The sequence below is a fragment of the Zingiber officinale genome, chromosome 4A (genome assembly GCF_018446385.1).
Source record: "Zingiber officinale cultivar Zhangliang chromosome 4A, Zo_v1.1, whole genome shotgun sequence".
Taxonomy (NCBI): domain Eukaryota; kingdom Viridiplantae; phylum Streptophyta; class Magnoliopsida; order Zingiberales; family Zingiberaceae; genus Zingiber; species Zingiber officinale.
The window spans coordinates 56,681,872-56,753,960 of NC_055992.1; the positions used below are offsets into that span (position 1 = coordinate 56,681,872).

A 72,089-nucleotide genomic window follows, 5' to 3' on the forward strand; every position below is an offset into this window, starting at 1 on the left:
ATCATTAAAATATAAATTATCCTCTACGTCTCTAAACATAGTCATATCCTATCCCCATAGGATGCCGAGGAGTAACCAGGATGGGAGCTGAATTTAAAATAAATCATTATTTTTTTATATAAAAAAATTATGTTTAAACAAAAATTAATGTATCGTATTAAATAGTAAGTATTTCATATCATAATGATAATATTTCAACAAAATATAAATAAAGAATTTAAAAAATAAAAATAGATTAAAAGAGTATAAAGAAAATAATCATACAAGGTACCAGAAATATAATAAATCAAGTTCATTGATACTATATTTTACTCTATGAGATTCCTCATCGGGCTCATCTATTATGGATATGACATCTGGGTTAGTTATAAAATATTTGGGCTTTTGTAATTTGGGTTAAATTTGAAGTATTGGGTATAGAGAAGAGGGCATACTAGGCTAGTTAGAAAATTTATAATGGACTTTGAATAGTTGAACTAGATAATATAACTCTATAAGGAGGCGACTAGCCCAGGCTATCCCCCTCTTATGTGTTGCCTCTGATGACCAGTTAGCTAGATGATAGTAGACTTACTACAATAGTGCAAGGGATCAATTTTTGACTAGCACATGCCCTCGAAAAAAAACCCTTCCTACCTCCTAGCTAACTTGGCAATCGACTATAAGCTAATCTCATGATTTATCTCCCTTCACATAACCTAAGAACAAATTGTGAGGGGCGTTTGAGGTGAATGTAATCATCTTTTACTATAATAAAGGGTCATACCCTATTACACACACACACACACACACAACAATGTTAGAAAAAGTTTATCCTGCATCAAACCCTCTTCCTCGCGTTCCTCTCCATGAACCCTAGCCGCTCCTCCCTCTCCGAATCACTGAAGCGCCTCTCTCGCCGTGAATGTGCCTCTCTCACCATGAACATGCCTCTCTCGCCGGAGCTACGGGACCTACGCGAGCTCTCCTATGGTGAGTGACTCTCTCACCACAATCAGTCGTCCACACCAAACCCCACGCGAGAGATCTCTCTCGTAGAGAGCTTTCTTTCGACCTCTCTCCCTCTCCCGCCACAACTTCTCCACCCCTTCTCCCAAATTTCTTCGCCTCTCTGCCGCGAGCTCCAGTTCCACCAGATCTAGGGTTTCCCTGCCCACCGCTCCTCCCTCTTTCGTAAGCAAGGGTTCCCAGTCTCCCTCGTCGCTAGCTCCAAAACCATAGAGCTAGGGTTTTCACTTCGCTCTTTGCCGGCGACGTGTGACGGAATCTCGCCGCTCCTTCGATAGGTTTTCACCTCCCTCTCTGTCGCAATGTGCGACAATTTTCGTCTGCCCACCGCCCATCCCTTTCTCATATCTCATTGCTTACGCACAGAAGCTCCGTGGTTCTAGACTAGGGTTTCGCCTCCCTCTCTGCTGGCGACACGCGACGAACTCCATCCTCTCCAATCTCTTACCAAGTCATTCCTATAGCTTGCGATTTATTTTACTTATGAATGTGCTTGAAGCATTCTGTTAACTTCATTCCTGCGCTTTTATGATTTGTGTTTATTGTAGTTCATTGTTCATTTCAAATTGAAAAATTTGAAGTGAAACAAAATTTGAAGTTGACAGTGGTTTAACATTTCAAAGAAGTTGACAACAGTTGCATGAGTTGAAACAAAATTCTTGTGCTACTGTTATTTTTCTTAAAGAAATCATGATTTGTACTGCCTTAGAAATTGCATGATTTGTTCAATAAAGTTTAGGGTTTAGAAATTATATATCTAGTTAATTGGAACAGTTGTTGTTTATATTTTGAAATAAGTTATAATTTTTATTTATTTATCTACTTATCTATTGTCAAATATAATGCGAGGGCGGCCAAAAATGGAAGAAAATAGATATGATGATCAGGATTTCATTCCCCAAGTTGTAGTTGATCGAAAGTAAAAAATTAGAATGGAATTCCCATCTCTAAAGAATGCATATTCGTTCTATAACCAATATGCATGAGAAACCTGTTAGTATTAGACATAGTACCAATTATGAGATGATTGACATTGACACTTTTTGTTGGGATCGTTAGGTCGGCTAAAAGGGGGGTTGAATAGTTCTGCACAATATAAAAACAAATACCCTTCTCGGACTTTTAAAAGAACACTTACATAAATTGAAATAAAGAAATAAGCTAAAAGAAGAGACTCACAACTTTTACTTGGTTACAACCGGGGAGATTGTTAATCCAAGGAAGTAAACACACTAAGTATCTCCTTTAGGCGGAGAAGCCTCTTACAACAGTGAAAACACAAAATAAGAAGCTAAACTAATAATGAAAAGTGCACAAGTGTTGTATTACAATTGCTTGTTCATTGAAAAGCTTCTGGACTAAGGCTGTATTTATAGACTTGGTCGGAGCGCCTGGAAGGGTTTTAGGTGCCTGGAGGGGGATAAAGTTTTATCCCCTTCGTAACGGATCATGGTCAAACGCGATCCGGTCAAAGTCACATTCCGAGCGCTCAGAAGGGCTCCGGGCGCTCGGACTTCCGGGTGCTCGGAGGGTTCCAGGCGATCGGACTTCCGGGCCCTCAGAATGGATCCGGGCGCTTGGACCACAAAGTCAATCCCGTTGACCTTTTCGATCCGGGCCTTCTGCTCCGGTTCAGCTCGCCTCGGTCCGGGTCTTCATGTCCGACTCCATTCGCTTGGGTGATTTCGGCTAACTGAAATAAGGCTCACCTGAACCCAATTCCGACCTTCTCGAGTAACCTTCCGCTCCGGCTTCTCAACACCTCATCCCTCGAATGCACTGAGTCCGTCAACTCTCTCCCGTGTCGTCCTTCTTGCTAGCTACATCTTTTGCTCGACTTCTTATGTTCCTAAGCTCCTGTACACTTAGACACAAGGTTAAAATACCACAGGACCTAACCTAACTCGGTTGATCACATCAAAACAACCTTGGGGTTCCAACAATCTCTCCCTTTTTGATGTGAGCAACCCAAGTTAAAGTAGGGTAAAGAGACATAAAGTTAAAATAATAAATTTTACAATAAAGTGAAAAAAATTGAATCTACTTCCCCCTAGACTTAATCTTTTCCTTCTCCCCCTTTGATCACATAAAAATGGGGTACCAAAGAATCTAATGGTAGTAAATTTTTGAAATACCTTTATCAAATTTTGAAAACTTTCAAAATTTTGATAATTCTGAAAAATTTGTAAAAATTTGTAAGTAAGAAATTTCAAGCAGAAAAATATTTTTGATTAACTATTAAAAAATACTTTTTGTGAAATTTTGCTAAGTTTTTGCAAGTAAAAAAAATATTTTTGAGAATTTTCTAAGAGAAAAAAATCTAAGTTAGACATTTTTTGCAAAATATTTTTGAGACATTTTCAAGTAAAAAATATTTGAAATTTTTTTTAAAGCATTAACTAATCCCAATTTAATATTTTATCAGTTAGTCAATTAAACATTTTATTTCAATATTTTGACTTCTAGGCTGTGGCGATGCACTAGATCTTCTTGGTTATTGGATCATCAACCACTTCTAGACAAAGCCTCATACAGAAATTAAACGTTTAATTTTCTTGTTGAAAATGCTAAATCTAAATTAAGGTTCAAGTTAAACAAGACTTCAGAACCCAATATAGGTTCCAGTCAATTGGATTAATTACGTATTTCTTAGGGACATATTTCTTTGAAATATTTCTACTTTGTCCCTTGTGATATCTAAAATACCAATTTAGATTATTGAATTTTCTAAAACTTGTATTAGATGAGCATGCATGAATTTTTAAATTATTTATTTTTTTTGAAAAATCTCATTTTCTACTTTTATTTTGTTAAATTCTTCTATTGCACATGATTTTTCTAGAATTATTTTCAAATTTCTAATTTCTTTTTCCAATTTACAGCAATCTTTAGTTAAGAGTTTAATAAATTTAAATAATTTATCGGGAGGAACAGATTGTACCTGACTTACCATGACTCACCCTGAACTGCTGCTTTCTTCCAATGTAGCTCCTCCTTCATCGATGCTCATTTCAGATGAGCTGGAATCATAGTCCTCGTCTTGATGACTTGTCATTGATGCAAGTCCGGAGAAGACCTTGACTTCCGATTCGAATGACGTATCATCCCACGTCGCTTTTAGTGTTTTTAACTTGTTTGTTTGGACATGCTTCATTCCTTTGTCCTTGTCCTTGTTCCTTAGCTTGGGGCAGTTGTCTTTGATGTGCCTTTCTTCGTTGCAGTGGTAGCATCTAATCGTCCTTTTCTTTCTACCTGCAGATGGTTAGATTTTCTTGATTTAAATAATTTTTTAAAGCATCTTACCATCATTACAATTTCCTCGTCATCAAGAGAAGATTCTGACTCATATTCATCTCTCGATGCCTTAAGGGTGATGTTGTGCTTTGGCTCCTTCATACCTACACATCTCGATTCATGCACTTCAAATATTGAAAACAATTCTTCTAAGGTAATAGATTCTAAGTCCTTAGAGATATAGAAGACATCTACTAGTGATACCCATTTTGTATTCCTAGGGAATGCATTGAGTACGTACCTTAGTGAATCTCGGTTACTTACCTTTTCTCCGAGATTCGAAAGTCTGGTGATGAGCTCTTTGATCCTCGAATGAAGGTGTGTAATCGTTTTATCTTCTTCAAATCGTAGGTTGGTGAGTTGGTTGCGAAGTAAGTCTCGTCTCGCGAACTTGGCTTCGGACGTCCCTTCGTGTAGCTCAAGGAACTTCTCCCAAAGCTCCTTTGCTGAGTCGTAGTTGTCGATCCGGTTGGCTTCTTGTGGTGAAAGGGCACTCAGTAGATGGAACTCTGCTTTGCCGTTTGCCACGTAGTCGGCCTGCTCCTTTTTTGTCCACTGGTATTTTTCTTTACCTTCTGGTGCTATAAAACTGAATTTCATTATTTAAAGTAAATCGAAATTAGTTTTAAAAAATACCTACATTCGTTTTTTCCAACTAGCAAACTCCCCCTCAAACTTCGGCGGATATATGCTTGGCCCGGCCATCATCTATGCTTCGATCGGTGGTTAGTCCTCCTGAAGCATCCTGGCTATGATACCACTTGTTGGGATCATTGGGTCGGCTAGAAGTGGGGGGGAGGGTGAATAGCCCTGCACAATATAAAAATAAATACCCTTCTCGGACATTTAAAAGATTGCATAAATTAAAATAAAGAAATAAGCTAAAAGAAGAGGCTCACAGCTTTTACTTTGTTACAACCGGGGAGGTTGTTAATCCAAGGAAGTAAACACACTAAGTATCTCCTTTAGGTGGAGAAGCCTCTTACAGCAGTGAAAGCACAAAATGAGAAGCTAAACTAACAATGAAGAGCACACAAGTGTTGTATTACAATTGCTTATTCATTGAGAAGCTTTTGGACTAAGGCTGTATTTATAGCCTTAGTCGGGGCTCCTAGAAGGGTTCCAAGCGCCTGGAGGGGGATAAAGTTTTATCCCCTTCGCAATGGATCGCGATCAAACGTGATCCGGTCAAAGTCACATTCCGGGTGCCTGGACCTCAAAGTCAACCTCGTTGACCTTTTCAGTCTCGGCCTTCTACTGCGGTTCAGCTCACCTCGGTCTGGGTCTTTTGCTCTAGCTTCGCTCGCTTGGGTGATTTTGGCTAACCAAAATAAGGCTCACCCGAACCCAATTTCAACCTTCTCGAGCAACCTTCCACTCTGGCTTCTCGTCCCTCGAAAATGTCGCGCGCTTCCTTCTCGTCTATCCGCGTACTCTTCCGCAGCACCTCGTCCCTCGGACGCACCAAGCCCATCTGCTCTCTCCCGTGTCATCCTTCTCGCTAGCTGCATCTTTTGCTTGACTTCTTATGTTCTGAAACTCCTGCACACTTAGACACAAGGTTAAAATACCACAGGACCTAACCTAACTTGGTTGATCACATCAAAATAACCTTGAGGTTCCAACACTTTTTGTATCGCATTTTACTTATTAATAAAAGGCAAAGTTAGTTATTATATTACTTCAGTTAAGTGTCGAATGAATAAGTATAATAATGTCCTACGATGGTAGGTTCTAGTCCACAATATATCAATTGGTTGAATTGATAGTGAGTATAGAGCACTATTCTTAACTATTCCTAGTCAAGCATTAATATAAAAAGACAATATTAAGGCATTGAGACTAGCATGTAGGTCAACGAATGACTTAATCTCACAAGTCATGGATATGAGCTATCAGGTTGACACATGGGTATATATTATAGAATATATACTAAATGACTCTCCATGAGAATATATCATGGATCATTATATAAGTGTCATAAATATTTTCATATGACTATTTATATGAATAATCCTTAGACTTGAAGTACTATGGTTCCCTACATAAGGAGTTGTATACTTTGGTATTGACAAACATCACCTGTAACAGGGTGGACCATAAAGTCGATAACTAGGTATGCAATAAGTCATGCGGAGGGATATGAGTGATATAGATGAGATCTTTCCCTTCCATATGACAAAAGTGGTATCTATGGGCCCCTTGATTAGTAGGACACAAGAATACATGGTCATGCTTAAATGAGTTAATATGCGATATTAAACTTATTTGATTGAGTGTGTCTACTTAGAGATCAAGAAATACAAAGATTGATAAGAAGATGATACGGTCTATGTCTTATTGATCAATCTAGATATCAAGGATAGAAGGATTGAGTCATATAAGATGATAGACACGGAAAGGTTAGGTCAGATCTCGACATTCTCATCACTTGGGTAGTAATGATGTCTTACTAGATGTCACTCATTATTTATGTATCTAAAATAATTTTAGAGATATTGCCAATGTTATGAGATCCTATTGGGTCACTCATAAAGAACAAGTTGATTTTGAGATAGATTTATTAATGTGCATAGATTATATACACTTTATGCATACTTTAACGCACATTTACTTGTATTTCATTAGTATAATCTATGTTTATTGATCCTATTTCATTGTAATGTCATACTTCCATTATATTCTATTCAGAGGTCTACTCTTTACTTGTTTTGATTGATAGGACACGATTTGGAGTAAAGATGGAGCAAAAGATGCATATTAAAGCAACTTGTGAAATCCAGCAACCAAGCCGTGTGAAACCACACAGTCGTGCGACCATCCCAAAGTAAAGCAAGCACCGGACTTGCCAAATCTCCAGAGGCAAATCAAGGCATGGCCATTCCATTTCTCTAGCAACAAAGCAGGGCATGTCCTTGCCATTTGGCACATCCATGCCATTTTTCCAAAGGGCATGCCATTCTTCCAGAGCTGAGAAAGACCATGGTTGTGTGAACCCACATGGCCGTGTCTTTTATCTAGAGAAGGAGAAGACTATGGCCATGTTGATTCTACACAACTGTGTGGCAAAGAAGTTAAGGTCATGCCATGCCAAAACAGAGTCGTACTAAATTCTGAGCAGATCGCAGACCAATCATAAAATAGCCATAACATTGCGCTCGATTAGAGTTATGGGTTGTTCTTTATACCGAAATGTATCTAATTTCAAGATCTACAACTTTGCTTCAGGTCAAATAAAGAGATAGTAGAGCCTACTTATGATAAAAGGCACATCCGTGCTTCCCATCCATGGGTTCATCTGGACCTCCGCCAAGACTATAAACTAAACTTTGAACCACCATAACTTTATGTTCGGTTGGAGTCAGGGCTCGACCCAAATATCAGATTATAGATAATATTAAGGGATACAACTTCGGTTTAGGATAAACCATGAGAAAACATGGTTTAATGGGTGAAAGACCTAGTTTACCGGACCCCTATAATCCTAGTTTTCCTGGGCAGTTTGGAGGAGGTATAAAAGGGTCAAGAACCTCATTCTTTGAATAATCTTTGGCTTGGGGTTCATCCCCATTCCTTAGAAAAGGGTTCTCCCCCTTGGAGGAACCCTAGAAGCTTCATCTTCAACGATCCGTCCACCTCTGGAGCAAGGGAATGTCTCCGAGGATGCCACGCTTTAAGGATAAGCATTCTCTTCTCTCTATCTTCATGTATTGAGTTATAGTTACTTATCGTCTTTGGTTGTAAATTCCATTATAATAGAGTAGATCTCTAGATCTAGGATGTAGGAAGTAGCTATGATATGATTGTGGATGTATGAACTATGTATTTAGATATTTTCCTATTCTATGATGTGGTTATGACATGTTCTATGTGTGTTGTGCCTTTTGTGTGTTTGACGAAATGTGTGTGAGGTCAATTCATATAGATATAGGGTTTTGATCACCATGTAGAGAAATATCCTTGAATTGTAAGACCATGGGACCTTGTGACAGAAGGTATCCCTTACTTTCTTCGGCGTTTCCTTGAAACGGGGATTAATTCTTACTAGGGAGATTAATTAGAGTTTAGAGGGTTCTCCTAAATTAATGGTAGGAAGTAATTTACGTAATCTAGGAACATATGACCAGTGGACCTTGTGACAAAGGACAACCCTTTAACCAGACTTTCTAGGTTATCTCTTCTACTTAATTGCATTAATCTACCGTTAGGAAGTAAATTGGTTAACTCTATGATTGTATGACCGAAGGACCCTTGTGATAGGAATATCCTGTTAATGGACTTTCTAGAGCTACTTCTTTACTTAATGGCAGTAGAGTTTGGGTAAACTCTTTGGTGCAATCTACATGGGGTTGTGCTATGTTTTAGTTAGAATTCCTACACGAGTATTGTTGGATCATTGCGGCCGGCTAGAAGGGGGTTGAATAGCCTGACAAAATAAAAAAACAACCCTTCTCGAATTCTTAAACTAACACTTGCATAAATTACCTAAAAGAAAATAAATTAGAAAAGACAAGGCACACCGGGATTGACTTGGTTACAACTGGGAAGGTTGTTAATCCAAGGAAGATGATCGCACTAAAAACTCCTTCGGGTGGAGAAGCCCCTTATAATGATGAAGCGCAGAAAACAAAAGCTTAACTACAAACTGAGCGTATAAGTGTTGGAAGTGAATTGCTTGAGTTCTAATTGTTGAAAATGCTTCTGGACCAAGGCTATATTTATAGCCTTAGTAGGGGCGCCCTGAAGGTTCCGGGCGCCTTGGGGGGGATAAACTTTATCTCCCAACGTTCAGATCAAGTCAAAACTCGATCCGATCAAAAAGTCAACTCCGGGCGCTCAAAAGAGTTCTGGGCGCTCGGACAGCTTCGGGCGCCCCGGAGGGAAAGTCAACCCCATTGACTTTTTCCAGCCCGGGTCTTCTACTCCGGCTCCATTAGCCTCAGACCAAGTCTTCGCTCGCTTGGATGATCTCTGTCATCCTCAATAGAGCTCACTCGAACCCAACTTCTGGTCTTCCCGAGCATGCTTCCACTTCAGTTTCTTGTCCCTCGGAATCGCCGCGTGCTTCCTTCTCATCCGCCAGTGTACTCATCCGCAGTCTTCGTCCCTCGGTCGCACCCTGTGCAGACCTTCTCGCTAGCTGCATCTCTTGCTCCTCGAGCAATCTTCTGCTCCGGCTTTTCGTCCCTCGGAACCACCGCACACTTCCTTCTCGTCCGCCGGCGTACTCTTCCGTAGTGCCTCGTCCCTCGGACGCACCGTGTGCCATCCTTCTCACTAGCTACGTCTTCCACTCGACTACCTGTGCTCCTAAGTTCCTGCACACTTAGACACAAGGTTAAAAACACACAGGACCTAACTTAACTTGTTGATCACACCAAAACAACCTTGTGGTTCCAACAAGTATAAGCATGGAATTAGGTAGATGAACAATGCATAGGGACAGTAACTAGCATCATAATGAAACTTAAAGCCTAGCATCTATTATTCACCATCCACCTCCTTCTCTACTCTCTTATTCCTTCTCTCTCTCCTTCTCTTTAATCTTTCTCTTACTCTCTTTTCCAACCAAATGTTCAATTGTCTAGATAATTCGTCGTACGTAGTTAACTAGTGCTTAATCAACAGTCCCTGTGGGTTCGATATCTTTTATATTACTAACGACGTAAACGTGCACTTGCGGTTCGTAACAAGTTTTTGACATCATTGCTGGGGACTGTTTCTGATTAACATTAGTTGATTATCATATGAGTTACTCTAGATTTTTTAATAGATTTTTTATTTATTTATCTATTTTTATTTCTGCACATTTCTTTCTTGCAATTTAAATTCTGCATTTACTTTTCTTGTTATTAGTTTATAGTTCAGTTTTTTTTCCTTTCCTTAATTTTTACATTTTCTTTTTTATTTTTAATTCTGCATTTTCTTTCTTGTTCTTAATTCTACATTTTTGTTTTTCTCATAATTTTTTTAGATACCATAAGCACTAACATGTCATGCAGGCCTTTAAGAGACTTTTCTACACCCATTTATGCTAGATTCATATCTCCCATTGTGTAGCCTTATATTGAAGCAAATACTTTCCAGCTAGACCTAGAGATAATTGCTATGATACAAGGTCACAAATTTAGAGGAGAAGTATCAGAAAGCCCTTATCTACACCTTGAGACATTTCTATAACTTTGTGATATGATGAACTGTGAAGGAGTGTCAGTGGATACAGTTTGATTGATGACATTTCCTTTCAGTATCAAGGATAAAGTAATGACTTGGTTATATTCTCTCCGTCCTCAAAGCATTACAAGTTGGGAACAATTAGAGTAGTAATTTCTAAAACACTTTTTCCCTCCAAGTAGAATGGTTTCCATGAGGAATTGCATCACAAATTTTACTCAAGCAGATGGAGAATCATTATTTGAAGCATGAGACAAATTCAAAGGTTTATTAAGATAGTGTCCCCACCATGGTTTAGAAAGATGGATGCAATTGCACATATTCTACATCGGAATTTCTTTTCCAAATAAGTTATTATTAGATTCATCTGCTGGAGGTTCTTTTATGAACAAAAGTATGGATGAAACATATATATTAATTGATCAAGTGACATTGAATCTCCAAGAATGGTCAGATAAAAGTTGGATGGAATTTTCCTCGAGAACTTTAGAAGTGCAAGCTATGAAGGCAAAAGAGCCTATCAAACAAAATGCAATTCAACCTTCCAAGATTTTGGAAAATCACAAGTCACAGAATAAGGGGTTCAAACAGTTGGAGGTAAAGATTGATAGCATTATTTCAAAATGGTTCAAACACGACCTCCCTCCTACCCAGACAAGGTCTAGTGAACAGTATAATGATATTAAGTTGAGAAGTGACAAAAATCATGAAGAACTTCTAGAGAAGGACTTGTATAGAATTGAGGAGATGAACAATAGAAGACCACAAGAACTCAGTTCTATTACTCTAGAAAGTGCCCAAAGGTCACAGTACCTTTCCCTCAATAGTTGATCACACCAATACTAGACAAACAAGTTGGACCTCCTCCATAAGCTCAAAGGTTAGTGGGGGCCAATAAAACCAAAGATTTTAGCAAATTATGTGATTCTTATATGGTTAAGTGTAGATTTATAGATGCATATAAAGATGAGGACTCTTCAGATGAGTATTATAATGTTAATGACATGAGTTATAAATTTTCAAATCTACCTCCATGGTTTACAGGGTATTATGGTAAAATTAAATTTTCAAATGATGAATGTACTGAGGTAGATTAACTTAAGAATGCAAATGAAGTCAGTGATCCTCCTTAGTAGGAAGGTGTTGAAATATCTTACCCCTCCAAGAATGAGATTTTGATTAATCTAATGAGGTGATTGAGCTAATAACCTTAAACAAGTGCTTCTTAGGAGGCAGCCCAAGTTCATCTTCCTTATTTTCTTTTATGTCTTTAATTGTTTCTAGTTTCATTTCTCTCTTAATAATAAACTCATATCCTGTACTTAATTTTTCTTATCTATCTTCTTTTATAGGATTCAAAGATTAGGAGGAGTGCAACTACTGGATGGAGAAGTTAATGACGTGGTCATTTGACACACATCATTTGGTAACTTCTCTTACTTTAAATCTCCTCCACATTGTTTTTATTTTTTATTGGGACAATAAAAAGTTTAAGTCTAGGGGGATGCATTAAATGCATTAGCTTTAGTTAAAATTTTTACTAGTTGCATCATTCATCACATCATGATTATTTGTTCCTTAATACAAAACACTAGCACCCTTGTTCTAGATTTCATGTGGTATATTGGTTACTTATAGTGCTAGTATGTTTAGTGATCTATCTTTTTCTATCTATATTAGCATGAAGTGAACAATGTTTTTACTATAAGAGTTTAAGTATTAGTCTTATTGTAGAATCTCTTTATACTTTGCCTAATTTTGATGATAGATAACTGTGAAAATAATCATGATTCATAGAACTTGATTAGTACCAGTGTTTCTATAGTGATTTCTCAAACTATATTTTGGTTGTTGGATGAGACTTGAATCATATCGGCTCATTTAAAAAAATAAAATATCCCAACATTTGCATTTATGTGCATTTGGGTTCAAGTATTGCATCTTGCAATCACTTATAAAAAATGATGATTAAAAAAATGAATGAATAAGGGATATAAAAAAATAGTTGTCGTGAGTGGAGACTAGCAAGTTACCCCTTTGAGACCGAGTTAGGTTACTCGAGAAATAACTGCTATGTTTCTCTTGATATTGAGCACGCCTTTGAGACCATGGGTAGATTGAGGATGAACCAAGCGTGTGGTAGCTAAGTACCTATTGCCAGAATCACAAGGAACACAGTTATATGACGACGTGACTAGGCTTAGGGATTGAAACTTAAAAAACTTAGGTCACTATTGTATTAAGCACAGAGAACTATTTCTTAGGCTATACTCAAACAACTTTTGTATCTTGCTCATCAATGAAATCATTTGATAGGATTAGATTGACTTGCTGGACATTATGATGCACTATTTAGCCACTAGAATCTAGATTGTAGTTTTTACTTAAGGGCAAGCAAAGGTTTAATTTTGGAGGTGTGATGTGTGTAGATTATATATACTTTTATGCATACTTTAACGCACATATACTTGTATTTTATTAGAATAATCTATGTTTATTGCACCCTATTTCATTATAATGTCATACTTTCATTATATTCTGTTCGGAGATTTGTTCTTTGCTTGTTTTAATTGATAGGTCAAGATTTGGAGTAAAAATGATGCAAAAGACGCATATTGAAGTAACTTGTTAAATCTAGCAACCAAGTTGTGTGAAACCACACAGTCGTGTGGCCATCCCAAAGTAAAACAAGCACCAGTCGTGTCAAACCTCTAGAGGCAAAGCAAGGCATGGTCGTGCCATTTTTCCAGAGGTCATGCCATTCTTCTAGAGCTGAGAAAGACCACGGTCGTGTGAACCCACACGATCATGTATTTTCCACACGTCCGTGTGGATTCCACACGGTCATGTGGTGGAGAAGTTAAGGTCGTGCCACACCAAAATAGAGTTGTGTTGAATTCTGGGCAGATTGTTGACCAATCGTAAAATGGCCATAACTTTGCATTCGGTTGAAGTTACGGGCTATTCTTTATACCGAAACATAGCTAATTTCAAGATCTACAACTTTCTTCAAGTCTAACAGAGAGATAGCAGAGTGCCTATGCTAAAAGGAATGACCGTGCTTCCTAGCTGTGGGTTCATCTAGGCCTCCGCTCAGACTGTAGACCAAACGTTGTTCCACCATAACTTTCGGCTCGGTTGGACCCAGAGCTCAACCCAAATATCAAATTGTAGATAATTTCAAGGGATACAACTTTAGTTCAGGGTGAATAAAGAGAAAACCTAGTTTAATGGATGAAAAATCTGGTTTACCGGACCCCTGTAATCCTGATTTTCCTGGGCAGTTTGGAGGAGGCATAAAAGGGTCAAGAACCACATTCTTTGAATAATCTTTGGCTTGGGGTTTGTCCTCATTCCTTGGAGAAGGGTTCTCCCCCTCAGGGGAACCCTAAAAGCTTCATTCTTCAATCCATCCACCTCCGGAGTAAGGGAACACCTCCGAGGACGCCACGCTTCAAGGATAAGCATTCTCTTCTCTAGGATGTAGGAAGTAGCTATGATGTCATTGTGGATGTATGAACAATATATTTGGACATTTTCCTATTCTATGAAGTGTTTATGTTATGTTCTATGTGTGTTGTACCTTATATGTGTTTGACAAAATGTGTGTGAGGTCAATTCATATAGATATAGGGTTTTGATCACCATGTAGAGAAAGAGCCTTGAATTGTAAGACCATGGGACCTTGTGGCAGAAGGTATCTCTTACTTTCTTCGGAGTTTCTTTGAAACAGGGATCGATTCTTACTAGGGAGATTAATTAGAGTTTAGAGGGTTCTCCTAAATTAATGTGAGGAAGTGATTTACGTAATCTAGGAATGTATAACTGGGGGGGGGGGCCTTGTGATAGAGGCCAACCCTTTAACCAGACTTTCTAAGTTACCCCTTCTACTTAATTGCATTAATCTACTGTTAGGAAGTAAATTGGTTCACTCTAGGATTGTATGACCGAGGGACCCTAGTGACAGGAGTATCCCATTAACGAACTTTCTAGAGCTACTTCTTTACTTAATGATGGTAGAGCTTGGGTAGACTCTATGGTACAATCTACGCGGGGTTGTGCTAGGATTTAGTTAGAATTCCTATATGAGTGTAAGCATGGAGTTAGATAGATGAACAATGCATAGGGATATTAACTAGCATCATAACAAAACTGAAATCCTAACATCTATCATTCACCATCCACCTCCTTCTCTACTCTCTTATTCCTTCTCTCTCTCCTTCTCCTTAATCTTTCGCTTACTCTCTTTTCCAACCAAGTGTTCAATTATCTAGATAATTTATCGTATGAAGTTAACTAGTGCTTAATCAACAGTCCATGTGGGTTCGATATCTTTTGTATTACTGACAACGTAACCATGCACTTGTGGTTCATAACATTCATACGATGGATCATTAGATTAAGTCTAATTGGACTCATTGAGTTATACTAAATTAGATCCAACTATTAAATTGAGTCCAATTTGAATTAAACTCATTGAGTCAATTTGGATTGATGATTAATGAATTAGACTCATTGATTGATTTGATGAAAATGAATTCATAAAGGACGAGGAGTGTTCAATTTAGAATTAATCATGCATTGGATGAAAGTGGTCAATTTTGAATTGCTCATGTATTAGATGCATTGGATGAAGATAAATATTAATGTCAATTAAGGCAATTGACATTAAGGCAATTTCATGAATGAGTACAAAAGGGGTTTTGGATTCATTTTCAAGAAGAGAATTTTGTTCTTGCTCTTCTTCTTCCTCTCTCCCTCTCTCGGTCAAAACCTCCTAGTGTGGTTGTTAGCACAATCTTAGGTGGTTTTGCTTCTCAACTTCTTGAATTCGTGAGACAGACGGAAGACTTGTTCGTGTGGATACCGAAAGAGGCATGAATGTTTGATCGTTCTGAGATCCAAGTTGTCAAGAGTTCGTGTTCATGCACCAAAGGTATAACTCCCTTTAACAAATACTTAGTATATGGTTTTCCTTCTCATGGATCTTCTAGAAAGGAACTTATTTTTTGCTGCGCTTTCTGCGTGTTTAGCGCTATAGTTCCTTATAAAGCCGGATTTATTTCAAGGAATAGCACGAGCAAGAAAAATAAGATGACAAATAAAGTAACATGAAAACAAATTGTATGCTTTAAGGAATGTCATACAGATCTATGTGGAACAATAAACATCTAAACCCTAATCAACTAATAAGGGAAAGAACACGTGGCATATTTAGAACGGGTTGTAAGTCAAGTATTGCATTTGTCAAGAAACAGATGAGACCTGATTAGATTGTCTGTAACTTCAGAGAAATCCATAATCATCCTCTCTCAATTCCATCAAAGGTGCATTTGCTATGTTCACATCGTAGTGTTTTGGCAGCCAAGAAAGCATTGACAAAACAGTTTTCAGAGACCAATATACCAACTTATCAACAAATGTATTTATTGGAGATTGAGTATAGAGGCCCTGAGTTTGTAGGTTACACAAAAACTGATATTAGAAACTTGGAGAAAATCTAAGGGATGAACAAAAGGGTATTGATGCTAAAATACTGATCAAGTTATTTACATCTAAGCAAGAGAAGAATTCAAGTTTTTTCTTTGATTATAAGACTGATTCAGATAATAGATTCAGTAGGTGCTTTTGGGCTGATCATGTATCAAGAAGGGCATATAGTATATTTAGTGATGCAGTTGCATTTGATATGACATATAACACCAATAAATATGACTTGATTTTGGCACCATTTGTAGGAGTTAATCATCATCATCAAATAATTCTTTTTTGTTGTGGGTTTCTTAGTGATAAGAAAACTGAGTCTTTTGTTTGATTGCTTACAAAGTTCTTAAAAGCTATGCCTAAAGGTACACTAAACATTATCATCACTGATCAGGATCCTACTATGACAAAAGCTATTACACAGGTTTTCCCTCAAACAGTGCATTGATATTGTTTATGACACATATTGAAGAAACTCCTAGATAAATTAGACCCTTTGACTATTTGATACCACTATCACAGCATAAAGAATGTCATAGTAAATTTTACAATACCTGATGATTTTGAGAAGTCATAGGAAGAGATTATCAAGTGTGCTAACTTAGAGAAAAATAATTGGTTGTCCTTGATGTATGAATTGAGATATAGATGGGTGCTAGTATATTTTAGTCATGTATTTTCTGCATGAATGTCAAGTAGTCAAAGATCTTAAAGCTCACATGCATTTTTCAAGAAATATATCTCAAATAAAAATTCATTAATAGATTTTATCACACATTTTAATAGAGCACTGCGACACCAAAGACATAATGAGTTAGTTGCAGACCATATTGATATAGATGAGCATCCTAAGATTAATATAACCTGGCCAATAGAAACTCAAATGGTTAAGCTATACACAAAAAAGAAATGATTGAATTTTCAAAGTGAAATGATCGAGAGTTATAGTTATTATGTGTAACAGACATTTACAAGAGTTTTTCTCAGTGGTTTACCATGTGATAAAATTTCAAAGTCCTTCCTTAAAATCAAGAGTGTTCATGTATAACAAACAAAGAGACTACATATCATGTAGCTGCATGAAATTTGAGTTTGAGGGTATTCCATGCATCCATATGTTAGTTTTTTTTCATATCATCAAGTGTTTCATTTGCCTGATATGTATATACTCAAACAATTGACACGAGATGAAAAAGTTGGAGCAATATATGCTTTAGGGGAGCAAAATGTCATTAATGATCCAGATTCACATAGATATTTGATGTCAAGGCATTCAAGGTTATCCTATAAAACTTAAGTATTAGTTGATGATGCATCTTTGAGTAATGAGAGGACAACCTTCTTGAATGAACAATTCGATTGTATCTATAATAAAATTCAAGAGATGTCCATTAATAGAGCATGCAGTGATAGAAGTCAAAGAAAGAAATCTATTGATGAGGGCCTTGGTATTATTGATCATTCTAGGGTAAGAACTAAAGGATGTGAGAAGAGATTAAAATCATCAAAGGAGAAATCAACCTCAAATTCTAGGCTTTATCATGGATGCGGATATTGATGAGTGTTGCATGATAAGTGTAACTATCCCAATTTGTAGTAAGGGTATGTGTCGATTAATTTTGTATTTTTATTATATTTTTTCTTGCAAACACAAATTTATTTTATTATATTTTGTATATGACAAATCAATTGAAGATAATAATCATATCAGTTTTGACAACACATATGAACCTGATTTTGGATCTATAACTGGTACTATCAAAGATTTAATTTGTTAAATTATATTGGTTTATTATTTATTGAGTAAATAAAATTAATAAATTATCTTTATTATTACATGTTCTAACAACATGTGCTAGGATGGTATAATTATCTAAGGTTTGTATTCATCTATTTCCTTTATTTGTATGTTTGATTAGTATAGTACATTTCTTGTATTAAGGTATTTGCATATAATATACTTCTTGTTATTTGGTGAAAATTTTGGAATTACACTTGTTTGTTCTTTTTTACGGAAATGGAAAGGATATGAGGAACCTAACAGTTGGAGGTTGACCTAAGTCAATAATTATTTGAAATACATACTATTAAGCATACATTAAATAAAGTAAATATTGATAAATTAATCATGTATTGCCACTGTATTAATCCAATAGTACATGGAAAAGTAGTTACACAATCAATTAAGAAACCAAGAACATTACACAATTCATTCTGTAAAAAATATTATTTGAATTATTATCAGCACACATTTCCACTACGTTGTAGTAATTATATAGTAAATTGTGGTTGAGAATTTATTAAAAATAAGATTATCAACTTTCATTAAACGCATTGTCATCCTAGAATGTATGCACATGTATAAGAGATGGAAAGAGTTAATATTTTATTTACTAAGTAAGCTTTCTTGTATACATCAATTTTAGAAAATTGAGTGCAAGCTAATAAATCATGATTATGACCTAATATTCAATAAGCATACAATTTCAGAAGATACCAAGGAATAGAAGAATATTAGAATAACATAAGATTCATTTTCTACCTTACTGAGCATCACAATAAAACTATTTTCAACAACTTTATTCTTATCCAAAGTAGTATTTGTCTTTGAGGATTTCCCCTTGATGTATAAGCATTTGCTGCTCAGCCTTGTAAATATCTTTCCCTTGAGATGTCTCAATAAGTTATTTTACCTCAGCAACATGAAAGACAATCATAGGACAATAGTGAAAGTGAGTATTCCACTTGATGCTTACTTTTCACATTTTCATAATTTCAGTAAATGCTAACTTCAAGTTTTAGTTAATTTCAGAAAGTTGAAAGTTGAGACTTCTATTTAAATGATTCCAATTGAAAGTTGTTTTAAATTTAGTTAAAAGTTGTTTTAAATAACATATTTTTTGCTTGAATTTACATCATACAACTTTCTCCGCCGTGAGGAGTCTCACAAATTTTGTTAACTTCATTTGTTGAAATCATAGCTGCAGCTATGAATGATCTGAGGTGACAAGCACAAGTTTTTATTTATGGAAATGGAAAAGATCTCCCTCCTTATAAGCTATGCTTTTCTTGAAGTTTAAGGTTAAACAAAACTACTTTTTGTTTGATTATTTTGTAATCCAAGAATTGTGATTTGGACAAACCTATTTGATTTCAGCTTGAAGGCAGATACCAACAGTACTTCCACAGGATGGAGCAAGTGATATCATGTTTTAAAATGTTTGTAGGCAGTGGAGCTACTGCATCTTATACTACTCTCATTGTTGGTTGCTACTAGAAATATCGTACCAGTTCCCCTGTACAAAAATTTTGTACAAGTCCTAAACCTTTTCTATCAACCTATTGTGTTCTTTAAAAATTAAATTTGGAATTGTAAACGGAACTTAACATTATTGATTCCAAATTCAACTTATCTATTCTTAGTGGTTTAGATTTGGATCGTAAACGATGCTTAACATTATTGATCCAAATCAACCCATGTTACAAATTCAATTAAATATTAATTTCAGAGATCAGCTTCCAAGTTAAATATGGTGAGGCACTAGGCCTTCTTGGTTATGGGAGCATCCACCACTTCCTATACAAAGCCTTTCAACGAAATTTAATATTTAATTTCCTTATAGTAACCCTAGGTTTAACCAAAAAGAACAATCGAATCACAAGATCGAAAAATATAAAAGAAACACAACTTCGAATCACAAATCCAAAAATCTAGAATCACTAGCCTCTTGTGTTTGGTATTTCAAAATCCATACAAAGAAAACTAGTATGATGCGGAATAGAATTACTAGTTATACTTTTCTTTATAAGCAACAACCTCTTGATCTTCTATCATATTCCTCTTCTTATCTTGAACGTTGTGTGGGCAACGATCTACCGAGATGAGAACCACCAAGACACCTTCCTTCTTGCAAGTTTCGACCACCAACCTTCAAGCTCCAAGAGATGCTAGAACAAAAGCCTCCTTTCTCTCCTTCTTCTCCTAGCAAGAACCTGCCACCACAAGAACTCCAAGAGAGGGATGCACCGACCACTAAAGAAGAAGAGAAAAGGAAGAGTATAGGGTCGGCCACACTAAGGAAGAGAAGAGAGAAACAATAGAAGAGATGTTATGAGGTGAGGCACCTCTACCCTCTCTTTTATATTGCTTGATTTTGGTAAATAAGGAAATTTAATTATTATTAAAATTCCCTTATTTTCCTTGCCATTGGTTAATAAGGAAAATTTATTTAAAAATTCCTTTTAACCCTTCTCATGCCGACCCCTACAAGTGCTCTAAATAAGACAAGTTTTAAACACAAAATTAAAACTTCCTTATTTGTTTCCGGAAATTTTAAAAATAAAATTTCTCTTTAAAAATTCCCTTCATGGTTGATTATAAAAGGAAACTTTTATAAATTAAAATCTCTCTATTAAAACATGTGGATGATTACAAGAAGGAAAGTTTTCTCAAAATTAAAATCTTCTTTTCAATCTAGAAATAAGGAAAGATATCAAATCTTTTCTATTAATCTTTTGTAGAAACTATAAAAGGAAAGATTTAATTTTAAAACTCTCTTTTAAAATCATGAGGATGGTTACATAAAAGGAAAGTTTTCTCAAAAATTAAAATATTCCTTTTAATTACAAATAAGGAAAGATATCAAACCATCATCTTAATCTTTTATAGAAAACTATAAAAGGAAAGATTTAAATTTTAAACTCTCTTTTAAAACCATGACTTCCACATAAGAAAAGATTTTAAAAAATAAAATCTTTTTATTTTATATGGTCGGCCACACCAAGCTTGGGCTCTAAGCTATGGGCGGCCACCCTACTTAGCTTAAGCCTTTGTCTTGGCCGGCCCAAGCTTGCTTGGCCGGCTACCTAAGGGTGGTAGGAAGTGGTATTTGGTGGATATAATTCTCTATAAATAAGAGGCTACGATAGGGACCGAGAGAAGGAATTGGTTTTGGTCTCCCGATGAAATTAAGTTGGGTGTTCGCCCCGAACACCCAACTTAATTTCATCAATAATAATTCATACCATTAAAGAATTATTATTGAACTACCGCACCAATCCCAAATTACATTTTAGGCTCCTTCTTATCATAAGCATGTTAATCTCCCTGTGTTTAAGATGTTGAATGCCTACTAATTAAATGAGTTACTGACAACTCACTTTAATTAATATCTTAGTCCAAGAGTAGTACCACTCAACCTTATCATCATGTTGGACTAAGTCCACCTGCAGGGTTTACATGACAATCCTTATGAGCTCCTCTTGGGGATATTATCAACCTATATTACTAGGACACAGTTTCCTTCTATAATCAACAACACACACTATAAATAATATCATTTCTCAACTTATCAGGCCTCTTGATTTATCGAACTAAATCTCACCCATTGATAAGTCAAAGAAATAAATACTAGATATATGCACTTGTTATTATATCAGGATTAAGAGCACACACTTCCACAATAACAAAGGTCTTATTCTTTTATTCAGTCAGTATAAAAAGAACTTACGTTAAATGGTCCAGCTCAATACACTCTGAGTGTACTAGTATAATTTTATAGTCAAGATAAACTAATACCAAATTACACTACGACTATTTCAATGGTTTGTTCCTATCCATCTTAGTCGTGAGCAACTGTTTATAATTTATAAAGAACTGATAACATTATCTTCTATGTGTGACACCACACACCATGTTATCTACAATATAAATTAATTGAACAACTACACTTAGCATAAATGTAGACATTTGACAATGTGATTCTTTATTTCAAAATAAATATTTACAAAAAGCTAGGCTTTTAGTATATACTCTAACACTCTCAATCCAACTATGTCATGACATTTCTCTAACCTTAGAGAGACGATCATCATTCTCCAGAAAAAACTATTTTTTATTATTATTTTGTAATCCAAAAATTGTGGTTGGGACTTATTGTTTGATTCCATAAGAACATTTGGGTCCACTAGCCTATATTGTTGTATGTAAATTAAATTATGCACATTTCAACATAACTAAAGTAGAATGATTTCATGTGTTTCATGTGTTAGAGGGTTTGCAGTATGGTTTCTTATATATCAAGTTTCTTGCTACAAAGTTGCTAAAACATTTTGGCATGGAAGGAACTGAGCCATAAATACACTCATTAAACTGTTTATATTCTTTTTTGTAATTGTGTGGACATCAAGTTTTATTTTTTTAATGTTGCTTGCTTTTTCTTCGGTTTATGATATTATCACTTTTTACATTGCACCAATAGATAAAATTTCGAGGTTGGAAAGCAATTGTAGTTATCTAGAATGTATATATGCCTGTAAGCTTTGATTGACAGAGGCTAACTTTAAATTCTTCAAGTGGTGAATCTAACACGAAAGAATGATAGATGATTATCTCTTTTAGGTTGGAGTGAGGCTAGAGTCCTTGGAGAACACTTTCATTCCTTTAAATCTTCTCCGATGGGTCTTCAAGAGTTGATCAAGATTCATGGCAAAACAAGTATTCAGCCGGAGCAAGGAATTATAGCAATATACAAGTTGAAATTACAACACCAATATTATTCAACAATGTTTAAAGATATAAACTAACAAACTAAGTTTGCATCCAGAATTACAAACATTTAGCCAGTTACATTACAACACCAATATTACTTAACACTAATCAGATGAACTAACAACCAAATCAAGATTATCGCTAAGAGAATCAAGTCCACCATCACTAATATCCAAATGAATTTCGGTACTTTGATTATCCCTGGATTAAGTCCATGAGAAGCATTGTGTTTACTTTCAATTTTACAGGATGAACTAGTATCGGTAGTCACCCATTTTTACCATTGATGTTGCCCACATTTGTAATACTATCTTCTAGGATTATTGGTTGATTTAGAAACATGCACAAATATTTTTTATCCGTAGTCCTTACATGTTATAGGTTGAAATCTCGTATTGTCGATATTGCTATTGTAACAACCCAAATTTCCTCATTCCGAGTCCTAATAGTAATTAAAAATATTTAGAAATGCTTTAGAAATATTCTAGAGATTTTTAGAGTATTTTTATGTAATTTTTGGAGTTCGTTTGGTATTTTTACCAAAAGAAACAAGTTGCAAAAATAAAGAGGCATTTCGTCGAGATAAACAAGACCCATTCTATCACAAGTCGTTCCCGTCAAGAAAAAAAGTGCAGCACCAATAAATCCATGAGAGAGTATTTGTAAAATAGCACCATTGAGCCCGATTCCAGTTATGGAACCAATTCCTATAATTGTAAAACCCATGTGAGATATAGAAGAATAGGCTATTCTCTTTTTCAAATTATGTTGACCGAGAGAGGTCGAAGCTGCATAGATTATTTGAATAGTTCCTATTATTACTAATCAGGGAGAAAATATGGAATGAGCATGGGATAATAATTCCATATTGATTCGAATAAGTCCATATGCTCCCATTTTTAATAAGATTCCAGCCAGAAGCATACATATACTGTAATGTGCTTCTCCATGGGTATCGGGTAACCAAGTATGTAGAGGTATAATCGGCAATTTAACGGCATAAGCAATAAGGAATCCAAAATATAATATTATTTCCAATGCCACAGGATACGATTGATTAGCTAATTTTCCAAAATCTAATGTAGGTTCATTAGAACCATATAAACCCATAACCGGAGACCTCCGATTAAGCAAAGCCTTAAGTTGTCTCGGATGACCAGGAACCCAGCAGGGTCGTGCTGATTAAATATATAGTGAAATAAACTTAAGCAGTAATAGAAAACAGAAAATATTAAGTATAAAAGAGTTTCGGCCGAGATTTGAACTCGCAACCTCCGACCTGGTCCAAGTCTTAAGCGAAGCGCGATGGCCAAGCGCCCAAGCGGGCCGTGCTGAGCAAATATCGGGCGAAATTTATTTAAGCAATAGTTTATAACAGAATACTTGAGTTATAAGAGGAGAAGGGGAATTTTGCCCGTGACCTAATTTCTTCTTCTCTCCTTCTCTCGCATGCGACGGCGACCTGCTTGGGGCAGAACCGAAGAACGGAGCTAAGGCTTCGTCTCCGGCGGCCGGCCAAGGGTGTTTCCGTGGGTTCTTCACAAATTCATGACCGGCTCGTCGAGGGGAGCACACAGACGCAAAGAGATCGCTGAACAGCGAGCTTCTCCGAAACCCTAGAAGCTCTCTTTTCAGTAGTAAGTCCAAGAAATCGATGTATGTGCTTCCTCACCTGTAGTGAGTAGTTTCGGATTCATGTTAGCTTCTTGTTTTTGTTTTCGAATCATGCCATGGAAGTTTTTGTTATGGGTTGCTGCCGTGGGTTTCAATGAAGGATCATGAATGGTAAAGTTCAAGTATGTGGGTTGTTTACCTCAGGCTTTGTAGCTGGAATTCGGATTTTTGTTGTTCTAGGCAATGAGCATGAAGAACAATTTCGATTTTAGGTTTCCAGTGACAATTTTTCCTTATTAGTAGCACTTCGGTTTCTTTTGCTTTCTTACTGTGGAACTAATCAGGAAGATGGTTGATTTAGAAGTTTTTCTGCCTTGAGTTTTTAAGAAGATGAGAAGGGATTTGAAATAGCATGGATAGCTAGTTCTGGAAGGTTTCGGATTGCGGTTTTGATCCATTAGTTGTGTTGTGTAGTTTCAATTTCAGAATTTCATTTGTTAAATCTGAGCATGAGTAATGGTATTTATTTTGTTTCCTTTTCCCAATTTATTTCCTTTTTGTTTCACTACTGTAGCATAGGGTATGAGGAATAATTGTAGTAGCAATTTGTTTCCCTTTTTCTTCATTGCCGTGGCACAGGGTATGAGGAATGGTTGTGTAGCTGTCACGCCCCGGGGGAGTCCCTGTCCGAAGAAAATTTCGACAACACCTCCCCTGTACGGCTGACAATCTGAAGCATTTCTACAGACACAATATACATCAGCCACATGCGGCTGTAATATATACACAACCACGCAGTTAATAATCTCAGCCTACACGGCTGGACAAATATAACAACAACCACGTAGTTATATATATTTTTATTAGCCCACTCGGCTGTAATCAAAACCAACACAGCGGAAAAACATAAAGACAAGTTCATACAAAATAAAACAAAACACTGCTAGCCGGCTAGGCTTATACCAAACAACAACACAACACTCCGGAACAAAACCGGAACACACAAAGCCAAATACACACATATCATATACCAAGATAAAATAAACAAAAAGGCAGAGACATGTCTTCTGATGTGACGTGGGGACTGGCAGGCAGGATACTCCAAGCAACTCTATCAACAACCTGGTACCTGAAAAAGATAGTGTCCACGGGGGTGAGTTCAACAACTCAGCGAATACCAATAGACATGCCTAGTAAGATATATCTAACAGCAATAAACGTGGAATACAGCTTCCTAATCATAAATAGGAAAAATGTAAAACTGAAAGGTAACTGAGGAAGCTGTACTCACCAGGAACTCCTATCCAGAACAAAAGGGTCATCAAACCGAGAGTGTCATAAATCTTGTATGCATGTCAAACATATGCATCCAACCAAATGCAGCAAATAAATGCAGCAAGCACAAGCAATAAATGCATCAATGCGTATGATGTCAATGACATGGTCACCCCTGACGCCAGTCATCCATCTCACACACAACGGTGAGACCGAGTGGGTAGGGCTGTGACAACCGTGCACTTTGACGTCACTACTCCTGATGAGTCACCGAGTGGACGGGATACTGTCGGAGTACACTTGTCCTCCTACCCCAAATCATAAGTGGGGGAGTGCAAAGCTCTCATCTCCCGATATATCATGATGGGGAGAGATCCCTGTCGTGCTACCACGCTGCATCACACTACTCATGAGCAGACCAATGGAGCACCGACAGAGCCAAACTAACGTGCTACCACGCTGCGTCACGCTACCCATGAGCGGACCAACGGAGCTCCGACAGTGATGTAACTGGCGATGTGCTCAACAATAATGGAGTAGACTATCATGCAGCATGCAATCATGCGAATGGTGCATGATACTAAGTATGACAATATCCTGAACCAATCCATATATATATATATAAATGTGCACCCAAGTACCAGTAAGTCAAATCCACAGATCCAGGGTATACAGATCCTCTATGGTATGACAACCTAGGTCCTGAACATATCCACCTCCATAAAATATGTACCAACAATATACATGGATCAAAGCAAAAGGGTCTAGGTACACAGATCAGATATGATATAAAAATATAGGTACACATGCCAGATAATAAAAAATCCAGAATCTAGTCCTAAACTCAGTAAAGCATGGTATGTCACTTACTCTAGGAACTAAGGTACTCATGGCAATAATCATGAGGTATAAACATGGATACATAACAAGCGACAAAATAGAACATGCTATGGGTATCAAACCGTGACATACCAAAGGCAAACATGATCATTGCTTGTAGCTATAAAATACTATGCATATCCAATTGACAATATCATAAAAGATAAATCAAGAGGTACCCGCCTCAAATAGAAGGGTCTAATTCGGTAATAGATCCCTCGTCGAGACACTCGTCTCGAATCCAAATCCTGCAAATCATATATTATACAATTTAGCTAACAGATAAGCAACAAGTGATTGGACCTAAAGATCCAAACCCTCAGGAAAAATCCTATTCAAATCGATCATTAATTATCCTCAATTAATGATTAGCTTCCACAACTCTTATCCATAAATCCTTAATTACAATCTATTCAATTCTGCTAATAAGGAACCATATGAATCCAACCCATCACCGCTAATCACAATATTAATCTAATGTTTCTGATACAATCATGTATTTCTCCAGACACATATCTCCTCATCAACAAATAGTTAATCAATCCAACACATAAATGAATTTAATTCTAAACTTACCCAAATTGGGATGAACTAGTCCCAATCCATAAATTCCCCTTGTATGAACTCTAACTGCAGCTGTGATGGCGAGCCAACCAGAAGGATGGATCCAAGACTAGGGCACAGTAGACTCGGCTGCCAGCAAGGTCAAGAGATGAGAAGACAAAAATCATCAATCTCTGGGAGTGCATCTACACAAAGTAGCACCAATTCAAAATAAATCGAGAAAGGAGGGATCGGGAGTGGTACCTCCGATGATCGCCAGGAATCAGCTGAACGGAAACAGTAGTCGAGCACGACGCACTAGTGTTGCGGTGAGGAACCGGAACTAGGGCTCCGATCATCATACGAAGCCGCCTTATCTTGGCTCAGCATCACGACAATTAAATGGAGCGACACCCATCTCGATAAGCTCGAAAGAGAGACGCTGTGACTCCGAGGTCCCTAAGGCATCGCCAGCCGTTGGCGCCAGAAGGCGCGACAATACAACACTGCTAGGGCACGACTCAGTGAGGAAGAAAACTCGCGAGAGGGAGAAGGAGGGCCGGCGCTAGGGCTCCTATGGCCGGCAGTGTCTTGGAAGGGTGAGGGAGAAGACGAGAAGAGAAAGGGATTTACCACAAACCCTAGGCCACGGCTGAGGAGAGGGGGAACTGTCGCGGCGCCGGTTAGGGCACGGGAGGAGAAGGCATCGTGAGGTTTAGGGCAAGGGACGGCTCGTGGGGAAGAAAACGGGGAAAAGGAAAAATATAGAAAAGGAAAAAGAAAACAAAAACAAATAAATAAATTCAACTTTTCCTCGTTTAAATGGGGTAGTCCAAACAGGCTTTTCCGGACCCCGTTTTTATCCTCGTAACCTGATCCATACGAGCTCCGAAAAAATCTAGAAAAATTTCTAAATATTCCAGAAAATTCCCTTATCATTATTCACCATTTTTTCGGTATTTTACATTCTCCCCCACTAATAAAAATTTGTTCCCCAAATTTCGTTATCTACCATCAGCAAATACTAATAACAGGTAAAGAGTATAAATGCTGAACGGTAAATTAAATCACATACCTCAAGTGAAAAGATGGGGGTATCGAGCTCGGATAGTATCCTCGAGCTCCCAAGTAGTCTCCTCGTCCAAATGATGCTGCCATCCGACTTTAACCAGCCGGATAGTCTTGTTCCACAATTGACGCTCTTTCTGATCCAAAATTCGTACCGGAACCTCCTCATGTGTGGTGTCAGGCTGAAGGGGAACTGAGATATTTGTCAGCACATTGTCGGGTCGAGTACGTATCTCCTCAGCATAGATACATGAAATACGTCATGGACGCCTGCCAGAGACGGTGGTAGTGCTAGATGATAAGCTACTGCTCCAATTCTCTCCATGATCTGGAAAGGGCCAATGTATCGCAGAGCTAGCTTACCTCGGAGGCCAAATCTCTTTACCCCTTTTGATGGTGAAACTCGCAGAAAAACATGATCACCAATAGAGAACTCCAAAGGTCTGCGTCTCCGATCAGCATAACTCTTCTGGCGGTCTTGCGCCTCTGACATCCTCCATCTGATAGTACGGACCAACTCTGCGTCATGCTGAGCCCTATGAGGTCCCAACAACTGGGCCTCCCCAATCTAGTACACAAGATCTCAGCAAGTCCTTTAGAGTCTGAATGGTCCGCTCCGACTGTCCATCTGTCTGCGGATGGAAAGCTGGTGCTGAGTGCCCAAGGCCTGCTGCAGACTCTGCCAAAATCGAGACGTGAACCGGGGGTCTCTATCCGAAATAATAGTCAAAGGGACACCATATACTCTGATGATCTCCCGGCAATACAGATCTGTCAATCGATCCAGGGAATCAGTTATCCGGATCACTAAGAAGTACGCAGATTTGGTTAATCGATCAACGATTACCCAAATCGCGTCATGGCATCGTCGTGTCCTAGATAAACCCACCACAAAGTCCATGGTAATATGTTCTCATTTCCACCCAGGAATAGGAATCCTCTGTAGAAATCCGACAGGTCTCTAGTGCTCAGCCTTCACCTGTTGACAGACAAGACATCTAGCTACAAATTCCGTAATGTCTTTCTTCTTGTCGTTCAACCAATAAGTGTTGGAGTGTATACTAAAAGCCTAGCTTTTGTATAAACATTTATAAGAATCACATTGGTCAAGTGTCTACATTTATATATACCAAATGTAGATGTTCAATTAATTTATATTGAAGATAACATAGTGTGTGGTGTCACACACAGAAGATCGTGTTATCGGTTCTTTATAAATTAAAAACAGTAGCTCACAACCAAGATGGAAAGGAACAAACCATTGGAAGGTCGTAGTGTAATTAGGTATTAGTTTATCTTAACTATATAATTACACTAGTACACTTAGAGTGTATTGAGCAGGACCATTTAGAGGTCATTTCTTTTATACTGACTTTATAAAGGAACAAATACCTCAGTTATTATGGAAGTGTGTGCTCTTAATCCTAATATAATAACAAGCACATATATTTGATATTTATTTCTTTAATTTGTCAATGGGTGAGATTTAGTTCGATAAATCAATAAGCCCGATAAGTTGGGAAATGATATCACTTATAGTGTGTGTTGTTGATTATAGAAGGAAACTGTGTCCTAGTGATCTAGGTTGATAATGTCCCCAAGAGTAGCTCATAAGGATTGCCATGTTAAACCCTGCAGGTGGACTTAGTCTGACATGACGATAAGGTTGAGTGGTACTACTCTTGGACTAAGATATTAATTAAATGAGTCGTCAGTAACTCACTTAATTAGTGGACATTCGACATCTTAAACACAGGGAGACTAACACACTCATAATAAGAAGGAGCCCAAAAATGTAATTTGGGATTGGTGCGGTAGTTCAATAATAGTTCTTTAGTGGAATGAATTATTATTGATGGAATTAAGTTGTGTGTTCGGGGTGAACACGGGAAGCTTAATTTCATCGGGAGACTAAAACCAATTCCTTCTCTCGGTCCATATCGTAGCCTCTTGTATATAGAAAATTATATTCATCCAAGTCCATCTTCTAGTTCATGTTGTTGATGTGAAGAATCTTCTAGTTCATGTTGTTGATGTTGCTTCACATTGCTGAAATTAACGTGAACAGAACAGCAACTCACGGGAAGCTTATGAATATTTTGCTTCCCAACGTTGATGTGTCAACGTGAGAAACTGTGATGTGTCAACGTGAGAAATTTTGAGATGCCAATGTGAGAAGCTTGAGAAGCTTTGAGATATCAATGTGAGAAGTTTTGTTTAAGCAACTCACGATTTTTGCTTGCAAATTAAGTCAACATGAGAAGCTTCTTTAAGTAACTCACGTATTTGATTACAAATTAAGTCAACATGAGAAGCTTGTTTAAGCAAGTCACGTTTTTATTGCAAATTAAGAAACTTGCCAACGTTGATCAATGCTAAGGCCGATCACCAACGTTGATCAATGCTAAGGCCGATCACGTGGAATTAAAAGCAGAGGAGTTTTAAATTTCCTTTTTATCAATCCACCGTGAAGGGAAAAAAATATTGGAGAAATTTTTATAAATTTCTAGAAATAAATTAGGAAGTTTTAATTCTTGTGTGAATTAAACTTTCCTTGTTTTGGAATTAGAAGTGGCCGGCCATGATATTTAAGAGGAGGAAATTATTTTTTAATTAAATAAATTTTCTTTTTCATGGCAAAAGAATTAAGGAAGTTTTTATTTAAATTTCCTTATTTGCCAAGACCAAGGATTATAAAAGAGGGGGTAGAGGTGCCTTCATGGTTGAACAACTCTATTATTCTTCTCCTCTCTTTTCCTCCTTGGTGGCCGACCCTAGCTTCTTCCTCTTCTCTTCTTCTTATGGCTGGCGGCAACTCCTCTTGGAGCTCTTGATGGTGGCCGGTTCTAGCTAGGAGAAGAAGGAGAGAAAGGTGGTTTTGTTTCTTGCATCCCTTGGAGCTTGGTGGTGGTGGCCGTACCTCATCCTCTCTTGGAGTCTTGTGGTGGCCGAACCTTGCAAAGAAGAAGAAGGTGCTTGGTGGTTCTCATCTCGGAAGATCGTTGCCCACACAACGTCTGAGGTTAGAAGAGGAATACGGTAGAAGATCAAGAGGTTATTTTTGCTTACAAAGAAAGTTATAACTAGTAATTGTTTTCCGCATCATACTAGTTTTCTTTGTATAGTTATTTATGGAAATACCAAACACAAGAGGCATATGATTCTAGAGTTTTCGAAATAGTTTTTTTTTCGAGTTTGTGTTTTCTTCTTTTTCAAATTTGTGATTCGATTATTCTTTTTGGTTAACCTAGAGTTAATTAAGGAAATAAATATTAGCTTTTCTTAAAAGGCTTTGCCTAGGCGGTGGTGGTTGCTCCCATATCCAAGAAGGCCATGTGCCTCGCCATGCAGTCCTGGAAGCTAATTTTAGAAATTAATATTTATGGAATTAATAACTTAGGTAGATTTGAATCAATAGTGTTAAGTTCCGCTTGCGATTCAAATCTAAAACATTAAGAACAGATAAGTTAAATTTGGAATCAATGATGTTAAGTTCCGTTTGTGATTCTTAATTTAACTTCTAAAGAACACAATAGGTTATTTAAGGAAAGGTTCGACACTTGTACAAAAAATTTTTGTACGATGGAACCGGTATGATTTTCCTAGGACTAACCAACAATTGGTATCAGAGCTAGGGTTTGCCTCTGTATGTTTGGTTTTCAAATTAGGTTGTGCACATGTCATACATAATTTAGGCAGGATAATAGTAGGATATGCTAACTTTGTGGTTGCAGGCTCCAACTATTATGACATATTTTTATTGTGTGTGATTGGACCCTTGGATATGTCAAGGGCATTTAATTGTGTGTGCATGATTGCATGTAATTAAATACAGCAGGAGCTGTATTAGTTATTAGGTTTTTACATTTTTGTTCGATCTAGAATACATGTACATTCCTTTATGGAATATAGGATCGATGTATGTAAAATTCTATATTTGTCACAGATCGGATGCTTGCAAGGCGTGGTACTTTTGGAGCACCAGAGGCACAGAGGAATAAGAAGCAAGATTGATGCGACGACTCGACCTGATGGCGGTGGCTAAAGATGGCAGCAGCTAGGGTTGAAGCACACGGAGGACAGTGAGGGAAGAAGCCATAATAGTTGGAAAATTAATTTCCAAATTTATTGCTATATTTACTGTGATGTGTGTGTGCATGTGATGAATGTTAGATTAGGTTAAAATTCCTCACCTTAAATAACTAAGTGGGAGAGGGATTAGTATATTAATCCCACGGTCTCCATTACTGGTTTGTAAGTGATGCAACAAGCTTGTGTGTTGGCTCTGAGTGCCTCCCTCCACAACGGATGAGTTTGTTTGCGGATCACTAGATCAAACTTCCTTAATGGATGGTTATAGGAAGTTATTTAGGATGTGTGTGATCTTCTCCAACTGAAGGGGCACAATTCTATTTAATGGACTTAGTATCAAGTAATGGTATACACTTAGACACATTTAATAGTATCCTCCCCAACGGAGTCACTACTATCACTTGTGTGATCAAAGGGAAACCAACTATTGAATTGTCATAAAACTAGATTGGCAAGATAATAAAATTAATAAACCCCTCTTACAAATGTTTGAATTTGTATACGTCCACACTAACGTGGCATACAAGATTCATGGTGTTTGAGGTAATTTTATTTGTCAAAAAGTTATATTGACAAGATAGTCAATGGGTAAAACCCTCCTCTTACAAATGTTGATTTTGTATACGTCCACACTAACTAGGCATGCAAAACTCACGGTATTTTGAGGTGTTGGTAAATTTAAATAGTATTGTTTGAGGAATCAATATTATTTTAAATTTAGAGTCTTGACCATATATTTGATCAAAGACAGACCAACTATTAATTTTATTTATCATAGGTTGACAATATAATAAAATTAATGGATAAAATCTCTTTTTAGAATTTGTATACGTCCACACTAACGTGGCATACAAAATTCACGGAGATTTTGAGATGTTGGTCTTGACCAAATATTTTTGTGATTCTTAGGATTTCAAAGATTAGTCAATCCCCTAGTTGTTATACTATAGAATAGACTTAGTAGTCCCAATTATAATGATTGGAAAACTTGGACATTAAGGTAGACTGTCCTCACAAAACTTAGAACAATAACGGTGTATTGTTGAAACATATTTAGTGGTGTTATCTACCGGTACCTGGTGTGTAGATACAGGAACCACTAATTATGTCTGCAATTCATTGCAGGGGTTCCAAATAATCCGACAACTATATAAATCACCGTCCACATGGGCATTGCTGTAAAAGTAGCAGCTGTTGTAGTGGGAGATGTTTATCCTTTGATAGGAATAAAACATGGATTTTAAGAAATTGTTTTTAAGTACCAAGTTTAGAAAGAAATTTATTTCAGTTTCTAAACTATTCAAAGAATAGATATTCTGTCTATTTTGATAACAAACTTGTTAGCAAGAAAAATAGGAAAATTATCTATTCCGGTACATTGGTTGACAATTTATAAATTCAATAACTCCCATGATGCAATAACACATCTTCTAAAGAGAAAGCAACCTTCGGAAATGAACCAATTATATCTTTGGCATCTAAGGCTAGGTTATATTAACTTGAGTAGGATTTATTGGTAATCAATGAACTCTTGGGTTCATTGGTAGTGGAAATCTTTCCAACCTGAGAGTCTTACTTGGAAGGAAAAATAACCGATAAGCTTTTAAATCTAAGGGATATGGAGCCAAAGATATAATGGAATTGGTTCATTCTGATTTGTGTGGTCCTATGACTATCCAGACAAGAGGTAGTTTCAAATAGTTTGTCTATTTTATAGACAACTATTTAAGACACAGATAGATTTACTTGATACACCGCAAGTCCAAGTGTTTTGATTAGTTCAAAGAGTACGAAGCTGATGCGAAGAAATATCAAAGTAAAAATATCGAGACACTACGGTGAGTTCGTAGTAGCAAATGCCTCTTGGGAGAATTTAGGAGTCACTTATCAGAAGTAGGGATTCAATCCCAACTAACTGCACTTGGTACATCCCAACTGAATGGTATAGTAGAAAGAAGGTATAAGGCTCTTATGGAATAATTAGAATGATGATGAGTTATTACCAAATTCGTTTTAAGGATATACACTGAAAACGGAAGTGAACATAGTACCTTCTAAGTCAGAACTCTCTACTCCCACAGAATTACAGAATGGGCGTAAGCCTAGCCTGAAGCATATTTGGGTTTGGGTGGTCTAGCACGTGAGAGACACTGAAAAGTTGGACATGAGTTCACTTGTTTGTGAGTTATCCTAAAAAAATGAAAAGAGGTTTGTAGCCCTTAAAATCGGAAGGTCATTGTTGGCACCAATGCCCGAAAAGGACTATACTATGAACCATAAGCCCATAAGAAAATTTGTTCTTAAGAAAATAATAAAGGATATGTCTAATCTAGTACCAACTGTACAAGATGAAATATCACAAGAAACTGCAACACGTATCACAAATGATACACAATTGCAGAAAGTGTCTCGTCATAATGGGAGGGTTCTTAGGCAACCTAAAAGATTCATGCTTTGGGAGAGTCTTTGGACTTGGTTGCCGGTAGACGTGAATCTGATCCCCGGACATATGACGAAGCACTCCAAGATAAAGAGAAAGTTTCTTTGCAAAGAGCAATAAATATAAAATTAGAATATATGTATTCTAATAGATTCTGGGAGCTTATAGAATCACCAAATGGTGTAAAAGCCATTTAGTGAAAATAATTCTACAATAGGAAAAGAGGGATAGACAGGAAGGTAGAAACTTTCAAAGCAAGGCTTGTTGGAAAAAGGAAACTTTTTACCGGTAGCCATGCTTAAGTCTATTCGGATTCTTTTATCTATTATAAGATTTGGTAAGTGGATGACAAGACAGCTTTCCTTTATGGAAGTCTTGAAGAATGCATCCATATAAAGCAACCAGAGAGGTTCATTGCAAAGGGCAAAGAGCATCTAGTATGTAAGCTTAATCAGTCTATGGACTGAAGTAAAGCTTTAAGGTCTTGGAACATTCGATTTAATAAAGTAATCCGGACCTATGGATTTATTTAATAATCGAATGAGTCTTGTGTATACAAGAAGTGTGATGGAAACGTGGTGGTATTTCTTGTACTATACGTAGATAACATTTTTGGTAGTTGGAAACAATATCAAAGTCTTGTCAGAAGTAAGGGTATGGTTGCCCAAACAATTCGATATGAAGAACTTAGGAAAATGTGCACACATTCTTGGGATCAAAGACATAAGGGATCGCAAGAAAACAAAATGTTGTGCTTATCCCGAGTTTCATACAATCCTTGCTCGTTTAGCATGCAAAACTCCAAGAAAGGTTTCTTATCTTTTAGGCATGGAGTAGCTTTATCTAAAGAGATGTCTTCAAAGACATCAAAGGAGATAAAGGACATAAAGACAGTTCATTATGCTTCGGCTGTGGGAAGCCTAATGTATGCAATGCTGTGTACGAGACTGGATATCTGTTTTACTATGGGCATGATTAGCAGACATTAGAGTAACCCTGGACAAGGACATTGGTCTGTGGTAAAGCATATATTGAAGTACCTTAGAGGTATAAGAGATTATATGCTAGCTTACAAGGCAGATGATTTGATCCCTGTGGGTAACAAGGATTTTGATTTCTAATCAGAGAGGCACAGTAGTAAGTCAACCTCGGGGTTTTGTATTTACTTTAGGAGGTGAAGTCATAACTATGGAAGAGTGATAAGCAAAGGTGCTTTTTCGGACTCTACCATAAGAAGCTGAGTAAGTGGCAGCCTTTGAGGCAGTCATAGAAGCTGTATGGCTCAGATACTTCAAGATAGACTTAGATATGATTTCTGATTTGTCCAAAGATTATTACAATTTATTGTAATGGTGCAGTAGCAAACTCGAAGAAACCATAAGTCTATAAGGCAAGTAAACATAATAGAGCACAAGTACCACACAATACGAGGAATCGTATAAACGAGGAGAAGTTGTTGCTGCCTAGATTGCATCAAGCAATGACCTATAGATCCTTTCACTAAGGTCCTTAAGGCAAAAGCTTTTGATGGACATGTTGAAGGGATGGGAATCAGATGTATGGCAGCATAGTCTTTTAGTATAAGTGGGAGATTGTTGGAATGTATACTAAAAGCCTAGCTTTTATATAAACATTTATAAGAATCACCTTGGTCAAGTGTCTACATTTATATATACCAAATGTAGATGTTCAATTAATTTATATTGAAGACAACATAGTGTGTGGTGTCACACACAGAAGATCGTGTTATCGGTTCTTTATAAATTAAAAACAGTAGCTCACGACCAAGATGGAAAGGAACAAACCATTGGAAGGTCGTAGTGTAATTAGGTATTAGTTTATCTTAACTATATAATTACACTAGTACACTTAGAGTGTATTGAGCAGGACCATTTAGAGGTTATTTCTTTTATACTGACTTTATAAAGGAACAAAGACCTCAGTTATTATGGAAGTGTGTGCTCTTAATCCTAATATAATAACAAGCACATATATTTGATATTTATTTCTTTAATTTGTCAATGAGTGAGATTTAGTTCGATAAATCAATAAGCCCGATAAGTTGAGAAATGATATCACTTATAGTGTGTGTTGTTGATTATAGAAGGAAACTGTGTCCTAGTGATCTAGGTTGATAATGTCCCCAAGAGGAGCTCATAAGGATTGTCATGTTAAACTCTGCAGGTGGACTTAGTCCGACATGACGATAAGGTTGAGTGGTACTACTCTTGGACTAAGATATTAATTAAATGAGTTGTCAGTAACTCACTTAATTAGTGGACATTCGACATCTTAAACACAGGGAGACTAACACACTCATAATAAGAAGGAGCCCAAAAATGTAATTTGGGATTGGTGCAGTAGTTCAATAATAGTTCTTTAGTGGAATGAATTATTATTGATGGAATTAAGTTGTGTGTTCGGGGCGAACACGGGAAGCTTAATTTCATCGGGAGACCAAAACCAATTCCTCCTCTCGGTCCCTATCGTAACCTCTTGTATATAGAAAATTGTATTCATCCAAGTCCATCTTCTAATTCATGTTGTTGATGTTGCTTCACATTGCTGAAATTAACGTGAACAGAACAGCAACTCACGGGAAGCTTATGAATATTTTGCTTCCCAACGTTGATGTGTCAATGTGAGAAACTGTGATGTGTCAACGTGAGAAATTTTGAGATGCCAATGTGAGAAGCTTGAGAAGCTTTGAGATATCAATGTGAGAAGTTTTGTTTAAGCAACTCACGGTTTTTGCTTGCAAATTAAGTCAACATGAGAAGCTTCTTTAAGTAACTCACGTATTTGATTGCAAATTAAGTCAACATGAGAAGCTTGTTTAAGCAAGTCACGTTTTTATTGCAAATTAAGAAACTTGCCAACGTTGATCAATGCTAAGGCCGATCACCAACGTTGATCAATGCTAAGGCCGATCACATGGAATTAAAAGGAGAGGAGTTTTAAATTTCCTTTTTATAAATCCACCATGAAGGGAAAAAAATATTAGAGAAATTTTTATAAATTTCTAGAAACAAATTAGGAAGTTTTAATTCTTGTGTGAATTAAACTTTCCTTGTTTTGGAATTAGAAGTGGTCGGCCATGATATTTATGAGGAAGAAATTATTTTTTAATTAAATAAATGTTCTTTTTCATGGTAAAAGAATTAAGGAAGTTTTTATTTAAATTTCCTTATTTGCCAAGACCAAGGATTATAAAAGAGGGGGTAGAGGTGCCTTCATGGGTGAATAACTCTATTATTCTTCTCCTCTATTTTCCTCCTTGGTGGTCGACCCTAGCTTCTTCCTCTTCTCTTCTTCTTATGGCCGGCGGCAACCCCTCTTGGAGCTCTTGATGGTGGCCGGTTCTAGCTAGGAGAAGAAGGAGAGAAAGGTGGTTTTGTTTCTTGCATCCCTTGGAGCTTGATGGTGGTGGCTGAACCTCATCCTCTCTTGGAGTCTTGTGGTGGCCGAACCTTGCAAAGAAGAAGAAGGTGCTTGGTGGTTCTCATCTCGGAAGATCGTTGCCCACACAACATCCGAGGTTAGAAAAGGAATACGGTAGAAGATCAAGAGGCTATTTTTTCTTACAAAGAAAGGTATAACTAGTAATTGTTTTCTGCATCATACTAGTTTTCTTTGTATAGTTATTTATGTAAATACCAAACACAAGAGGCATATGATTCTAGAGTTTTCGAAATAGTTTTTTTTTCGAGTTTGTGTTTTCTTCTTTTTCGAATTTATGATTCGATTGTTCTTTTTGGTTAACCTAGAGTTATTCAAGGAAATAAATATTAGCTTTCCTTAAAAGGCTTTGCCTAGTCAGTTGTGGTTGCTCCCATATCCAAGAAGGTCATGTGCCTCGCCATGCAGTCTTGGAAGTCAATTTTGGAAATTAATATTTATGGAATTAATAACTTAGGTAGATTTGAATCAATAGTGTTAAGTTCCGCTTGCGATTCAAATCTAAACCATTAAGAGCAGATAAGTTAAATTTAGAATCAATGATGTTAAGTTCCGTCTGCAATTCATAATTTAACTTCTAAAGAACACAATAGGTTATTTAAGGAATGGTTCGACACTTGTACAAAAATTTTTTGTACAGTGGAACCGGTACGATTTTCCTAGGACTAACCAACAATAAGAACGCATCAAATCTCGGTACATACGGGTACCGCCGGAGTGGATCGCAAATCAAGAGCGATGAGCCTCCTGAAGTAGCTCCGACAATACCGGGTGAGACTGAGATACGCATAATCTGCCTCGGAAGTATATAATACCCTCCTCGTCTCGTGTGAACTCGGTCTGCTGCCCGGAAGCTATCTGACTGTCAATGAACTACAAATGCTGTTCACCGGCCTGGGTTTCTCAGATCCTCGTCCTGATCGATGACTGAGCAACCATGGTAACCAACATACCCTGCTTTGTCTGTCCCTGCTCCTGAAGGCCCAACTCGGAGAAATCCTGAACCAAGTCTGTAACTGCAACTCGGGGCAAGCTAAAGTCCCTCTGGACTTCCGGCAAGTGCATTGGCAACCATATTAGCTTCCCCCGGGTGATAGCTAATGATACAATCATAATCCTTCAGGAATTCCATCCATCTCCTCAGTCGGAGATTAAGTTTTTTTCTAAGTGAACAGATATTTGAGATTCTTATGGTCAGTGAGAATCGCAAATGTAACACCGTACAGATAATGTTGTCAAATCTTCAAGGCAAAAATAATGGCAGTCAGCCACAAGTCATGTACTGGGTAATTCTCCTCATGCTCCTTCAACTACCGAGAAACATAGGAGACTACCCTACCGTGCTGCATCAGAACAGCGCCCAAATCTTATAGAGATGCGTCGATATAGAGCACGAATCCGTCCTCTCTAGAAGGTATAACCAAAATCAGAGCCGACACTAGTCGCCGCTTCAGCTCCTGGAAGCTGGTCTCGCAATCCTCAGTCCAAGAGAACTTCACGCCTTTCCTGTTCAGGCGTGTAAGTGGCATAACAATCCGAGAGAAACCCTCAATGTATCTCCGAAAATATCGAGCCAAACAAAGGAAGTTGTGAGTCTCCTCTATAGACTCCGTCTACTCCCAATGGTAACAACCTCTATCTCCTGTGGAACCACGGTATACTCCTACTGGTGACCGTGTGTCTCAAACATCTCACAGAAGACAACCAAAATACGCACTACTATATTCACATATAATGTTGTCGTCAAAACATCTTTAGAACTATGTGAAGATGGTGTACGTGACTCACCTCGGATCTGAAATAAATCACAACATCGTCAACAAAGACAATGGAATCCGATCCAAACATCCTAGGAATACCAAATTCATCATGTCCCTAAAAACATCTAAGGCTCCGCAAGCCCTAATGGTAAAACCAAGGCATATAATGTCTGTATCACGGACATTCCTAACCATAAGATCCCCGACAGCAAGTCAGGAAATCTGATCATCAATGATATAAATCACCAAAGAATAGATCCTCCAGTGTGAGAGCAACACTCCATCACACGAAATACCACATATGTGGGAGCAACGCTCTACCACAAGAAATCCTCCATATGTGGGAGCAACGCTCCACCACAAGTAATCCAAAATATGTATCTACAATATATATAAAGGAGCAATACTCCACTACAACCAATCCACAATATATGGGAGCAACGCTCCACCACAAACAATCCATAACATGTGTGGGAGCAACGCTCCACCACAACCAATACATAAGTGCCCAAGGCACCTAACTATCCAGCTAGAGACTGCACGAGATCTCTCTACCACAGATCACTGTGGGTAGCCTAGGTATAACAATCAAGTAAGCAAATCAAATCCATAGTCAACTCTATCATCATCCTAGTGAGTCGGTCACCCACTAATAGGAGAATTAGTTGACAGGGTAATACATCCAATAACATAATGTAGACACTTAACATTCTACATTCAACATAGGTAGAATCATCATGATGCTACCAAACATACACCTGACACACATGCACACACATTATATGTATGATCGACATAATCCTCCAATTAGTACACACCAAACATACTCACAACATAGGTATAAATCATCGTGATACCTCCAACAATGCATATCGAACCCGTGTACATATATCAATATAGGTATAATCGACAATACACCTCAAACAACACTCACATGACATATATACACCTATGTCAAGAGTATAATCAACGTAATACTTCCAACAAATCATAATCGACACGAGTCTACACACAGAACAAATATAATGAACAAGATACCTCAAATATTACACCGAACACATCTACACATATCACAACTCATATTAAATCGATAAGATACCTCCAATAAAACACTCAAACACATGTGCACATTTTACAACATAGATTTAATCGACAAAATACCTCCAATAAACCAATCAGACTACTCGGGTATAATCTACTAGAGACCCACAACAATCATAACTGGAACAGTATACACCCACTACATGCAATTAGACCATCCATCATAACACTCCTACAGCACATAATAATCATATGTACACACCACATAGATATGATGAATCATCATATTTAATCCAATCAACCTGATATTCCCCATGCTACCTTCTAAGTTATCCAACTAAGTACATAAAGTCTAAAATTAAAATACCCATGAAATAGGATACATCAATCCTTTATAGACTGACTAAACTGACAATGGTATACGACTAATTCAGTCTTTTCCACGTCAGTACAAAACATGTACTCAAATGTGCTCTAGATACCAACCTAAGCACAAATAACCCAAAGATCAGCATCTCTATAAAATAGAGTAAGTCGATCCCCTACTGATCGGACCAACCAAAACAAATGAATCGGTGATCGACTATCTAAATTTAATGAATGTACACAAATCCTCTGCAAGCAACTAAGGTAAATCGATCTACGACTACCCAAGTCGACAGCGTAAATCAGTCTTCTATTGACCAATCTAACCAGAGTAAATCAATCATTTACTGACGAAACTAACTAAAGTATATCAGTACACTACTGGCTGAGTCAACAAAAATATGTACTTACTAGTCATTACCTAGCACCTAGCCAATAACAACAGAGACTGGTATGTGTCTCCAACCTCTAATCAACTAGTAGTAACAGAAGCTAAAACTACTGGTGATATGATATGAAAAATCACCAGAGACTGTAATCCTCAATCTCTATTAAAGTCGACCATGATCAGGGGTTTACCTAACACATAAAATATATGCTATATCAACTAGACAGGTACTAACAAAGAATGCTAATACATGTCATAAACTGTAATAGTCAACGGTGCATATACTAACAAAAAGGTAGGATAACAGTATACCAACATACCTCCAATAGCTTGGAGATGTCCTGCTGCTTCCAGGACCCAAAACCTGAAAAGTCACATCGAGAAAACTAAAATACGAAATCCAAAACACGAGATATAAAACTCGTAGCACAGGGTATGAGGAATAATTGTAGTAGCAATTTGTTTCCCTTTTTCTTCATTACAGTGGCACAGGGTATGAGGAATGGTTGTGTAGCTGTCACGCCCCGAGGGAGTCCCTGTCCGAAGAAAATTTCGGCAGCACCTCCCCTGTACGGCTGACAATCTGAAGCATTTCTACAGACACAATATACATCAGCCACATGCAGCTGTAATATATACACAACCACGCAGTTAATAATCTCAGCCTACACGGCTGGACAAATATAACAACAACCACGCAGTTATATATATTTTTATCAGCCCACTCGGCTGTAATCAAAACCAACACAGTGGAAAAACATAAAGACAAGCTCATACAAAATAAAACAAAACACTGCTAGCTGGTTAGGCTTACAACACACAACAACACAACACTCCGGAACAAAACTGGAACATACAAAGCCAAATACACACATATCATATACCAAGATAAAATAAACAAAAAGGCGGAGACATGTCTTCTGATGTGACGTGGGGACCGGCAGGCAGGATACTCTAAGCTACTCCATCAACAACCTAGTACCTGAAAAAGATAGTGTCCACGGGGGTGAGTTCAACAACTCAGCGAATACCAATAGACATGCCTAGTAAGATATATCTAACAGCAATAAACATGGAATACAACTTCCTAATCATATATAGGAAAAATGCAAAACTGAAAGGTAACTGAGTAGTTGTACTCACCAGGAACCCCTATCTAGAACAAAAGGGTCGTCAAACCGAGAGTGTCATAAATCCTGTATGCATGTTAAACATATGCATCCAACCAAATGCAGCAAATAAATGCAGCAAGCACAAGCAATAAATGCATCAATGCGTATGATGTCAATAACATGGTCACCCCTGACGCCAGTCATCCATCTCACACACAATGGTGAGACCGAGTGGGTAGGGCTGTGACAACCGTGCACTCTGACGTCACTACTCCTGATGAGTGACCGAGTGGACGGGATGATGTCGGAGTACACCTGTCCTCCTACCCCAAATCATAAGTGAGGGAGCGCAATGCTCTCATCTCCCGGTATATCATGACGGGGAGGGATCCCTGACGTGCTACCACGCTGCGTCACACTACCCATGAGTAGACCAACGGAGCACCGACAGAGCCAAACTGACGTGCTACCACGCTGCGTCACGCTACCCATGAGCGGACCAACGGAGCACCGATAGTGATGTAACTGGCGATGTGCTCAACAATAATGGAGCAGACTATCGTGCAGCATGCAATCATGCGAATGTTGCATGATACTAAGCATGACAATATCCTGAACCAATCCATATATATATATATAAATGTGTACCCTAGTACCAGTAAGTCAAATCCACAGATCTAGGGTATACAGATCCTCTATGGTATAACAACCTAGGTCCTGAACATATCCACCTCCATAAAATATGTACCAACAATATACATGGATCAAAGCAAAAGGGTCTAGGTACACAGATCAGATATGATATAAAAATATAGGTACACATGCCAGATAATAAAAAATCCAGAATCTAGTCCTAAACTCAGTAAAGCATGGTATGTCACTTACTCTAGGAACTAAGGTACTCATGGCAATAATCATGAGGTATAAACACGGATACATAACAAGCGACAAAATAGAACATGCTATGGGTATCAAACCGTGACATACCAAAGGAAAACATGATAATTGCTTGTAGCTATAAAATACTATGCATATCCAATTGACAATATCATAAAAGATAAGTCAAGAGGTACCCGCCTCAAATAGAAGGGTCTAATTCGGTAATAGATCCCTCGTCGAGACACTCGTCTCGAATCCAAGTCCTGCAAATCATATATTATACAATTTAGCTAACAGATAAGCAACAAGTGATTAGACCTAAAGATCCAAACCCTCAGGAAAAATCCTATTCAAATCGATCATTAATTATCTTCGATTAATGATTAGCTTCCACAACTCTTATCCATAAATCCTTAATTACAATCTATTCAATTCTGCCAATAAGGAACCATACGAATCCAACCCATCACCGCTAATCACAATATTAATCTAATGTTTCTGATACAATCATGTATTCCTCCAGACACATATCTCCTCATCAACAACTAGTTAATCAATCCAACACATAAATGAATTTAATTCTAAACTTACCTAAATTGGGATGAACTAGTCCCGATCCATAAATTCCCCTTGTATGAACTCTAACTGCAGCTATGATGGCGAGCCAACCAGAACGATGGATCCAAGACTAGGGCACAGTAGACTCGGCTGCCAGCAAGGTCAAGAGATGAGAAGACAAAATCGTCAATCTCTGGGAGTGCATCCATAGAAAGTAGCACCAATTCAAAATAAATCGAGAAAGGAGGGATCGGGAGTGGTACCTCCGATGATCTCCAGCAATTAGCTGAACGGAAATAGTAGTCGGGCACGACGCACTAGTGTTGCTGTGAGGAACCGGAACTAGGGCTCCGATCATCATACGAAGCCGCCTTGCCTTATCTTGTCTCAACATCACGACAATTGAATGGAGCGACACCCATCTCGATAAGCTCGGAAGAGAGATGCTGCGACTCCGAGGTCCCTAAGGCATCGCCAGCCGTTGGCGCCAAAAGGCGCGATAATACAACACTGCTAGGGCACGACTCGGTGAGGAAGAAAACTCTCGAGAGGGAGAAGGAGGGCCGGCGCTAGGGCTCCTGTGGTCGGCGGTGTCTCGGAAGGGTGAGGGAGAAGACGAGAAGAGAAAGGGATTTGCCACAAACCCTAGGCCACGGCTGAGGAGAGGGGGAACTGTCGCGGCGTCGGTTAGGGCACGGGAGGAGAAGGCATCGCGAGGTTTAGGGCAAGGGACGGCTCGTGGGGAAGAAAACGGGAAAATGGAAAAATAAGGAAAAGGAAAAAGAAAACAAAAACAAATAAATAAATTCAACTTTTCCTCGTTTAAATGGGGTAGTCCAAACAGGCTTTTCCAGGCCCTGTTTTTATCCCCGTAACCTGAGCCATACGAGCTCCGAAAAAATCCAGAAAAATTTCTAAAAATTCTGGAAAATTCTCTTGTCATTATTCACCATTTTTTCGGTATTTCACAGTAGCATATTAGTTTCTTTTGTTTCCTTGCTGTGGTACTGAACAGGAAAGAGATTTAATTTTCGGCTTGAGCTTATGGTTTAGTATTCCAGTTTAGATCATGTTGTAACATGCTTAAAGATCTCTATTGCTCTTTAAAGGTATAAGTTTTTCATAGGTTTTACATAGATTTTATAATCAGAACCCTACATAGGTTGCTTGTGACCTTAAATAGATTTAGTTTTGTGTTGAATAACTAAGTAGGAACAGCCCTTTGGAGCTGCTATACAGTTTAGCTTACTGTTTGATTGCCGAGGCAATCTTTGATTAGAAGTATACACAAGTAACAAGTATTTTATTTGAAAAGGCTAGTACCTGACTTCCGAGGTTGTCGTTAAACAAATCTAGGTGTCCGTTTCCGATGTCTCGGCCCTGGTAAGACCAAGGTCTTTACCCTCGTAGGACTGGTGGCTCACTACCTCAGTCTCTATTAGGGAGCGCGCTTTGGTACTACGCCTAGGCCCAAGAAAGAATTCATTATTATTTTGAAATATAAAAGTATAAGATTTTAAACAAGTGAAATAAGCTTCACATAAGTTTAAAGTTCAGCAAGATTAGTTTTCTTTTATGCTAGCATGATGTTCAGATTTGCTTACTGTTATTTGCTATTAGATGAGCAGTTATACATGTTTAGCATTTCAGTATGTTTTGATTTCTCTGTTATCAGATGAGCATGTGTAATATTTCCTTTAAAGCATTCAGTTTTAGATTTATTCTTATTCACATGCATATTCGAGTTTTGTGAGTTAGATAGCGCTTAGTAAGCAATTTTGCTTATAGTTGCATTTTCCTCTTACTGCAGATAAAGGAAAGGAAAAGCTGTAGCAAAGGAAGGCGACAAGGAGGTGCGGATGGATGTGTGATGTTTGGACTATAGAAGCCTTGGGACTTAGTTTAGAAATTTATTAAGATTTTGTATTCAGAATGTTAGAATTATTTTTCCATTGATGTTAGATTTGCTTATGGAATAATTATGTTTTAGAATTCTTTTGTGGTGCACATTAGTTCTATTTAGTTCAGTTGTAGTATTATTGCATGTATGTTCAGATTAATAGATATGTGTTTAGCATGTTCAGATTGATACGTAGTGTTAGATGTGAACATATGCTTGAGTAGTATGATAGGATGAGTTATTTAGGTTTTCCGCTGCCATTAAATGCATGATTAGAGAGTTTTATGTATTGATATTTACATGTGAACAACTCTAATTAAGTAAAGTTAGTAGTCCAGTAGCGCTCCACCCTCACAGACTAGTAGTGAGGAGGGTGGGGTGTTACAGCTATAACTTAATGATGCCATGAAATAACAACTTACTAATCAAATTTTCATTACTTAGATTAAAATTTTTTTAACAACATTCATAGATTAAAATTTATAACATTCAAATGAAGAAAGGAAGTTATGTTCATGTTCAATCTCTCTTAACTATTACATTCATTATTAGTTGAACATACATTTTCAAGTCTAATCAATTCTAAATGCAAAGATAGAATCAAGTGAGACATCTAAACTTGCAGCGTTAGAGTTAATTTTAGAACTTCAATATTCATGGAGCTTCAAAGTACTATATATTTAGCTAGATTTATTATATCTCAATAGCTAACATTTTGAAAAGAAAGAGCATTCCAGAATAGAGGAGCAGAGAAGCCACAAAACTTTGAAATCGTGCATCACAACCATTCAAATCAATGCTCCAAGTTTCCATACACCTGACGACCAATCCATCAAAAAGCATATTCATCAAACAGTAACAATATCAAAAGAAGCTAAGTTTCATAAAGAGTGTAAAAAATTGAATTTGTAAGGGAGAATCCCCAAGCTCAATCCTTCAGCCCAATTAAATGTTTGGATCATATGGTTGACAAGGCACCAAATGAACTTCTTGCACACTTATGAATTGCTTTCTTAGTGATAACCAATAAAACTACCTACTACTGAACATGAATAGGGACTATCATTTAGATTATGTGAGTATCCCGTGATAATTTTGGAATGATCAACCAAGTTAAGTTAGGTCTTATTGTATTTGATCCTTGTGTCTAAGTGTGTAGGAACTTAGGAGCACAAGAAGTCAAGCGAAAGATGCAGCTAGCAAGAAGGATGACACGGGAAAGAGTCAACGAACTCGGTGCGTCCGAGGGACGAGGTGCTGCTAAAGAGGGCACTGGCAGACGAGAAGGAAGCGCATGGTGTTTCTGAGGGACGAAAAGTCGGAGCAGAAGATTGCTCGAGGATAAGGCCAGAAGATGGGTTCGGGTGAGCCCAATTCTGGATGGCCAAGATCACCTAAGAGACTGGAGAAGGCGTCGGATAGCATAAGGCTAACTGATTCGAGCGCTCGGACAAGTTGGTCCAAGCACCCAAACTGTTCGAGCACCTGGACAAGATGGTCGGGGCGTCAGGACAAGATGGTCTGGGCACCCGAAATATTTTGGTGCTAAAAGGGTGCCTCGACGTAGTGGATTGACTTTAGCTTCACGTCAGCAATGGTCTGGGTGCCCGGAGAGGGTCTAAGTGCCCGTGAGTGGATAAAAAGTTATCTTCGCATTGTTGCGAAAGTTGTTACGTGGAGATAAAGTTTGTCATGCTGGGGGAGCCCGGATAGGGTACGAGTGCCTGGATCATGCCAAGTCAGCAAAAGGGCATATTTAACTGATAGGCTATAATAGAACTCTTGTCTCAGTAGTTTTGAATAACACTTTCTGTATTCGAGTATTTCCACTCTGTTCTTCAAAGTTTTATGCATTCAATGTTTTATTTGAGGCTTCCTGCCTCTGACTTGTGTCAAAGGAGTTGATTAGATGAGCTTCATTTGCATTGGATTAGTAACCTCTTCGGTTGCAAACGAAGTAAACAATTTGTGTCTCTCTATTTTTATGCATTTGAGTTTATTTTATTAAAGTGTTTGTCTTAATCAAATTGTAAGTTTCAAGAAGGGTATATTTATTTTTTTAGGGCAATTTACCCCCTCTTACCGGCCGCACAGAACTTACAATTGGTATCAGAGCGAGGGCGCTACAGAAGGACTAACCGCCTACCAAAACACATAAGAAATGGTCGGACCAAGCATCTACCCGCCTAAGTTCGAGGGAGAGTTCGCGACTTAGAAAAAGAAGAAGGAGGTATTTTTCAAAACTGATTTTGAAATACTTTTAATTATGAAATACGGCTTTGCAGTACCTAAGGATCAACAAGGAACCAACAAAGAAAAAATCAGTAGACAAAGAAAGAGCAAGCCAACTTCGTGGCAAACAGAAAGGTAGAATTCTATCTACCAAGCATTTTACCTGCACAAGAAGTCAACCAGATCAGAGCCTACGAGTCAACTAAAGAGCTCTAAGAAAAATTCTTAAAACTATATGAAGGAACCTCGAAGGTGAAATTTGCAAGATGGGACATGCTCTGAAACCAAATTAGCAACTTTCAGATGGAAGAAAGTGAAACAATGACACATCTACACTCGAGGATCAAAGAACTAATTACTGGACTAATTAATCTCAGAGAAAAGGTAACAAACCAAGATTCATTAAGGAATACTTTAAATTCATTTCCATGAACACCTGAGCGGGCTTCAATAGTCGACTAGTTCTATGTCTCTAAGGACCTCGAGGTGAGTACCTTAGAAAATTTATTTTCTATGTTTGAAATTCATGAATCAAGATGTGCAAGCTTAAAGAATTTAAAGGCGGCTCAAAACCTATCACCGAAGGCTAACTAGGAATGCGAACTAGATTCAAACACGTCACATGATGAAGACAAAGTCGCGTTTATGGTAAGAAAATTTGGGAAATTCCTTAAAACTAACAAATTTAATAAGTCGCAGGATAAGAGACATTCACGAAGCAAAAGAAAGATGAGATGTTATAACTACCAAGAAGAAGAGCATATTAAGGACCACTGCCCAAAATTGAAGGGCAAGGAAAAGAACAAAAAACTGACTCAGACAAAGCACAAAAATCAAAAGGCGACGTGGGACGAAACGTCATCATCGGAATTGAAAATTGTAGCCTACACTGAACTTGCACTGATGGCAAGTCACCAAGAAGACAATAAAATGAGCTTATCTGAAATGAGCACCAAGAGCAACAACGAAGAGGGAGTCACTTCATAAGGAAGCAGCAATACAGGAGGAGCATCATACAATAAGATTGATAAGGTAAATCAAGTATGATCTCTACCTCCTAATAAATTATATAAGTTTATAAAAATGCTTTCAAAAAATTCTTATCATTTAGAAATTGAAAATATTTTTTTAAAAAAAAATTGAAGAATTAAAAATAACTTTAGCGACATCTCGTCGATTAGAAGATTTCGACAAATTAATAATTAAAAATAAGAAAATTAAGGGATCAAATATAAAAACTTGTAAAGAAACAATTTCAAAAATCTAGGAACTATCAAGGGCTAAATTATATTTCAAATAACACAATGGCCAAATTAGAAAAATAAAAAAAAAATGTATTCCTAGAAAGTATTTGATTAATCCAATAGAAAGGAAGTTATATTGGATTTCAAAATCATGCTTAGATTAAATCTTTATGCATGTTTTAATTTTAATTTACTTTAGTATTTTTTGCATATTTGAATTTGTCAAAATTTTCCAATAAATTGTTTTGTATTCTTTTTGTTCGAAATTAATTAAATTTTATTTTTCTGTGAAAAATAATTTTTTTACTTATCTGTAGAAAGTTTTTGAAATGTTTTAACTATTATATTAGTTTTTATGAATTTTTCAACAAAAATCATATCTTTAAACTTTGTCAAAATGTTAATTTTTAATATTAAAAATTCTCACACATTCAATTTTTGAAAATTTATTTTTTCTGAAGATATAATCTCTATTTGACATACTGAGAAAAAGTTACATGAATTTTTGAGGTCAAAATCTATTTATTAAGGATTTTTTTAAATACATCTCTTTGAAAAAATAATTTATTACTGCATATATTAATTTTTTTAATTTGTAAAAATTTTATTACTATTTTGAATAAATATGCTTAATAGTTACATAATATTTTTAAATTTTTTGACGAATCAAAATAATTTTAAAATTATTTCTTTTAAAATTGACTTTTAAATGACAAAAAATCAATTTTTCAAAAAATAATTCCTAATTTTTTTTAAGTGTTAGTCACTATTTATGTAATCCTTAGAATTTTTACCCCTATTTTTAATGTGATCAAAGGGGTGTTGGAACCCTAAGATTGTTTTTAGTGTGATCAACCAAGTTTAGGTTAGGTTCTGTTATGTTTTGATCCCTGTGTCTAAGTGTGCAGGAGCTTAGAAGCACAGGAAGTTAAGCGGAAGACTCGGCTAGCGAGAAGGATGAAACCAGAGAGAGCCAACGGGCTTGGTGCGTCCGAGGGACGAGATGCTGCGGAAGAGTGCACAGGTAGACGAGAAGGATGTGTGCGACGTTCGAGGGACAAGAAACTGGAGTGGAAGCCTTCTCAAGAAGAAGACTGGAAATTGGGTTCAGGTGAACCTTATTTCGGTTGACCGAAATCACCCAGGTGATCGAAACAGCGGAAGAGCTAAAGTGGAACTATGGAGCTGTTAGAGGCGCCTTCAATAGGAGTTGAAGGCACCTTCGCGACCTTCAAGCACAAGACGCCTTCAACCAGCCATGGAAGGCGCCTTTCATGGCCATTCAAGGCACCTTCGACCAGGTAATTCTGGCCATTGTCGAAAAGGATAAAGTTTTATTCTTGGTCTGGTTAGAGACGCCTCCCAGCCCTATGGAAGGCACATTCAGCCTGCGGATAAGTTTTTCTAGGGGCTATAAAAAGACCCCTGGACCTAGAAAAAATATAACAACTTTTGTATTCACTTTTCTAATCTTTTTCTGAGCTTTCATTGTGTGTAAAAGGCTTCTCTGCCTTTAGCGAAGGAGATTCTTAGTGAGTTTTTATTTTGGATTAACAACCATCTAAGTTGTAACCAAGTAATTCTTGGCCTTTTACTTATTTTCTTTAAGTTGTTATTTCTATTTTAATTGCTTTTCTAATCTAAGTTGAAAATGAGACAAGAGTTTTTGTTTTAGTGTTTCAGGCAACTCAACCCTCTTTAGCCGACCTATCTGAACCAACAAGTGGTATCAGAGCCTAACAGCTTCAGGAGGACTAACCGTCGAACGAAGCACACAAGATGGCCGGATCAAACATTCACCCACCAAAGTTTGAGGGGGATTTTGCCAATTGGAAAAAGAAGATGGAGGTATTTCTCAAAACTGGTTTCGATTTACTTTTAATAATGGAATTTGGTTTTGTAGCACCTGAAATTAAAGAAAAATACCACTGGACCAAAAAGAAGCAGGCTGATTTCGTAGCAAATGGCAAAGCAGAGTTCTATCTGCTAAGCGTTCTATCGCTACAAGAAGTCAATCGGATCGGAGCCTACAAGTCTACGAAGGAGCTCTGGGACAAATTCTGACGGGATCTGCTCAGAAACCAAATCAGCAACATCAAACTGGAAAAGGAGAAACAAATTCACACCTTCATTCAAAGATCAAGGAGCTCATCACTGGACTCATGAATCTCGGAGAAAAGGTAAGTAACCGAGATTCAGTAAGGTACGTGCTTAACGCATTCCCTAGAAATGCTGAATGGCCATCATTAGTAAATGCTTATTACTTATCTAAGGATTTAGATTCAACTACTTTAGAAAAATTATTTTCGACTTTTGAAGTCCACGAAATGAGATGTGCAGATCCGAAGATGGAGCCGAAGCACAACATTACCCTTAAGGCAAAGATGGACGAAAAATATTCAGAATCCTCTCTCGACGATGACAAAACGATAATGATGGTAAGACGTTTTAAAAAATTACTTAAATCTAGAAAATTTAATCATCCGCAGGGTAAAAAGATCACAATCAGATGCTACTATTACAATGAAGGAGGACATGTTAAAGACAACTACCCTAAGTTAAAGATCAACAAGAAGGACAAAGGCAAGAACAAGAAGCCCACCCAAAAGAACAAATACAAGACCCTAAAGGTGACATGAGACAAAACGTCGTCTGAATCAGAGGTCGAAGCCTTTTTCGGACTTGCGTTGATAGCAAGTCATCAAGAAGACGAACACGAAGAAAGCTCGTTCAAAATGAGCATCGAGAGCATCAATGAAGGGGGAGCATCAACAGAAGAAAGCAGCAGTTCAGGGGGAGCTACAGACAAAGAGATCGACAAGGTAAGTCAGGTACGATCTCTTCCACCTGATAAGTTGTTTAAATGTGTTAAATTATTAACTAAAGACTATTAAAACTTGAAAAAGAAAACAAAAAATTTAAAATAATTTTAGCCAAATCTTGTCTATTAGAAGATTTTAAAAATTAAAAATTGAAAATGATAAATTGTGGACAGAATTAGAAAACCTAGAAAACCATACATGTTTAACTGTTTAAAAATTACTGAATTGAATATTTAATTGACAAACTGACAAGCATGTAATAGTTAATTAAAATAATGCTTTCAATTTGTGTCAATTGTTTGAAAACTTCTTAACTTAAAAAATTATTTTTTTTCAAAACTTAAAATATTGACATTGTAATTTTTTTAACAAAATTATTTTTAAAAAATTTCAAAATTATTTTTAAAAAACTTCAAAATTATTTTCAAAAACTTGATAAGTTTTTCATTTTTTTTTTAAAAAATCTGAATCTTTTAGAAAAGTTATCCTTAGATTTTTTTTTTTTTGTGCTCCAATTTTTTATGTGATCAAAGGGTGAGAAGGTAAGATTAAGTCTAAGGGAGGTAGCAGTTAAAATTCTAATTTTAATTTATAATTGAAAATATTTTTGCACTTTATTACAATTTTATTATCTTTACTTGGTATTGCAATTTTTTACTTGGTATTACAATCTTTAATTTATGGTAAGTTTACCTTAACTTAACTTGGGTTGCTCACATAAAAAAAAAGGGAGATTGTTGGAACCCCAAGGTTGTTTTTGGTATGATCAACCAAGTTTAGGTTAGGTTCTGTTATGTTTTGATTTCTGTGTCTAAGTGTGCAGGAGCTTAGGAGCACAGGAAGTCGAGCGGAAGATGCGGCTAGCGAGAAGGACGACATCAAAGAGAGCCGACGGACTCGGTGCGTCAGAAGGACGAGATGCTGCGGAAGAGTACACTGGTGGATGAGAAGGACGAGCACGACGTTTGAGGGATGAGAACAGGAGTGGAAGCCTACTCGAGGAGAAGGTTGGAAATTGGGTTCGGGTGAGCCTTATTTTGATTGACCGAAATCACCTAGACGATCGGAGCAGCGGAAGAGCTAAAGTGGAGCTATGGAGCTGCTAGAGACATCTTCAATAGGAGTTGAAGGCGCCTCTGCGACCTTCAGGCAGAATGTGCCTTCAATGGTTGAAGGCGCCTTCAACCAGCCATGGAAGGTGCCTTCGACTAGGCAATTCTGGTCGTTGCCGAAAAGGATAAAGTTTTATCCTTGGCCTCGCTCGAGGTGCCTCCCAACACTATGGAAGGCGCCTTCATCCTGCGGATAAGTTTTTCCAGGGGCTAGAAAAAGACCCTTGAACCTAGAAAAAATGTAACAACTTTTGTATTCACATTCCTAGTTTTGCTGAGCTTTCATTGTGTGTAAAAAGCTTCTCCGCCTTCAGCGAAGGAGATTCTTAGTGAGCTTTCATCTGCCTTGGATTAACAACCATGTAGGTTGTAACCAAATAATTCTTGGCCTTTTACTTATTTTCTTTAAGTTGTTATTTCTATTTTAATTGCTTTGCTAATCTAAGTCGAAATACGAGAAAAGAGTTTTTGATTTAGTGTTTCAGGTTACTCAACCCTCTCCAGCCGGCCTACCCGGACCAACAAGGGGGAGATTTATATATTAAGTTTATGGAGAAGTAACATTTTGCATATTAATTATTTTAATTTTCATATTTAATGCATAAATTTTCTTTACTATGTTTGTTTTTCCCTAACTTAAGTTAGATTGCTCACATCAAAAAAGAGGAGATTATAAGTATCCCATGATAGTTTTGGTGTGATCAACCAAATCAAGTTAGGTTGTGTTATGTTGAATCCTTGTGTCTAAGTGTATAGGAACTTAGAATCACAAGGAGTCGAGAAAAAGACAGCTAGCAAGAAAGATAGTATGGGAAAGAGTCGACGGGCTCGGTGTGTTTGAGGGACGATGTGTTGCAGAAGAATATGCTGGAGGACAAGAAGGAAGCACGCGGTGTTTCCTAGGGATGAGAAGTTGCAGCGAAAGATTGCTTGAGGAGAAGGCCAAAAGATGGATCAAGTGAGCCAAATTCTGAATGGTCGAGATCACCCAAACGAATGGAGAAGGTGTCGAACAGTCAGCAGCACCCTGACTAGTTGGTCCGAGCACTCGGATAGTCCAGACACTCAGACAAGATGGTCAGGGTGCTCGGATCGTCCGGGAACTCGGACAAGATGGTTCGAGTGCCCAGATCGTCCGAGCGCTCGGACAAGATGGTTCGGGCGCTAGGACCATTTTTGTGCCGAAAGAGCGCCTCGACATAGTGGATCGACTTTGGGTCCACGTCAGCAACGGTCCGGGTGCTCGAAGCGAATCCGAGTGCCCGGGAGTGGATAAAATGTTATCTTCACACCATTGTGATGGTCATTACGTGGAGATAGAATTTGCATATTAGGGGTGCCTAGATAGAGTTCGGGTGTCCGGATCGCGCCATATCAGCAAACAATCAGATTCGGCCAGCAGACTATAAATAGAGCTTCGGTCTCAGTAGTTTCGAACAACACTTTCTATATTCGAGTATTTTCACTCTTTTCTTCAAAGTTCCATGTTCAACGTTTTGTACGAGACTTCTCCGCCTCCGACTTATGTCAAAGGAGTTGATTATTTGAGCTTCATTTTCCTTGAATTAGCAACCTTTCGGATTGCAAACTAAGTAAACAGTTTGTGTCTCGTACTTATTTTATGCATTTGAGTTTAGTTTATTAAAGTGTTTGTCTTAATCAAAGCTGTAAGTTTCGAGAAGGGTATACTTATTTTTTTAGGGTAATTCACCCCTCTTGTCGGTCGCACGGGACCTACAGATTGTTCTATCAAACCAATTTAATAGCATGCTCTATGAATTTCAATTCCTTTAATGCATCCTTTTCTTATACAACTTAAGAAACACACTACTACCAACTTGAATCACTAGTTTCCATCCAAAGAACAGATACCTAAACAATAAAGAATTCATTTTTTACAATTAAGGAGGCAATAAGTTATAATGAAAACTAGCAAAGTATCATTATTAAAATATTAATTCAAAAATAGAATTTCTATAAAAATCTACAATAAACTACAATAAATACAAATCATAAAAGCATAGGAATGAAATTAATAAAATGCTTCAAGCACGTGTTCATAAGCAAAGCAAACTGCAAGCCACAGGAATGACTTTGTAATAGATTGGAGAGGCTGGATTCCATCGCGTGTCATCGACAGAGAGAGAGGCAAAACCCTAGTCCAGAACCACGGAGCTTCTATGCACAAGCAGCGAGACACGAGAAAGGGATGGGCGATGGGGAGGCGAAAACCATTGCGCGTTGCCAACAGAGAGGGAGATGAAAACCTGTCAAAGGAGAGGCTGGATTTTGTCGTGCGTCGCCGATAGAGAGGGAGGTGAAAACCCTAGCTCCGTGGTTCTGGAGCTCGCGATGAAGGAGGCTGGGAACCCTTGCTTACGAGAGAGGGAGGAGCGGTAGGCAAGGAAACCCTAGATCCGGCAGAACTAGAGCTCGTGGTAGAGAGGTGAAGAAATTAGGGAGGAGCAATGGAGAAGTCACAGTGAGAGAGGGAGATCAAGAGAAAGCTCACTGCGAGAGAGATCTCTCGTGCAGTTTGGTGCAGAGAGTTGATCGTGGCGAGCGAGGCACTCGTCACAGGAGAGCTCGTGTAGGTCTCGTAGCTCCGGTGAGGGAGGCACGTTCGCGACGAGAGAGGTGCTTTGGTGACGTGGAACACGCCACATCAACTCACCGCACCAAAACCACAAGCAAGTTTCACAAAATAGAATTCCTATATATATATATATATATATAATCTTCATTGATCACCTTTAGTTGTGTTTTAATTAAATATGATAGCCACCTTTAATTGTGTTTTAATCAAATATAATAATTAATAAAAATAATATTAAACTAAGTAATACCGAACTTGGGGTGACTGGTCTAAACCCACAGAAATTTTCCACTGACCGCTAAAGTAAATCAGGAAGCGTTTACGGCGAGCCACCCAGAAGCTCAATATCCTATAGTTAGGGGCCCTGATACAGGTTATAGCAAGTAATTCTAGAAGATGACGTGGTAGTCAAAGTCAAGGTAATGTGATGGTCAAAGTCAAGATATAGGAACATTCCACACTTGGTTCTGTTGATCACCTAGCCTCAAAATTCTCAGGTCGTGCCTGCGCGGCTCTAAAGAAGGGCGTTCAGATAAGGCTAGCTGAGTACACACCTGATTGAGTATAAGGACTCCAAAGTTTTACTCTAAAACTAAATAAATAATGCACTCAGGCAGTAAATAGTTGGTTGGGTTCAAAGGAGCCCGATCGGATGAAAGGTTGTCCTGACTCTAGGCACTTGAGTCTAGTAAGATCTTAATATACGATCAGCCGGATAAAGCTCAATCGAACATAAGGCTTTTTGTGTGCGTCCGACCGGACTTAAAGACACTTGGCCTCACAAAGATCTTAACATATGATCAGCCGGATAAAGGTCGTCCAAACATAAGACTCTCTGTGTAAGCTTGGTCAGGCAAAGTCCGACCGAGCTCAAAGACTCTTAGCCCTACAAAGATCTTAATATATGATCGGTCGAATAAACGTCGGTCGAACATGAGGCTCTCTGTGTATGCCTGGCTGGGCTCAAAGATACTTAGCCTCACAAAGATCTTAATATACAATTGGCCAGATAAAGGTCGGTCTAACATAAAACTCTCTATGTATGCCCGATCGAGTAAAGTCCAGCCAGCCTCAAAGACACTTAGCCTCATAAAGATCTTAATTTATGATTGGTCGGATAAAGGTCAGTAAAAAATGAGGCTCTTTATGAACGCCCGGCCGAGCAAAGTTCGGCTGGATTCAAAGACACTTAGCCTCATAGAGATCTTAATTACGATTTGTCAGATAACGGTATATCAAATATAAAGCTCTCTGTGTACGTTAGGCCGAGTAGACTCCGGTCGGGCTCAAAGGCATTTAGCCTCATAAAGATCTTAATATACGATCAACCAAATAAAAGCCAGTCGAACATAAGGCTCTTTGTGTATGCCTGGCCAGGCTCAAAGACACTTAGTCTCACAAAGATCTTAACATACGATCGTCTAGATAAAGGCCAGTCAAACATAAGGCTCTCTATGTACGTTCGGCCGGGCACAGCCCAACCGGGCTCAAAAACACTTAGCCCCATAAAAATCTTAATATATGATCAGTCAGATAAAAGTCGGTCGAACAGAATACTCTATATGTATGCCCAATCAAGCAAATACTGGACGAGTTTAAAGACACTTATCCTTAGGGTACACAAATAAAGTTAAAGCAAAAATAAATTTTGTAATAAAGTACAAAAAGTAGGAAATTTAATTTTAAGCTACCTCCTCCTAGACTTAATCTTTTTCATCTCCCCCTTTGATCACATAAAAAATGGGGTACCAAAAAAATCTAAGGGTAAGTTTTATAAAACTCTAAATTTCTAAAAAAAAATTCAAGTAAAAAAAATTTCTAAGTAAACTTTGATTTTGGAAATATTGATAATAATTTTGATAGCGCTAATAATGTGATAATTTTAGAAACATTTTTTAAGTAAAACAAATCATTTTCTAAATAAAAATGAAAATTTTCCTGAGTTAAACAAATTTTCAAGAATTAATTTTTGTATAGAAAAAATTAGAGTTTCAAAAAAAATTGAACAACTATTAAAGCATTCTTTAATTTCAATTTTAATATTTTATCAGTTAGTTAATTAAATATTTTATTTCAATATTTGACTTCCAGGCTATAACGAGGCACTAGACCTTCTTGGTTATTAGATCATCAACCATTTATAGATAAAGCCACATAAAGAAATTAAATGTTTAATGTACTCTCTGAAAGCCCTAAAATTTTTGTTAAAGAAAAAATAATTTATGCATGATTTTAGAATCCAAAATAGATTCCTTCTTACAGAATTAACCAAGAATTTCTTAACAATATATTTCTTTGAAATTCTTCTTATTTATCCCTTATGGTATCTAACGTACCAATTTAATCCACAGAATTTTCTAATATGTTGATCATCTGAGCATACATGATTTTTCAAAATATCTACTTATATTTTCAAATTATCATTTTCTAATCTCAATTTGTCATTTTCTAATTTGAATTTATCAAAATCTTTTAATTGAGAGGTTGTTGTTAGAGTACATTTTAATTCCTCATTTTCTTTTAATAATTTTTTATTTTCAATTTCTAATTTGCAAGACTCTTTCGACAATGTTTTTATAAGTTTAAACAATTGGTCCGGAGGTAGAGACTGTACCTGACTTACCTTGTCGATTTCTGTTACTTCCCCTGTAAAGTTGCTTTCTTCCGATGGTGCTCCCCCTTCATCGATGCTTTCGATGCTCATTGAGGAAGAGCTGATTTCGTCTTCTAGTAGGTACTCGGCTATGAGAGCTATTCGGGCAATTTCCTCGTTTTCATCATCTGATGATGACTCGGTGTTCATCGAGGAGTTGGAATCGGCTTCAACTGGTTCTTCGTAGAGCTTCAAGAACTTTTCCCAAAGTTCTTTTGCACTTTGGTAGTTGTCAATTCTGTCGAGATCTTCTACCGGTAGTACGCTTATTAGATGATATTCAGCCTTACCGTTTGACATGAAATCGTCGCGCTGCTTTTTGGTCTAGAGGTGTTTTTCAATTTCTTCTCTGTTTGTGTCCTTTGGAGCTTTATAACCATATTTTATTATTAATAAAATATTAAAAACTTGTTTTAAAAAATACCTCCATTTGTCGCTTCCAAAAAATGAACTCCCCCTCGAACGCTGGTCGGTAGATGCTAACTTCGGTCATCGTTTTTGCTTCAATCAACAGTTAGTCCTCCTAAAACGTCCTGGCTCTGATACCACTTGTTGGGACCTGTTGATCGACTAGAAGGGAGGGTTGAATAGCCCTGTACAAAATCAAAAACAAAACCCTTCTCGGACTTAAATGAGCACTTGTATAAAATAAAATAAAGAAATAAACTAAAAGACGAGACTCACAGTTTTTACTTGGTTACAACCGGGGAGGTTGTTAATCCAAGGAAATGAATCACACTAAGTATCTCCTTCAGGCAGAGAAGCCTCTTACAATAGTGAAAACATAAAAAGATGAAGCTAAACTAACAAAGTGAAGCGCATAAGTGTTGGAACTCAAATTTCTTGTTCTTCTTTAGCTTCTGGACCAAGACTGTATTTATAGCCTTTGTTGGGGCGCGTGGAAGGGTTCCAGGTGCCTGGAAGGGGATAAAACTTTATTCCTTTCACAACAGATTGCGATGGAGGGGACCTCGTGGATTTTAGCCAATTTACTCCATAGCTCCTTGGCATCTTTAAATTTTCCAATCTTGCATAAAATTGTGCTTGACAATAGACTAACCAATAATTTGGTTACCTTGTCATTCGCCTCACACATTTGAATTTGCTCTTTGTTCCATTTGCTTTTCTTGAGAATTTTGCCTTTTGAATCTCTTGGAGCTTCGAAGCCTTCCATTTGAGTAAACCATTGTTCTATCTCCATTATGAAGAAATTTTCGATTCTTGATTTCCAAGAATCGAAACTTGTCATTGTGAATGGTGGAGACACCCTTGTGTTGTATCCAAGTCCATCTTTGAATTCCATTTGAAGTTGAGCTCTTATAAAGTCTTTGACTTTGTTGAACTTGCTTCAACTTCTTCTCCTTCTAGCTCGTTGCCCTTTCCGGTGATGATTCCAGTGAAGAGCGACCTCGCTCTGATACAACTTGCTAGGTTCGATTTATAGCTAGAGAGGGGTGAATAGCTCGTCACGCTTTGTTTGCTTGCTTCGTGATAATGATTTCAGCGGATAGAACTCGAAGCAACACTTACAATGCTAACACCAGGATTTACTTGGTATCCACCTCAAGAAGAGGTGACTAATCCAAGGATCTACTCACGACACGCTCTTTACTATGAAAAATTCTCCTTCTCGGTAACTACCAGAGGTGGAGAAACCTCGTACAACACTCACACAACAAGATACAACACACGCAAAAAGAAAATATAAGTATACAAAAGAAAAAGCTCTTCTTTCTTGACCTTGTTATTGAAAAACGCCTCTTGAACCTTGGAAGTGCAGCAACACTTGTCCCCAAGAGCTTCCAAGAACTGGCGGAGAGTGTCGAAGAAGATCGTGTGCGTTGGAAGAAGGCTTGAGAGAAGAACTCCTGAGAAGAAAGCTCGCCACGGCTTTATACACTACGTCTCTAGGGCTCCCAATCGATTGGGCTTGATCCCAATCGATTGCCACGTAAGATCCGCGCCATCCCAGTCATCCAAAGCTAGCAACCTGTGCAACAGTCATATCTCAATCGATTGGTCAATCGATTGGAGAGGCTTGAATCGATCAGCTGATCGATTCCGAGCGCCTCTATGCTCTCGCTGGAAAAGGCCTAAATCGACTCCCAATTGATTGAGCCTTTCTCGCGTCATGCGAGAATTCCAACCACTAATCGATCAACCGATCAATTGGCGGTGCTCAATCGATCAGCCGATCGATTGGTGATGCCCAATCGATTGGTCGATCGATTGGCCTGCATTCTGTGCTTATGATAAAGGCTCCCAATTGATCGGTCGATCGATTGGGCTGCTGTTTATTGCAGCATTCTCCCAATCGATAGGCTGATTGATTGTGATTCGATTTAATCGATCAGCTGATCGATTGACCTTCCTTGTCTTGCTTAACTCAAGCTCAAGGGTTACCAAATCCGACATCCGGTCAACCATGACCTGTTAGAACTCCTAATACCTAGCATCTGGTTAACCTTGAACTGTTGGGACTTCTTCACCAAGTGTTCGGTCAATCCTTTGACCCACTTGGACTTTTCTCCTCGTGCCAAGTGACCGGTCAACATTGACCCACTTAGACTTACCGTCTCGTGTAAAGTGTCTGGTCCTCCATGACTCACTTGGACTTCCTTCCACCATATGTCCGATCATCCTTGACCCATTTGGATTTCTTTGTGCCAAGTATTCGGTCACACTATCGACCTACTTGGACTTCCTAACATCAGGTATCTGGTCAACCTTGATCCACCTGGATTTCCACGTGTCTGGCTTCACTCACCAAGTCTTTCCATCTGCCTACTTTCACTCACTAAGACTTTCCATCTGCATGGCTTTACTTACCAGGACTTTCCATCTGCCTGGCTTCACTAACCAGGACTTTCACAATTACCTAACTTCTAGTTAGGACTTTCCCAGTCAAGTATCCGATCAACCTTGACCAACTTAACTCTTCTTCACATCAAACTAGTCAAACCTTAACTAGAGGAGAATTATACCAATAATCTCCCCAATTGAACGATTGCACCTGCAATCTCCACATATTTTCAAACATCGAAATGAAACATCAAGACTTAAGTTTGATCCAACTCAAGCTTAATCAACTTGATCAACTTGACCCAGGAGATATTGCACCCACACTCCACTCTTTCGCTTTCCTTACCACGGGGAAGAGATCTTCTTCAAGTGATCTTCTTTTGCATTCTTAAATCTTTTTCCACTCCAAATTGCTCCTGAAAATGAAAATAAACACCGAGCAGATCTCTGGACGAAAAGTAGTAATTATCCTGGAATGAGATAGAAAAGGATGCAAAAGCATACATCATAGTCAAATGAATATAGAAAGATGTGCGTTAAAGGATATAAAATAACATATATAATCTACGCACATCACACTCCTAAATTTAAACCTTTACTTGTCCTCAACAAACCCAACAATCTAAATTTATGAGCTAATAATGAGTATCCCTAGTGATTCTACTCAATTCTACCAAACTAGTGAAACTGATAAGCATAATCAAGAATGATCTACAAGTAAGCATTAGATTATTATCAAACAAAATTTTATAGTCTAGAAATATATGTTGGAATAAGTGCATTATAATCCCTAGTGATTCAATTTAACTCTATCAAACAATTTCAATAGTAAGCATGATCATGAATGGATTTAACTTAGCCTAAGAATAAGTCTTTCGTGCTCAGTGCAAATCGTGGCCTAAATCTCTCAAATATCAATTCCTAATCTTAGTCAAGTTGTCATTGAATCATCTTTTCCTATTATTCCCAACAGTAAACACTACTTGATTCATCTTTCCTAACTCTACCCAAGGTTTAAAGAATGTGTTTGGTATCAAGAGAAATCTAGTGTTCATTTCCCCAGTAAACTAACTCGGTCTCAAAGGGACAAACAAATAGTTTCCACTCACGATAACAATTTTTCAACCCCTTATTTCATCATTTGCTTCTTCATTTTTTTTCAATTGCACATTTGTAAAGATGCAACTGGTGGGATTTATATTTTTTCAAATGAACTTTAATGATTCGAGCATCAATCTAGTGATCAAGGTGTAGTTAAGAAATCATCATGGGAATTCAAGTACTCATCAAGTCTAATGAATCATGACTATTTTCAGAACTTTCAACTATCAAAATAAGGCAAAGTGTCAAGAGATCCTTAAGCTAGACTAGAATCAAATCTTTTCAATGAAATACGATGCTCATGTCTTGCTATTGAAGATAGAGAAAAGTAGATCACCAAACATACTAGCACTAGTACCTTAATAACATGAATCTAAACAATAAACGTGCGAAAAGTTTTATTATCAAACAAATGTCATGCTCAATTTTTTACTAGAGATAGAAAAAATAAATCATTAAATATAAAGTGTAACTCATGACCTCTAGATAATGATCATGCTAGAAATTTACTCTCAGACAAGTTAGTAGTAATAACGTGGATAGTGTAACTCAAAATGCCTCAAAATTTGAGAAAAAACTAATCTAAGAAAACAAAGTGCAACAATTAATTATCAAAATCTAAACTATAACCCACCCAACATATATGTATCTAAGTATGCATCCCCCATACTTAAAATTTTCATTGTCCCAATGCAAACAAAGTCAAATATGAGAGAGAGTTAAGGTTAAAGGAGATACCAATTGAGATGTGCCATGTTAATGGGTCAATCAAGTTTGAAATTACTCTAGTATCCTCAAGCCTCCTAAACAATATATCTTGAAAAATAAGTATAGACAAAAAAAAACTAAGTAAAGGGATTGTGTTAAGAAAAAAGAAAAGAAAATAAATTGAAATAATAACAAGAAAGATATTTGGGTTGCTTCTCAAGAAGCGCTTGTTTTAGGTCCTAAGCCCCATCACCTCATTAGACTCATCGAAATCTCGCTCTTGGAGGGGTAAAATATTTCAACACCCTCTTACCAAAGGCTCTTATTATGGAGAGAGCATTCAACATTGGAGCTATAATGTGAACTCTCTCTCTCTCTATCCTCATCTTCTTAAAAGTTCTTTCAGGTGGTCGAAGACGGTTCAAATTTAGTTTCCAATTTTTAACCCAAGTAAAAATTGCATACTCAAAAGAAAAACAAATCTCCCACAAGTATGTTATGTAAGATAAAACCAGAACCATATCAAGATAAGCTGAATAAGTAATAAAAACTAAATCATATCCAACAAAATTAATTATAGGTATCTTTATATAATTTTCCAAAAGATTACAAGAAATACTAACCTTACTTTGCTGAGAGATACCTAAAACTTCTAAATATGTGGATGTGACTTCTTCTGAATCAAATAATGGTTCTAGCTCTAGCACAGGTGTTAATGCAATTAAAGATGGTGATTCTTGAAACTCTACTAACTCTGCATAGGTCCCTACACATTGATCTACCACATGTTCAATCCTTGCTATTCTCATAGTCTTTGAGGGTTGTGTGAACAAAGGAGGTGATTCTTAAGATGCTGCTTCCACAACATAGCTCCCTACACTTCCTTCCATATTCATTAACATCAACACATGTAGTGAAGAATATTCCCACATCAATATCTTTAGTAGGAGAGTCAACTACAAGAGATTCAATAACTTCAGTTGCAACATTTAGTTGATCTACCTTATCACATTCATCATTTGAAAATTCAATTCTACTACAATACCTTGTAAACCAAGGAGATAGATATGAAAACTTGTTGACCACTACATTATCATTACACTCATCATCTGAAGAGTTCCCATCTTTATAGACATCAAGAAATTTGCACTCAACCATATTGATATCACATAATTTGCTAAAACCTTCATCTTTGTTAGTCCCCACTAGCCTTTACGGAAAAAAAATCCTAAGCAGAGGTCTTGGGAATGATTGAGCTTGTGGTTGTGGTTCAACTTGCTTTTCTACTGATGGTGTGATCAACCGTTGAGGGAAAGGTACTTGTGGGTTTTGGACACTTTCTGGGGTAATGGAACTGAGTTTTTGTGGTATTTTACCGTTCTTCTTCTCAATTCTATACAAGTCTTTCTCTAGAAGTTCTTTATGATTCTTACCACTTCTCAACTTAATATTATTGCAATGTTCACTAAACTTTGTTTGGGTTGGAGGAAAGTCATGTTTGAACCATTTTGAAATTATGTTATCAATCTTTGCTTCCAACTGTTCGAACCCCTCATTCTATGGCTTGTGATTTTCAAAACTCTTGGATGGTTAAACTGTATTTTGTTTGGCAGGCTCTTTTACCTTCATGGCTTGCACCTCCGGGGGGAATTTTATCCAACTTCTATCTGACCATTCATGAAGGTTCACTATTATTTGATCAATTAATGTATATGCTTCATCCATATTTTTGTTCATAAAAAAGCCTCCAGCTGATGAATCCAATAAAAATTTATTTGAGAAAGAAATTCCCATGTAGAATATATGCAATTGCATCCACCTTTCTAAACCATGATGAGGACACTACCTTAATAAATTTTTGAATCTCCCTCATGCTTCAAATAGAGATTCTCCATCTGCTTGAGCAAAACTTGTAATGCACTTCCTCATAAACATTATTCTACTTGGAGGGAAAAAATGATTTAGAAATTGTTGATCTAATTGTTCCCAATTTGTGATGCTTTGAGGACGGAGAGAATAGAACCAAGTATTCACCCTATCCTTGATACTGAAAGGAAATGTCATCAACCGAATGACATCCGTTGAGACACCCTCACAGTTCATCGTATCACAAAGCTCCAAGAATGTCTTAAGGTGCAGATATGGGCTTTCCGATACCTCCCCTCCAAATTTATGATCTTGTATCATAGTAATTATTTGTGGATCTAGTTGAAAACTCTTTGCTTCAAAATGAGGTTGCACAATAGGAGATAAAAATCTTGTAAAAATAGGTGCCAAGAATTCTCTTAAGGATCTACTTCACATATTAGTGCTCATAGCATCTAAAAAAATTATAAGAAAACATAGAAATATAGAATTAAAGACAAGAAGGAAAATGCAGTAATGAAAGATAAAGAATAAAGAATTAAAGAATTAAAGAATTACAGAATTATCTAGACAAACTCTAATGTAAACTAATTAGATTCAAACACTCAATCCCCGGTAATGGCGCTAAAAATTTAATGTGATAAACTGCAAGCACACAATTATCGTCAAGTAATAAAATGTATAAGTCAATTCCACGAAGATTGAGGATTAAATGCTAATTGATTTTGCACTTCGAATTTAGCTAAACAACAATCGATAAACGAGTATTTTGGATTTTTAACTAAGACGCGAAAATAAAAGTAAAGAAAGATAACTGAGGAAGCCTTGTGTTTAGAAAATATTCTAGGTTGAAGGATTCATTGTAATGGTGGATGTTGTGCTACGAATTAGCCCATTCCTAGTTCTCTATTTGTACGTTTATAGGACAGTCTAAACATTTTGTTAGAACTTTCGAGCCGCAAAAATCACTTTTTGCGTTGCGAAAACCCCGAAGTTCTTGCCATGGATCCGTGCGAAGATAAAAATTTACATATACATAATTTTCTCCTAGATCTACATAGTAGAGATTATACCTTTGTAGCGAAGCCCTTCGCTTATCCCGCTCATCCAAGAGTTGCCAGATCTCGTAGGGTGTCAAGTGTAAACCCTTCTATATGTATCCACACGGACAAAAGGTGGAGAAAAACCACTTAGAGTGTGCTAGCACTCTTGGTGGTCACAGCAATGGAGGATGAGAGGGAGAAGAGAATGTAGAGAGGAAGAAAAAGACTTGAATTAGCACACAAATTGCTTAGTGCCTCACTAATGTGGCCGGCCACTTAATGGAGGGGTTTTTAAACCTCCATGTAATACCAAGAGTCATGGCTGTTGGGTTCTTCGGGCTGCGAAAATCGTTTTTTCGCGTCGCGGAAACCCCGAGTCACCCAAAGCCGTAGATCCGTGCAAAGATTCGTAAACAAAACTTTTCGAAAAACCTTTTCTTGTACGAGTTTATAAAACCTTTAGATCTACACTAGATAAGGGTTATACCTTCGAAGCGTGCCTTTCGCTTATCCCGCTCGTCCAAGGAGTTGCCGGATCTCTAGACCGTCAAGCGCCGGTCCTCTAGAAGTATCCACACGGACACGTAGGTGGAGAAAACCTCACACAAAGGTGTGCTAGCACCTTGGTGAGATTCGGCCAAGCAAGGAGGAGAGGGAGAGGGAGAGCTTGAGAGGAAGGAGGAAGATTCACCACACTTGAATGAAAATGAATTCTCATTCAAAACCCAAAGTGGCCGGCCACTCTCATCTAGTGTAACTCCCACATTAATTCCAATTAATGTGGAGACCATTAAGAGTTGTAACCCCCATGAGGTGGCACTCTAGGATGATGTGGATCAACACTATTGGTCCACATCTTGCCACCTCACTAAATGACATGGCAACAAGTGTAACTCCTCATTTAATGTGGGCCGACCACATTAAATGCTATGGAGGCTTGTAACCTCCATGAGGTGGCACACATTGATGATGTGGAGCAATCCTATTGGTCCACATCTTGCCAACTCACTAGTGATGTGGCAAAAAGTCAAGTCAAACATGACTTTTTCTCTTCCTCTCAAATCAAGTCAAACTTGATCAAATCTCTCTCATGGTTGATCTAATCCAACCATATGATTCAAGCCAACTTAATATAATGAATCTAATTCATTAAATTAAGTTGATTTAATGAGTCATAATCTAAATTAGACTCATTGAATACATGAATCAACTTGAGTCCAGCTCAATTAGCCCAATTTGGATTACTCTTAATCCAATATGATTCATCAAATGAATCTAATCCTCTTGGTTCATCATATGAACCAAATCTCCATCTAATTGTCCTTAGTGTGTGACCCTATAGGTTCTTGTAACGTTGGCAATGCCCTAAACCCATTTAGGAGCATAAGTAATGAGCGGTATCTAGCAACACATCATTACTACCCAAGTTACAAGAATGTCGAGATCCGACATCACCTTGTGACTACCAATTGTGACTCCTCACAAAATATGTGACATTGTCCTTCTATCCTAGACATCTAGATTGATCAATGTGAGGTATAGACCGTGTCATCCTCTAATCAATCTAAATCTTGAACTCCAAGTAGACTCACTCGATCAAATGAGCTCAACATCTAATGTTGACTCATTTGGGCATGGCCATGCACTTAGTGGTCTCACTCTATCAAGAATACCGATGTCGCTCCTGTCATATGGAAGGGATAGATCCCATCTACATCACTCACATCCCTCTACATAATTCGTTATATACCCAGTAATCGCCTTTATAGTCCACCCAGTTACGGGTGACGTTTGACGAAACCAAAGTACATAACTCCTTATGTAGGGATCCATGGTGACTTCAGGTCTAAGGACTAATAGTCATACTAATAGCCACATGAGAAAGTATATGACACTCATATAACGATCCATGATACTTTCTCATGGCGGGTCATTCAGTATACACTCTCTAATGCATACCCATGTGTCAGCTTGATATCTCTATATCCATGACTTGTGAGATCAAGTCATCGAGCTGACCTACATGCTAGTCTTATTGTATTAATATTGTCCCTAAATGTTAATACTCGACTAGGAATGATTTAGAGTAGTGTTCCCTATATCATCTCACTATCGATTCAACCAATCAATTGATATAGGTAAGAACCTTCTACTCAAGGACGTTACTATACTTATTTAATCTGGCACTAATACAAATAAGCATAATAACCAAAAACCAAATGCCTTAATATATATACAAGAATATGATATACATGAGTCCATACAATCATCAAATGATTGGCTCTAGGGCTCTAACTAACAAATGGAGGGGTTTTTAAACCTCCATGTAATACCAAGAGTCATGGCTCTTGGTTTTCCTCATGAGGTGGCACACAATAATGTGGCTTTGATGATGTGGAACACCATCATTGGCCGACCCATGCCAAGTCACAAATGAGGTGGCATATGGTCAAGTCAAACTTGACCCTTCATCTTCCCTCTCAAGTCAAGTCAAACTTGACCCATTTATCTCCTATGGTTGATCAAATATAACATTTGATTCAAGTCAATTTAAATTTAATGAATCTCTATTCATTGAATTAAATTGATTCAATGAGTCATAATCTAAATTAGACTCATTCAACACATGAATCAAATTGAGTCCAACTCAATTAGTCTAATTTGGATTACTCTTAATCTAATTTAGTTCATCACATTAACATAATCCTCTTGGTTCATCATATGAACCTATTCTCCATCTAATTGCCCTTTGTGTGTGACCCTATAGGTTCTTGTAACATTGGCAATGCTCCTAAATCCATTAGAAGCATAAGTAATGAGCGGTATCTGACAACACATCATTACTACCCAAGTTACAAGAATGTTGAGATCCAACATCACCTTTGTGACTACTAATTGTGACTCTCACAATATGTGACAATGTCTTTCTATCCTTGACATCTAGATTGATCAATTGAGACATAGACCGTGTCATCCTCTAATCAATCTATATCTTGAACTCCAAGTAGACTCACTCTAAACAAATGAGCTCAATATCTCATATTGACTCATTTGGGCATGGTCATGTACTTAGTGGTCTCACTCTATCAAGAATCATGATGTCACTCCCGTCATATAGGAGGGATAGATCCCATCTACATCACTCACATCCCTCCGTATAATTTGTTACATACCCAGTAATCGCCTTTATAGTCCACCCAGTTACGGGTGACGTTTGACGAAGCCAAAGTATGCAACTCCTTATGTAGGAAACTATGGTGACTTCAGGTCCATGGACTGATAGTCATATTAATAGTCACATGAGAAAGTATATGACACTCATATAACGATCCATGATACTTTCTCATGGCGGGACATTCAGTATACATTCTCCAATGTATACCCATGTGTCAACTTGATATCTCCATATCCATGACTTGTGAGATCAAGTCATCAAGTTGACCTACATGCTAGTCTCATCGCATTAACATTGTCCCTGAATGTTAATACTTGACTAGGAATGATTAAGAGTAGTGTTCTCTATATTATCTCACTATCAATTCAACCAATCGATTGATATAGATAAGAACCTTCTACTCAAGGATGCTATTATACTTAGTTATTTGGCACCAATACAAGTAAGTATAATAACCATAAAGAAATGCCTTTATAAGTATATAGGAATATGATACATCGAGTCTATACAACAATCATCATATGATTGACTTTATGGCTCTAACTAACAATCTACCACTAGCACTAGTGTCAATCAATGTAAGCTCTAAGGCCCAATGACCTAGTGTGATCATCATGCTTTTTTTGTGCCAAAGCCTTGGTCAAGGGATCAGCGATGTTAGCCTCTGTGGGTACTCTACAAATCTTCACATCTCCTCTATCGATGATCTCTCGAATGAGATGGAAGCGCAGTAGTATGTATTTGGTCCGCTGGTGTGAGCGAGGTTCCTTAGCCTATGCAATTGCTCCATTGTTGTCACAATAAAGCTCTATAGGATCGGCTATGCTAGGAACCACCCCAAGCTCAGTAATGAACTTGCGGATCTAAACTGGCTCCTTTGCTGCTTCTGATGCAGCAATATACTCGAACTCTATTGTAGAATTAGCAACTGTGTCCTGCTTCGAACTCTTTCAGCTCGCAGCACCACCATTCAAGCAAAACACGAACCCAGACTGCGATCTATAATCATCCTGGTCAGTTTGAAGCTGGCATCACTGTAACCCTTTACAGCTAGCTCGCCATCGCCTCCAAATATCAAGAAATATTCTTTAGTCCTTCTCAAGTACTTAAGAATATTCTTGACCGCTATCCAGTGACGCTCACCTGGATCTGACTGGTATCTACTCATCATGCTCAAAGCATACGAAACATCAGGACGAGTACATAGCATAGTGTACATGATAGACCCTATGGCTGAAGCATAAGGGATCTTATCCATGTGGTCTCTCTCCTCTCTAGAAGAGGGACTTTGAGTCTTCGAAAGACTCACACCATGTGACATCGGCAAAAATCCTTTCTTGGAATTCTACATGGTAAACCATAGTAATACCATGTCAATATATGTACTTTGACTTAGGTCAAGCAATCTCTTAGATCTATCTCTATAGATCTTTATACCTAGAATACAGGCTGCTTTACCTAAGTCCTTCATTGAGAAACAATTCCCCAGCCAAGTCTTTACAGACTGCAGCAAAGGGATGTCATTTCCAATGAGTAGTATGTCAGCCACATACAATATAAGGAAGACAACTGTGTTCCCAACAACCTTCTTGTAGACACACGGTTCATCTTCATTCTTGATGAAACTAAACTGTTTGATTGCATCATCGAATCGAAGATTCCAGCTCCGAGAAACTTGCTTTAGTCCATAAATAGACTTATGCAGCTTGCATAATCTGCCAGTATGTTTTGGATCTACAAAACCCTCAGGTTGTGTCATGTACACATCCTCGAGCAAGTTTCCATTCAGAAACGTGATTTTGACATCCATCTGCCAGATCTCATAATCGCGGTATGCTGCAATAGCAAGCATGATCCGAATGGATTTAAACATCGCTACTGGAGAAAAAGTTTCATTATAGTCAATACCATAAATTTGCTTGAAACCTTTAGCTACCAAGCGACCCTTATTGGTAATAAGTTCATCCATGTCAGTCTTTCTCTTAAAGACCCACTTACACCCAATGGGTTTGACACCTTCAGGTGGATCAACCAAAGTCCATACTTGGTTGGTGTACATGGATTCCATCTCGGATCTCATGGCCTCTAGCCATGACTCAGAATCTGGTCTCATCACAGCTTCCTGATAGGAGGTAGGCTCATTCTCAACGAGCATAACGTCATCATGGTCAGGCAAGAGAAATGAGTATCTCTAAGGCTGACAACGTACCCTATCAGACCTGCGAAGAGGTAGGTCTACTTGAACTGGTTGTTATTCCTCAACTCCTTGTGGAACAATCTCATCATCCACAACACTTTGTGGTTCTAGTTCAACTTCCATCAAGGCTTCAGTGCTATGGTCCATATCTTGAACTTCTTCAAGATTAAACATACTCCCACTAGTTTTTCTAGAAACAAAGTCCCTTTCTAGAAATACCCCAGTCTTAGCCACAAACACTTTGTGTTGACTGGGAATGTAGAAGTAATATCCCTTCGTTTCCTTGGGATATCCTATAAAATAGCACTTATCATATTTAGGTCCCAGTTTGTCCGAGACTTGGCGTCAAACGTAAGCCTCACAACCCCAAATCCTCATAAAAGACATCTGACATCTCTCCCAGTCCATATCCTATATGGTGTCTTTATCACAGCCTTGGATGGAACATGGTTAAGTGTGAAGGCTGCTGTGTCTAGAGCATATCCCCAAAAAGACATAGGAAGATCTGTGTGACTCATCATAGACCGTACCATATATAATAAGGTATGATTCCTCCTTTCGGATACACCATTCCATTGTGGTGTTCCAGGAGGAGTGAGCTGGGATACAATCCCACACTCAGCTAGATAGTCACAAAACTCATGGCTAAGGTAT

General features: G+C 37.7%; 2 non-coding genes and 1 pseudogene across 2 annotated transcripts; 1 reads left to right on the top strand and 2 right to left on the bottom strand.

Annotated features, from left to right (window-relative positions):
• Positions 1-10,668: 10,668 nt before the first annotated feature.
• On the bottom strand, positions 10,669-10,772 carry LOC121973990. The gene has a single exon (XR_006109881.1). It is a non-coding gene; the product is annotated as a small nucleolar RNA R71 (small nucleolar RNA).
• An 11,842-nt stretch (positions 10,773-22,614) lies between these two features.
• Positions 22,615-23,620, bottom strand: LOC121972403 (annotated as a pseudogene).
• A 41,359-nt stretch (positions 23,621-64,979) lies between these two features.
• LOC121973963 lies at positions 64,980-65,086 on the top strand. Its single transcript, XR_006109863.1, has one exon. It is a non-coding gene; the product is annotated as a small nucleolar RNA R71 (small nucleolar RNA).
• Positions 65,087-72,089: the final 7,003 nt, after the last annotated feature.